This window comes from Salvelinus sp. IW2-2015, linkage group LG20 (assembly GCF_002910315.2).
Source record: "Salvelinus sp. IW2-2015 linkage group LG20, ASM291031v2, whole genome shotgun sequence".
In the NCBI taxonomy this organism is placed as follows: Eukaryota; Metazoa; Chordata; class Actinopteri; order Salmoniformes; family Salmonidae; genus Salvelinus; species Salvelinus sp. IW2-2015.
Window position 1 is genome coordinate 59,325,379 of NC_036860.1, and position 63,631 is coordinate 59,389,009.

Here is a 63,631-nt window from a genome sequence, read left to right on the forward strand (position 1 = left end):
TCATAGACTATTAATAAGAAGCGTTGGTTGAGGGACATAGCACAGCTCTAAACACATTGACTTTTGAAGTTGATCCCTGAGCTGGTGCACAAAGCATGGTGCACAAAGACCACCATCTCACATTCAGTTCCCAGCCACCATAAACGATCACATAAAGTAAGTTACACCATCCTAAGGAGCCTCTTTTTTGCCATAAATGGCTTATGTCCTTAAAGGCATCTTGTGATTACTGCAGTTTCTCAGACCAATGCATGAGTTAAGTTAATGCTTTAAGTAGCCCTATATTTCTGTTATTACGGTCCTCTCCCTCTGTTAGAAGTGCACCTGCGCAGAAATTTTTGTCTCTGTTGTACCGGGCCAGAATGTAATACCGCGCTGATATTGTGAAGTAAACTGCTAAACTGGAACCTAGTTGTGTCATTTGGAGACCACATTGGTTTCAGAAGATGGCTAATAAATACAAAATGTGCCACCTCGCTTTGACGAGAAGAGGTCGTATGCGAGTTGGAAAAATTTACTTGGAATCTGGATACGGGTTACCAATCTGGACAAGAAAAAGCAAGCACTTGCAGTGGTATTATTGCTCGAGGGAAGAGCAAGAGATACAGCACTGGAAATATCCGCGGAGGATTTGACCCAGGATGACGGAATGGGAACTTTGATCAGAGCACTGGATTCTGGGTTTCTTAAAGAGCAACACTGTGCCTACGAAGCGTATTTGAACTTTGACAGAGTTACGAGAGACATTTCAGTTGCAATGGAGGACTACGTAATTGATTTTGAACATGGGTACTAGAGGTCGACCGATTTATCGGCATGGCCGATTAATTAGGGCCGATTTCAAGTTTTCATAACAAAATCGGTAATCGGCCTTTTTGGATGCCGATTACGGCCGATTACATTGCAATCCACAAGGAAACTGCTTGGCAGGCTGACCACCTGTTACGCGAGTGCAGTGTCAAAAGGACCTTATGGCTGCAAGGAGCCAAGGTAAGTTGCTAGCTAGCATTAAACTTATCTTCACATAACTACACATGGTTGTTGATATTACTAGGTTAACTAGCTTGTCCTGCGTTGCATATAATCAATGCGGTGCCTGTTAATTGATCATCGAATTACAGCCTACTTCAACTTCAAACGGGTGATGATTTCGCATTCGCGAAAAAAGCACAATCGTTGCACAAATGCCTTTCTTACAATCAATACACAGAAGTATATATTTTTTTAACCTGTATATTTAGTTAAAATAAATGCATGTTAGCAGGCAATATTAACTAGTAAAATTGTGTCACTTCTCCTGCGTTCAGTGCAAGCAGAGTCAGGGTTTATGCAGCAGTTTGGGCTGCCTGGCTCATTGCAAACTGTTTGAAGACCATTTCTTCCTAACAAAGACCGCAATTCATTTGCCAGAATTTTACATACTTATGACATAACATTGAAGGTTGTGCAATGTAACAGCAATATTTAGACTTAGGGTTGCCACCTGTTCGATATAATACGTGACGGTTCCATATTTCACTGAAAGAATAAACGTTTCGTCATATTAATGACCAAAGGCTCGTATTTCTGTGTGTTTATTATAATCAAGTCTATGATTTGATATTTGATAGAGCAGTCTGGCTGAGCGGTGGTAGGCAGCAGCAGGCTCGTAAGCATTCATTCAAACAGTACTTTACTGCGTTTGCCAGCAGCTCTTAGCAATGCTTGAAGCACAGCGCTGTTTATGACTTCAAGCCTATCAAATCCCGAGATTAGGCTGGTAATACTAAAGTGCCAATAAGAACATCCAATAGTCAAAGGTATATGAAATACAAACTGTATAGAGAGAAATAGTCGACGCATCATAATTCCTATAATAACTACAACCTAAAACTTCTTAACTGGGAACATTGAGGACTCATGTTAAAAGGAACCACCAGCTTTCATATGTTCTCATGTTCTGAGCAAGGAACTTAAATGCTTTTTTTTTTACATGGCACATCTTGCATTTTTACTTTCTTCTCCAACACTGCTTTAGCATTATTTAAACCAAATTGAACATGTTAGATTATTTATTTGAAACGAAATAGATTTTATTTATGTATTATATTAAGTTAAAATAAAAGTGTTCATTGTTCCTTCTAGTATTGTTGTAATTGTCATTACTACAAATAAATTAAATGCAAAAACATTTCTTTTTTTTTTTTTTTAAGATTGGCTTATTTTGGTCCTTCAATAATAGGTATCGATACCGGCGTAGAAAAATCATAATCGGTCGACCTCTAATCAGCATGTGGGTTCGATTACAGGCTTAAAATGGCCAGAAACAAATAACTTTCTTCTGAAACCTGAAAGGCCGCTCAGCAAGGAAGAAGCCACTGCTCCAAAACCGCCATAAAAAAGCCAGACTACGGTTTGCAACTGCACATGTGGACAAAGATCGTACTTTTTGGAGAAATGTCCTCTGGTCTGATGAAACAAAAATAGAACTGTTTGGCCATAATGACCATCGTTATGTTTGGAGGAAAAAGGGGGAGGCTTGCAAGCCGAAGAACACCATCCCAACCGTGAAGCACGGGGGTGGCAGCATCATGTTGTGGGGGTGCTTTGCTGCAGGAGGGACTGGTGCACTTCACAAAATAGATGGCATCATGATGGAGGAAAATTATGTGGATGCAACATCTCAAGACATCAGTCAGGAAGTTAAAGCTTGATCGCAAATGGAGGCATACAAACCTGACTCAGTTACACCAGCTCTGTCAGGAGGAACGGGCCAAAATTCACCCAACTTATTGTGGGAAGCTTGTGGAAGGCTACCCGAAATGTTTGACCCAAGTTAAACAATTTAAAGGCAATTCTACCAAATACTAATTGAGTGTATATAAACTTCTTACCCACTGGGAATGTGATGAAAGAAATAAAAGCTGAAATAAATCGTTCTCTCTACTATTATTCTGACATTTCACATTCTTAAAATGAAGTGGTGATCCTAACTGACCTAAGACTGGGAATTTTTACTTGGATTAAATGTCAGGAATTGTGAAAAACTGAGTTTAAATGTATTTGGCTAAGGTGTATGTAAACTTCTGACTTCAACTGTATATAAATAATGTATTTAATTGAATTTTTTTGCAAACATTTCTAAAAAACTGTTTTCACTTTGTCATTATGGGGTATTGTGTGTAGAATTATCTCATCAATGTAATACATTATAGACTTATTCTAAAATGTAACAAAATGTGGAAAAGGTGAAGGGGTCTGAATACTTTCCAAATGCCCTGTATGGGAGACATTAGAGATATGGAAAAACATGCTTGTGCTTTGTTATACCTAGGGTATGGGTATCTCAAAAACTAAAGCCCTTTTTGAGGATTGGCCACTAGCCTAATAGGTAGTGGTATTGGTTAGGGTGAGGTTACTTGTCTGTGGACGTACCGACAGACTAGTTCTCCATCCATGGCGTCTTGTTCATCTGTAGAGGCGAAGGACACTCTTCCTCCAATGACCGCCCCGATTATATACACCAACCATGTTAACCTCCCTATAGATATAGAAATATAATTATATAAACCAACCACAACAACCTCCCTGGTAACAAAAACATGTGTTGTTAAAAGCTATATTTTGACATACTTCATTGATTGATTGATTGAGAGGGAAAGAGACGTACCCTCCTGGACCGTGATGTCGATGGCACTAGAGTTGGTAGACTGCAGTAGTTCCTGGTAGGTCTGTGCTGATTGGTCGAAGAGCTGGACCAATAGGGCACAGGTCTTCTCGTATTCACAGCGACCAATGGTGGAGAGCTGGTCTAACTGCTGCTGGACTAACCCTGCGTCATCTAGAGGGTCCTCTAACCCATCCCTTCACAGACGTGAAAATGATTTCAACGTTTCATAATTGATCTGTGAGAGTGTGTGTGTCTGTGTGTGTTACCTGAGTATGATGCAGACAGACTCGAGGCGTGAGGTGATGTAGGCCTTGGTGACTTCAGGTGTGTATGTCTCTAGCAGGTGAGGCTCGGTGGCTTTAACGTAAGGGACAGACGCTGCCAGGCGCTGCCACAGGCTCAACAGGTAGTGGACAGAGTTAGGGGCAAACTCCCAGTGCTGCAACACACACAATATAAAGGTTATCAGAGAATGGTCATTGTTATCTCAGTAAGGAGAACAAGGTTTTCGGCAGAACGTTAACATCTAACAAGATCATTGAGAGGTATAGAAGGGCAGATTTAAGAAGGACTATTTATGAAATGTCTGTTAACCAAGACACGCACCAATCTGACTGCAGGGTCTCACACAGACAGACACACATAGTACCTGTAGACTGGTGACAGTGAAGTTGGCTATAAGCCTGATGACTTCTGGGTAGTTTTCTACTTTGACCAGCTCTCCCAGCTGGTAGTTACTTTTCAGTCGCGCCAACAGACGACAAAACTCATGGTAGTTGTTAGGGTCTGAGAGGCTCTAGAACACAAAGACAGCATTGTTAGTTACTTGTAGCATAAAATGTGTTATCATATAAAATATGATTTCATCCAAAATAAGGGGGGACCAAATTTGGAGGAATAACAGAATTTAAGAGTCTTGTAACATGTAATAGTGTGTGTGTTACCTGTGGGTTCTCTAGTATCCTCTTGACTCCATCCACCAGGTGAGAGAGGAACTTGGCTCGCTCTGCGTTGTTGAACAAAGACCTCCTCACTGATGCTATCTGGACTAGACACGACAACACCTACACACACACAGAGCATTAAACACTACACCCATCATGTACTGAAGTGAACATACAAGCCACACACACTCACACACTCCGCTTTACTCACCAACGGGGAGAGGGAGGGAGGAATGGAATGATACAAATCAAAAAAGAGCTGGAGAGTGGAGGAATCCAAAAATGCTGTGAGAGAAAGAGAGAGACAGATTAGGTTAGTACACAGTAATAGGCAGTATTGGGATTAGTTACTTGAAAAAGTAATACATATTTCTAGTTACTTTACAATATTACTTTGTTTGGAAAGTAATGTGTTATACTACTTTGAGTTACTTTCATTTAAAAAAATCTCACCGGTTGTTTGAATGTCGGAGGGAGCAAAGCGAACCGGGTGCGCTCTACCAAAGACAGGCTACTTATTAACTCAGGTTTGATCACTCGATTCTCCTTTCATCTGTGGCGATGCTTTCCTGTGCTAGTCTACAAGTGCTGCACTATCATATGAGCTGCTTAATTAGCCATATGTACTGTAAGCCAAACATCTGTACAGATTTCTTATCTTTTCATTCAAAATCTTTCTCTTGAGCCACCAGTTCTGGTTATAGACCGCATGTACACTGACAGAGATGTATAGAGGGCACACTCGCCACTAGACGGGAAAACCTTCTATAGGCTTTGCTATCCCAGAAACGATAAATGGCAAAGATCAGAGGTGCTCCCTCAATACTTTACAACATACCTGAAGTTGACCAAGACGCAGGTTACTGTGTTATGTACAAAATTCCAGTGAACTGCTGATATATTGAGGTGGCATGTTGTATATCATAATGTAATCGTGAAACTTACTCCGTTTGCTTGAGAATTAAATGAGGAAACAAGTCGAGATCATTTCATGGAAACACGCAGCCGGTAGAGATATGACTCTGAAAACAACGCTTGCGTTGTTTCCCATTGCAATTGTAATAATATTACCCAATTTGAAAAAGTAACATGTTACTTTACTTCGCTACTCATAAAAGGAATCTGATTACGTAACGCATTACCCCCAACACCAGTAATAGGTGACGCAGTACTGCTATTTTACAGAATTGACAGAATGTGTTACCTGATCTCCAGGAAGTGGGGATCTGAACAGTGCAGAGGTCATCAGAGGACTCGTCTGTAGACGTTCCGATGAAGTCATAGTTCAGACAGTTGTGACTGAGCTTCAGTAGCTGCATCAGTAGACCATGCTGACTCTCATCATTCAGGTTGAGGTTCTTACCCGACGCCTAGACACACACACATTAAGTTCACAAGAACGACTGGAAATGGATGTCAATAGGTATGTCAACACATTAATACAATCCCTCTCACACACACACACCTGTTTGAGGAGATTGCAAGACAGGGTGAATATGTCAAAGAGGGACGAGTCTCTGAACGATGACGCAATCTTCCTGTGTTTGGTCAGAGGATGGCTGGTATCTGCCTGTACACACAACAACAAACATATATTTAACACACACAACAACACAACCACCACTTCAGATTAGAGGGGAGACGGGGAAGTAAGAGGAGAGGAGGGAGATGTAGAGGAGAGGAAAGAGGGAGGAGAGGTAGAGTACCTGGTTGATCTCATTGGTCAGTTGGGATAGGATGGTGACTCCTATGATGCAATGTTCTACACTGTCCTGCTGACAGATAGACAAAGAAAGGCAGATTTGATCAGTCCACTACCTACTTCAAGAAAACAAATTATATTGGCCACACACACACACACACACACACACACACACACGTTTGTACCTGTAGGAAGCGTGTGACGTCCGCAATGACGTTCCTGAAGACATAGTCGTCTTTCTGACAGTCGAACCAGCCAAGCTTGGTAATCCTGAAACACACACACACAAAAACACATAGCTTGATGATCCTGGAGGAGACAAAAACAAGGGAGAGAATCACTCACATGGAGGAGAGAGGGATGGAGAGAGGAGCGGAGAGAGGTTTACCTGGAGTACAGCTGGATCAGAGCCTGGGTAACAAACTCTGCCAACTTCGGCCGCGTCGCCAGATAGTTCAGTACATAGTTCCCTGCATGCGCACACACACACACACACACACACGAGCCTTATGGACTAACTTGTACAGCATGAATATAGACTGGTGGGATGTGTGTGAGTGAGTCTTACGGATATCGATGCGCTGCTCCAAGGGAAGAGGGTTGCTGGTGCGCGAAACCAGTTTAGACAGACAGGTAGCTGCAAGGAGTTGAGAGTAGGAAGACTGGAGAGAGGGGGAGAGAGAGAAAGAGAGGAAGATGGGAATACAAGCATGGACAGAGATAGAGACAACACATCAGCTGAGCTAAAATAGCAAGTCATACAGTAAACATTGTCAGTCATTTTTACATTTTAATCATTTAGTTGACGCTCTTATCCAGACCAACTTACGGGAGCAGTTAGGGTTAAGTGCCTTGCTCTAAGGCACATCAAACGATTTTTCACCTAGTCGGCTCAGGGATTCGAACCAGCGACCTTTTGGTTAATAGCCCAAAGCTTTCAACTGCTATGCTTCCTGCCACCCTTTTTATCAGGTAATATGGTAAATATCAACAGCTTGTTGATATAATGTCAGTGTGTGTGTGTGTACTACTCACGCTGCCTCTCTCCAGTAGTAGCTGACACTTGCTGAGACAGTCGGGGCTGTTAGTGAACTCCACCAGAGCTTTCTCTGCCTGCAACCTCACCCCCGTCTCTGTTGTCTCGTACAGCTGCTTACACAGGATCTCTAGCTGGGCTAGGCTCTACTCACACACACACAGGAGAGAGAGACCTAAGTGAGTAGAGCACCAAAAAACATCCCTCATCAACAGCCAAGATACAGGTGTAGACAGTTGTATTGGGCTGTGACCAATCAGTACGCCACAACGTTGTAGAGCGTTCAGACAGAAATAAGAAAGACTATATATAGCCTATTTCATAAAATAGACATGCCTCGCTCAATTTTTTTCAAAGACAAGAAAGTTTACCAAAATAAACATTCAATAGCACCCTATTGAACATGACCCTTGTTAGATAGAAACACAGGGGCTAAACACCAGCCAGACACAGACCGACATAGTGGCTATAGGGCAGTGGAGACTGTATGGAAACCACGTGTTTCATACCATTGCATTGACTCCATTCCAGCCATTATTATGAGCCGTCCTCCCCTCAGCAGCCTCTACAGCTTTAGGGAGTGCTTGGGACCGGAAACCACACAGATAGTTAACTTACCCCAATACACAACACTAACATAATAAGTTTTAACTAACTCACAAACTTAATCCATCCAGCTAACGGACACTAAATCCACCAGTAACAATGCGGCAGACTATTCACCTCAGCTAGCATTAGTAACACCATTGTTGTAAAGAACTACATAACCACTCATGCATGCACACCCCAGCTAGCCTGACCAACATCATATTGTTTAAAGGACAAGTCAGCAGAATCCCGGAGCCAGTCTGATGCTAGCTACTGATATAGTACAGGATGTACTAGTCTAGGGAGGGCGTTGGATGGCACATGGCTAGGGAGAAGAGGACTGCTAGACATAGATAAGAGCTCAATACTCCAACACTGCTGCTGCTGAGCCTGACTCATAGTGTGCCACACACACACCTACTAATATTACTACTACAACAGTCCTGATGCTGTGCAGTACATTTGACTAAGGATTTGGGTGGGCTAGCTAGATCATCATGTCATGCTGATGGTTCCTGAGAACATTGGCAAGAACGAATGTTCTGAGCAGGCCAGCACAGAATTTGTGTGTCTGGAGTCTGTTGTGTGTGTCCCGTGCTGTCCATGATGACTTTGCAATAAGAGACAGTTACGTCACACGGTCAGGCACCCTGACCAGGAAGCGCTGCCTCAGTGCGCGTACATCTGTAGTTATTATTAATAAACTAGATATCCATCTGTCTCTCTCACCACCAGCCTGCTGAGCTAGCGTAAAACATATATATATACTGACACCAAGCATCTCTAAAATAATGTATATAATGCACAGAATTAGCCACCTGGGTGGGGTGAAGACTTCATTTAATCAACACATACATAAAACTGTCTGACTTAGCAAAATAACAATTAGCCAGCTACCTACTCACATCAGCAGACGCCGACACTTTCAGTGCCAAGTTGCTATAAACACAAACAGTAGTTACAGAAAGCTTGAGGCAGATATAGTTACTGTTAATCTATCATCTGCTTGATATGACAGTTAGCTGCAAGTGCTAGCTAGCTAGCTAACAGTAGCTAGCTAATGTCAGTCAGTTGTACAAAAATGTGCACACGTGACAGCCAGCATCCCAGCTAAGCTATCTTACTTTAACACATTGGCTGGAAAGACGAAGTTAACGTTAGTTGTTTGGCAAAGTTAATTGTCAGCTGATTAGCTAGCTAATGGTAGCTATATTCTCAGATAGAATGATACCTAGTTATAAATGTGTTATCCATGCCAGATAACGTTATCTAGTAAACTTGCTAGGTGTGTCCGTTTCGGAGTGGCACATTCTTGTTTTGGTTGCAAAATATGCACGGTGGGGTTTAATAAGTATAATAACGACAACACCGTCCACGAGCCAGGTTCCAAGCTAGCTACATGTCAGCTCACAAAAAAAAAACGAAGAGGGTTGCGCGGGAGAATGTCATGTTGCTATACCTGTAAACTAGCAAGAGCTAACCTAGCGTGGTAAATTACAAATAGCGGTGCATTTGAACGGTCTGATCAAGCAAGCAAAGCATAATCAATAATTACATTTGACATTAGACCAGATTTCGTTCAGGACGCGAAGGATGAAGTATGAAAGTTGCTAACCAATGAATTAGTGCTAGCTAGTTAGCTACTGTCAACTAACTGGCTTGCATTTTCCCCATCCTCTCCTAGCTAGCAGATAGGCCGACCCATTGAACATATATGTTAAAGGTGTTCTTTACTTCGTAAAAAAGGAATGAGATAAAACATAATGACAATGTGGATAACTGCTACAATCAATACATTCGCCCAGTAGAAACAGTCCTAGCTAGTTAACAGTTAGCCATGTTTCATAAACACCAATGTTTTGTTTTCGGTCCGCATCTTTAAACGGCGAAAGCTACACGATGACAGGCCACAAGTCAACACTGCAGCTCGCATCCTAGCTACACATATCGCACATAACCTGTACCATGACCGCTTTATGGATGCATTCACTCTCTATATATTAAATAACGCATCGAAATATCTATTACAGCTCATTCAAAGGCTTATTGAGGATTGATATATTACAAAAACATAAAGCTGTGGTTACCTGCACATGATCCGCCATTTTGCTCCATTCATGCTCCTCTCTCACTCCCATTGAACTATCTCACTCCCCCTGACAAAGTGAATGAGCGCAGATTTTCACATTCAGAAAGCATTTACGCTCGCGCAATCGCTGGAAACCCCTTTAGAACCCCGTGCAACTTCACAGAATAAAAAGTGCGTAAAATAAAATACCTCATATAAAGCAAACCCGCTCTTTGTTTACATGGCTATTAAAGGGAAACTGCTTAATTTTGCTAGTTTCTGTTCTGGAATGGGTTTAATAACAGATGATCCATTATATTGACCAGATACTCAAGGGGTCGCTCTAACAATGGAAATAAATGTATTAACAAATGGAAGGCAGTCGGGACCATTCTAGTCATTGAGAGGGCAGATACTCATGTGAACAACCTGCACAACTCCGATATAAAGTGTTTTTTTAAATCAAAGTTGCCAGGATGTCACGTGTCCTACTTATATCAGTACTAGTACTACAACCTTAGTATTACGAAACTTTTATTCGATCAAATAAGCCACACGTAGCAAACAAGACATGTAATTGTTTGTTGACCAAATTCGACAGTCTCGTTGACCTCCATACAAAAACTCCTCGCTCGGCAAGATAAGATAACTTTAAAAAACGCCACCTGCTGGAGAAGACAGATTTTGGGCACAGTTAACCCTCTCGCTTTGCCTCTTCCTCTGGTTTAATCAAATACAGTAAAACATGTTTATGAATTGTTTATGTTTATGAATGGCACTCCATGCTAAATAGTAGCTAAATAGACTCAGGTGAAGTATTCCAGTCTTATTTGTCTGCTTTGGGGATTGGGGACATAAATATAGTAAATCTTTGTTTCTTTAATAATGCTTTGTTTCACAATCAAGTGGAGCACATTAGCCCACTGAGGGAGCCAACGGAAGTCTTCAGGTCTCAGGCACAGCATGGTTTCAAACTACCTACATTACACTTCACCCCATTTTGACCTCCTTCTTGCAGATATCTTTCCAAGTTACAGCGCCAATGTGACTGACAGAATTCAAACCTGGCTCCAGAAGAGCGCACAAACCCATTAAACCAACGCAATTCCTCAACTGTCAGGTAAAGTTACTCAATCCAGTATTTCCCCTAGGATTTTTTTCACCGGTGGTGGCAAGGATACTGGGTCATCTTGGCAGAAATATATACACTACTGTTCAAAAGTTTGGAGTAACTTAGAAATGTCCTTGTTTTTGAAAGAAAAACACATTTTTTGTCCAATAAAATAACATAAAATTGATCAGAAATACAGTGTAGACATTGTTAATGTTGTAAATGACTATCGTAGCTGGAAACGGCAGATTTTTTATGGAATATCTACATATTGTAATTATGTTAGCACAGCTGAAAACTGTTGTGCTGATTAAAGAAGCAAGTTGACTATCTGGAGCATCAGCATTTGTGGGTTCGTTGACAGGCTCAAAATGGCCAGAAACAAATAACTTTCTTCTGAAACTCATCACTCTCAGAAAAATAATTGTAGACCTCCACAAGTCTGGTTCATCATTGGGAGCAATTTCCAAACGCCTGAAGGTACCATGTTCAGCTGTACAAACAATAGTACGCAAGTATTAACACCATGGGACCACGCAGCCATCATACCGCTCAGGAAAGAGATGCGTTCTGTCTCCTAGAGATGAACGTACTTTGGTGCGAAAAGTGCAAATCAATCGCCGAACAACAGCAAAGGACCTTGTGAAGATGCTGGAGGAAACAGGTACAAAAGTATTATATCCACAGTAAAACGAGTCCTATATCGACATAACTTGAAAGGCCGCTCAGCAAGGAAGAAGCCACTGCTCCAAAACCGCCATAAAAAAGCAAGACTACGGTTTGCAACTGCACATGGGGACAAAGATCATACTTTTTGGAAAAATGTCCTCTGGTCTGATGAAAGAAAAATAGAACTGTTTGGTCATAATGACCATTGTTATGTTTGGAGGAAAAAGGGGGAAGCTTGCAAGCCGAAGAACACCATCCTAACCGTGAAGCACGGGGGTGGCAGCATCATGTTGTGGGGGTGCTTTGCTGCAGGAGGGACTGGTGCACTTCACAAAATAGATGGCATCATGAGGGATGAAAATTATGTGGATGCAACATCTCAAGACATCAGTCAGGAAGTTAAAGCATGGTCGCAAATGGACAATGACCCCAAGTATACTTCCAAAGTTGTGGCAAAATGGCTTAAGGACAACAAAGTCAAGGTATTGGAGTGGCCATCACAAAGCCCTGACCTCAATCCCATAGAAAATATGTGGGCAGAACTGAAAAAACTGACACCAGCTCTGTCAGGAGGAATGGGCCAAAATTCACCTAACTTATTGTGGGAAGCTTGTAAAAGGCTACCCAACACGTTTGACCCAAGTTAAACAATTTAAAGGCAATGCTACCAAATACTCTTGGAGGGTATGTAAACTTCTGACCCACTGGGAATGTGATGAAAGAAATGAAAGCTGAAATAAATCATTCTCTCTACTATTATTCTGACATTTCACATTTTTAAAATAAAGTGGTGATCCTAACTGACCTAAGACAGGGAATTTTTACTAGGATAAAATGTCAGGAATTGTGAAATACCGAGTTTAAATGTATTTGGCTAAGGTGTATGTAAACTTCCGACTTCAGCTGTACATACACACACTGCACCGGGAAATGGTACATATACAGTATACCACTGCACTGGGTGATATATACAGTGACTTCAGAAAATGTTCACACCCCTTGACTTTTGTGTTACAAATTGAGATTGAAATGTATTTAATTGTCATTTTTCATCAACGATCTACATACAACATTCATGTTAGAATTTTTCTTCAACTTTGACATCTATAACCAATAGTGCAAAAAAGGTATTAGGTGAACAATAGGTAAGTAAAGAAATAAAACAACAGTAAAAGACAGGCTATATACAGTAGCAAGGCTATAAAAGTAGCGAGGCTACATACAGACACCGGTTAGTCAGGCTGATTGTGGTAGTATGTACATGTAGATATGGTTAAAGTGACTATGCATATATGATGAACAGAGAGTAGCAGTAGCGTAAAAGAGGGGTTGGCGGGTGGTGGGTGGTGGGTGGCGGGACACAATGCAGATAGCCCGGTTAGCCAATGTGCGGGAGCACTGGTTGGTCGGCCCAATTGAGGTAGTATGTACATGAATGTATAGCTAAAGTGATGATGCATATATGATAAACAGAGAGTAGCATCAGTGTAAAAGAGGGGTTGGGGGGGGCACACAATGCAAATAGTCCGGGTAGCCATTAGATTACCTGTTCCGGAGTCTTATGGCTTGGGGGTGAAAGCTGTTGAGGAGCCTTTTTGTCCTAGACTTGGCACTCCAGTACCGCTTGCCAAGTGTGGCTGGAGTCTTTGACAATTTTTAGGGCCTTCCTCTGACACCGCCTGGTGTAGAGGTCCTGGATGGCAGGCACCTCTACACCAGGCGAACCCACTATCCTGGAGATGCAAGTGTCATGCTTTACCAACTGAGCTACAGACAACCACCTCTCATCAACTATCTTTCCAAACTAAACATATAGGAATTTATTAAATAGATGACAGGGAAATAATCTCTCTCTTTCTCTCCATCCCTCGCTCTCTTTTGTCGTTAAGGATTTGTTTACACTCCAAACATCAACAAAACAGATTGTGGAGTGGTGGGTCATTTTAGAGATTCATGGCCTGGGTGGGGTTGATGGACAAGACATACAATACAATATTGGGTAATCCCCCATAATTCTTCAGTGCTGCCTCTGCCCACTGAGGAGAAAGAAAGGTTTTGAATGCCCCTACAAGACCACTATCTCTGTCTCTCCCCTTGTCTAATATCAACGGTAGTCACTTAAAAATACATTCAAAAGAAACAAAACCGTTTCTGTTTCTTTGGTTATTTCCTGTCTGCTTCTGAGACGGTCGCTGTCCATTGACAGGGGGACCTGAACCGACACTGTAGTAGTCACGTGCTACGGCAATTCAGCACCACTGTGATGACAATGGCTGTACCGGAATTCCGCAGTTCAGCACCACAGGACAGTGGACAGTGAACATCTCAAGGTCAGCCACAAACAACTGAGTGAATGGGAGGTATGCCTTGGGCTTGACCAGGAAGTAAGAAACCTACAAGCTTGGAAGGGGAAGGCTCCCGATGAACTCTAGCCTGATTTGGGAATATTTACTTTTCCAACCACACTTTACAATTCTAAATAATAAGGAATAAATTGCCACTAATCTAAAATATAACTATCCATTGTTCTTTTAAAATCCCATCATACAGCCTGCTCTGACTGTATGTTTGGCCCCCATTGTAGGAGACCAGCCATGCTCTAACTGTATATTTGGTGTTAGATGGTTGCTTCTTACTGACCCTATCCTCTGCCTGTCTCCAAAATGTAGGCCTATGTCTACATCATCATAGAAAATACTATTTATGTTTAATAATTTCTATTCCATTTCACAGCAACACTGTGCGGTCCAGCTGAGTAAAACCAGGGGCGGAATTAGGCCATCTGGCAAATCTGGAAAATGCCAGATGGGCTGGACCATTTTTTAGTTGGGTGGGCTGGTAAAAATGGACAAAAAAAATGTAATAATTACATTTTGGGCTGGCCCAGTTTTCTGAGGTAACGCAAAGTCACGTTCAAAGTCAAACGAGGCATTAGCATAGAGACCTACTCCAGCTCATCAGTTAGACAGCCAAGATCACGGATCGTAAAAAATGAAAAGGGTGCCTATACTGTAAACGTAGAGAGAGCACATTCTACTATGTCATCTCACTCAAAAAGTCCTATTTTTGGGGCGGCTAATGGCTTGGTCAAACAGCAAAGTTTTCTTCATGATTCCTGTAAGGAAAGTGTCTGTCCTGCCCCTGTACCTGTTTTGCTGGGGCCTGCTGCTGTAATGAGCGAGCCACTCTCCTCTTCCCCCATGCGCTCTAGAGAAAAATGTGTTCTGATCGTATAACATTTCAAAATGCAATTGCAGGAAAAACACAGTTTTACAAGCTTTGTCCCCTTGTCCCTGTCAAAGTGAGGAGGGCCTCAGCTTTCAATAGGTATAATTTTATTTCTCAACTCTCAATATTTTATTGGATTTTTATTTCATATTCAGCTCAATAGCAACTATTTTACAACCAAGATAGCTTTGAGATATGGAGCGGCGTGGGCACGAAATGTGCACCGGCCATTGCGAGGGCATAGGCCTATATGTCTCATGGGTAGTAGCCTACAACTGCAACAAAAAAATGTAACATTGCATTTACTGTTGGATGAATACATGGCTACTAGCAGTGGGTATTATATTTATAGTTAGCGATCTAGTTGATGTGTTTTGAGTTTCCACTTCCTCAGGTGTTGAACCCCAAATTAATTAGCCTATTATATTAGTTAGTGCACATAAAGATGTACAGTACCAGTCAAAAGTTTGGACACATCTACTCATTTGTAACGGGGTGAGTGACTGGTTGCCGGGAAGTCAGGCGCAGGAGAGCAGAGATCGGTGATAACAGGAGACCTTTAATATACACCCTGGCCCAAAGGCACAGGCGAGGCAGCACAACCACGGTAACATGAACCGGATTAAACAAAACAAACAAACCTAGGTTTGAAACAAACCTAGCGCAAGCCAGCCTGTAGCGTAACACCCTACACAAAGAACAATTCCACACACAGACATGGGGGAAACAGAGGGTAATATACATTTAGTCTGATGAGGGAATGTGAACCAGGTGTGCGGGAAAACAAGACAAAACAAATGGAAAATGAAAGGTGGCGCGGCGATGGCTAGAAGACCGGTGACGTCGACCGCCGAACGCCGCCCAAACAAGGAGAAGGACCGACTTCGGCGGAAGTCGTGACATCATTCAAGGGTTTTTCTTTATTTTTTATTATTTTCTACATTGTAGAATAATAGTGAAGACATCAAAACTATGAAATAACACATATGGAATCATGTAGTAACCAAAAAAGTGTTAAACAAATCAAATATATTAAAATTTTAGATTCTTCAAAGTAGCCACCCTTTGCCTTGATGACAGCTTTGCGCACTCTTGGCATTCTCTCACCCAGCTTCATGCGGTAGTCCCCTGGAATGCATTTCAATTAACAGGTTTGCCTTGTTAAAAGTTAATTTGTGGAATTTCTTTCCTTCTTAATGCGTTCGAGCCAATCGGCTGTGTTGTGGCAAGGTTGTCACGGGCAAGGTTGTGGCAAGGTTGTCAGGGGAAAATGTTATTCTGGAGCCCTGTAATAGTAATTCACACTTAGGGTAGATGTTGATTCAGGGGAACACTTATGTGGCACTAATTTTAAACAGTGGAGGCTCCTCAGAGGAGGAAGGGAAGGAACATCCTACTCAGTGAATTTCAGAAAAAATTTAATTGTGAAACATGATCCTTTTTAGATAAAACTATACTAAATATATTCACGTCACCAAATTACTGATTACAACACACTGTTTTGCTATGAAGGTCAATAGCCTTCAGTAGCCTCAACAGCACTCTCTGGGGTAGCACCAAGGTGGAGCCGGAGGACAGCTAGTTTCCGTCCTCCTCTGAGAACATTGATTTCAATACAAAGCCTAGGAAACTCATGGTCCCCCCCCCATAGACTTACACAGTATTTATGATGACTTCTGGAGGACGTTATTCAACATATCAGAGCTCTTGCGGCATGAACTCACATGTTGTCCACCCAATCAAAGGATCAGAGAATTAATATTGTACTGAAAGCATAACCTACAGCTAACTAGCACTGGAGTGCATAAAATGTGGTGAGTAGTTGACTCAAAGAGAGAGAAAGACAATAATAGTTGAACAATTTTTAACCAATACATTTCTTTAAAAATTAAGGAGAAGCAGCAGAGCGAGAGAGAGAGCTAGCTATATATATCCATATATTTTTTTTTTTTACTTTCACTTACTTAATTGGCTAGCTAATGCAGCTAGTTAATTTAGCCTACTCAAACACCCAGCTCAAACAGAGAGGAATGCTGTTTATGTTAGATAGCTGGCTAAGGCTATCCAATACTGGAACTCTTCCAAGTCAAGGTAAACTTTTGGTTTTATAAATGTATTGCCACCGGGGCCTGCCTGTGTAACTGCTAAACTGCTTGCTGTATACTGTACTGCGTGATTGTATCGGGTTTACTAACGCGTTAGTTGTAGTAGCTATGTTGACTATGACATCAGCTAATATGGTGACAACGATGTAGGCTGTGTGTAGCAGTTAGTGGTTATGGTATGAAGGTTTGGCTTGGAAAGGTTTTTTTGCCTGGTCACAGACAGCTGTTGTATTTTGCACTGAAATCCATAAGTGAAGGGAAGAGGTGAGAAGAGGAGAGCGTGTAGATGAGAGAAGGAATTATACAATGAGCAAAGTGATAAGGCTTTTTGTATGTTGCTGCTATGAAAGTGAACTGTGTTTGCGGGTGACCAGGGGTGTTTTCATTCTGCCAATTCTGCTGAAAAACTTTTCTTAAACGGAAGCAAACGTAATGAAACAGGGATAAACCTACCTGAATTTGTCCAATAGAAACTCTTGTTTACAACAGTTTGGACTAATGATTACACCCTAGATCAGCTAGATGCCGGCAAGTGTGTGCAAGGTGGTATAGAATGTATCACTGTCTGTCACCTTGATTACTCCAATTTGTCTCTCGACCTAAACTTTCATTCATAGGCTATGTCGTAGCAGCCTCATGATGAGTAAAGGGAAAATTTGAGTATCATGTAGTAGCCGCAACCTCTCGATGTTACATTGATGTTACATGCATGACAGTCATCTAGTATGCTGTAATAGAAATATGGCCGTGCTCATAACCAAAATCATCCCCTGTGATCTTAATTAAACATCACCGACCGCCACTGATTTGCAATATAGCCTAGGTCGTTACCTTTGCTTTAATAACGTATAAGTCTTTAGTAAGCAGACAGGCAGACAGACAGAAAACAAGAAGAAACACAGAGTGACAGCAGAGAAGATGATAAGACAGATAGACAGCACAACAGGGAGGTAACAAAATGGCTAGAGCAGAGGCACAGTGGTAGAAAAAGTAGCCAATTGTCATACTTGAGTATGGGTAAATATACCTTAATAGAAAATGACTCAAGAAATGGTGAAAGTCACCCAGTAAAATACTAGTTGAGTAAAAGTCTAAAAGTATTTGGTTTTAAATATACGTAAGTATCAAAATTAAATGTAATTGCTAAAATATTCTTCAATATCAAAAGTAAAAGTATGAATCATTTTCAATTTCTTATATTAAGCAAACCAGACAGCACACTTTTCGTGTCCTTATCCACACTCCAACACTCAGACATAATTTACAAACGGAGCATTTGTATTTAGTGAGTCTGCCAGATTAAAGGCAATATGACCAGGGATGTTCTCTTAATAAGTGTGTGAATTTGACAATTGTCATGTCCTACTAAGCATTCAAAATGTAACAAGTACTTTTTGGTGTCAGGAAAAATGTATGGAGGAAAAAGTACATTATTTGATTTAAGAATGCAGTGAATTAAAGTAGTCAAAAATAGAAATAGTAAAGTACAGATACACACAAGAAAATGACTTAATTAGTACTTTCAAGTATTTTTACTTAAGTACTTTACACCACTCGTGAGCTGTATCTCCAGTGGTGTGTTTACATATTGTATTTGTTTTCAACATGAGCTGGTTAAAAAAGAGGAAGAGGACCATGTCTCGCCAGTCACTGGTACAGAAATGGTTGAGAAATCTGTACTGTACTGCCAATGTTATATGTCAGCACTACTGCCTGTGTCTAAGTCGGGTGTGTAGGGTCAGGGTGTAGGGTGTATTTGTGGTGATGGGTTGTGTGTGTATGGTTAGTGATGAGTTGGTGGCACATGCAGTGATGTGGGCTGGTGTGGATAAAATTCCAAGGCCGAATTCTTGTCCCAGTCTGCCCCTGAGTAAAACCTATAGTTTCACCTTTTTACCACAACTGAGCGCGAGGGAGGCGCAAACGCTGCAGCTAGACTGTACAATGACTGTCAGTCGTCCCGCCCCGAAAGACATACAGTAACCAGGCTATGCTACAGTGACAGACAGTAGCTCCAGTCCAGAGCGACCTGTCAAATCCGATTAGGGCTGTTTTCACCGTTTGTTCACTCAACCAATTTTGGTTTTACGCAGCTACAGCCTGAACGAAACGATTTTGCGATTTTCCATTTTGAATATACATTTTCTTGTCATTTGGGGCCGTTTGGAACACGTTCTGAAAGTCTGAGGCATTGCAACGTGGGTGTATAGATTTATTTCTGGTTGGTGAGTCCATCTGAGTGAGTAGAAGGCGCTAGTCTGCTGCTTTGCAGCGCGCTGCGTGGATAGGACTCCAAACTTTTCCCTGCACGTCCGTGGTAAACTTGGATTACCCCTCTCGCTGCTCCACATCTACTTCCTCTCTCTCATTTCCTGTCCAACTCTCTTTGAAAATATGAGAGAGATGTCACAGATATGACATCAACAACAACGATCACTTATTGAAATCGACAGCGAGAAGGGGTCTCACGGAAAATGCAGAAGAGCGTGCGATATAATGAGGGCCACGCTCTATATCTGTCGGTTGTCGCGCGCAAAGAGGGCACAAAACGCGGTATCCTGAGCAAGAAGTCTACGGAGAACAGTCGGTGGAACGACAAGTACTTCGCTCTCTACCAGAATGTGCTCTTTTACTTCGACAACGACCAGAGCACGCGGCCCTCTGGGATCTACTTGCTGGAGGGGTGCACGTGCGAGAGGGTTCCCGCGCACAAAGGCTCCACCGTCAGCAAGGAGACCGTGGACAAGCAGCAGGTGGGTTAGGTACCCTAGTTACCATGGTATCTTGTAGTGCAGTGCACCAGACATGGTTCTGTGTTTTGGTCTCTGCTCGCAGTGTTGACACAGGTTTGTCTCCCTGTTATTTTACATAAAACAGATTAAGGACGAGGATTAAGCAGAGAAGGTGCACTTTAGTTGAGAGGAGAGGTGGGATGGAGGGATGACAATTGATTTCCTCCATAGGCTACCTGGAATACATGTAGAATGTGTAGAATATTTCTAAATGTGGCTTTACACTAGAAGTGTTGTGATTTTAGAACATGGCAGCGCAGACTACTTTGCCATATCCTCATGACAGTTGCTGTACTATATTCCAATGTAGTGAACTGAAGCTAAATATGGAAATACTAGTCCAGTAGCCATATGAAGAGCTCCATTACTGGCCGACATCTTTGTTATTGTGATGAGCTGCATGGAGTCAGTAACTGATAACAAGACGTTTTCCTGTTTACTTTACATCCTCACAGTTGGAGAGTGGAGACAGCATGTTCACTTTCTCTGTATACAGTACAGTAGTCTACCTTTGGATATGCACATCAATGCAAATGTTTCTTATATAAATATTTTTCCATTCATCTGTATTTGTATATATCTCTGTGTTTCTCAAGCTCTTTGCATACTCAGTATCTGTCTGTGTATCTCCAATGTGTGCCGCTTGACGTCACCTTGGCACGGTATTCAACCCCTGCCTTTGAAATTACCCCGAAACCAACACCTGCATCCGTGTCCTGTACTAAATATAGGCTACTCACTTCATATTAACATCACTTTACAGCCTCTAAATCAGGGGTATCAACATCATTTAGCTTCAAAAATCATGTCCAGGTCCTTGTGCTTATTACATTTTTACTTTAGTTGAAGACACTAATTAGATCAGAAGTGTCAGAAGGGTAGCTCATTGGTGAAAATAGGACAACAACAAAACTCCCCAACACACCATCACAATCATCATCTAGTAAGACAGTGATTAGCTCATAGCCTGGAGGCACCAGGAAGAGGGATTTTTATTGTCACACCAGATCACATGTTATCTGAGAGGTTGGTGGTTGCTGGTGTTGGGAACACACATTGATTAGATAACATTTGGCCACATCAGATGGCCCCCGCACCCCATGTCTGACACCCTTATCTAACTCTCACAGCTAGCTCTGGTGGTACTCAGTTATAGTCAGATGTCTCCATTAAACATTGAACAAACCTTATTGCAACATGAGAAATTGCAACTGTAGTATATAACTCTCTTCCCCCCCTCAGATTCTGTTACTCCAGTGATTGCATGTTATTAACTGAACCTCCTGTGTGCACTGTATTCTGCTCAGCTCAGGTGTGTGTGTGATGTGTGTGTGATGTGCGTATGTGGTTTATAGCAGAGGTTCCCAATCTAGGGGTCGCGCCCCCTAAAGTTACCTGGGGGGCGCGGAACCTTCCTTGATTTGAGGGGTATTTGCGATTTTATTTACCGATCTATAACGACACTGAAATCTGTGATGCTTTTGTCTAGAAACAAGCTGGAGGAAGACGCAACTATGATGCACATGGGGGATATATGGTTTGTCTCTATGACATTCAGAATCTGAGCTACGGCTTAAATTCAAGGAGTTATACAATGTGTGACTCTGATATATTGATATATTCACTTTCTGTAAAAGACTATGTATAATTAAATAGAGGGTTAATATAAATTATAATAATAAAACATATTAGGTAGCGGAATAACATCTGGGGAAATCGGGTCTAGACTTTATTTTTCTTATCCATTATTATTATTATTTAATTTTTTATTATCATTAAATAGCCTACCTAAAGGATGTCATGAGTGTTCTAAAACTATGTGGAATTGCAGGAAATGAGCTTCAATATATAAAAACCTTCCTAGGGCCCTCAAATTATACACAATCAAGCTTTTGGTGGTGTATTTAAATGGCAAAAAAGGAGGCCCTGGGAGACAAAAGTTGGGAATGGGAACCCCTGGTTTACAGTGTGTGTGAGGTCAACGTTTTGACCACGTGGTAGGGAACATGCTTCTTAACAGGTTTGATACAGCTGAGCAACAAACAGGTATAGAACAGTCTTATAACAGTATTATAACAATAGATATTATTACAATGTTATTACTAAGGTGTTGTAAACCTAATTAATTTCTACCTGATGCTTCAGCTTAGCATATTCATGGTACATCCCAAACAATACAGTGTTTGATCCTGTTGGATAAAGGCCACTTAGTGGACAACAAACACACAGCTCCAAAGGCTGCAAAGTGAGAGGGTTTTAAAGACACACACACACACACACACACACACATGCACACACACACACAGACACTCAAACAGTAACACACACGCAAACGCAAACACACACGTGCACACATACACACATTAGAGACTTTATTTGAATCCTATGTATCACAATTACAGTCGAAAAGGATTCAAACAGGTCAAAGGTCACGGATATCTGGACACTCATGGATTTAGAAAGCACCGTCTTTTCCATAGGCCTACAGCTAGGCTGCCCATGACCGCACGGAGAAGTACCTTGCTAGCTGCTTTGCCTTTAAACGTTTAAACCAGACAAAAACATTGCAGATAGCACAAACACACACACACTGAGCAGTACAGTTTGGAATATATCGTTCCTAGCAGCAGCCTCATCTCCTTAAAGTTGCTGTTGTCATCATTTAAAAACTTTTATCAACTACTGTAGCAACTGTACGTGTCTGGGGGGTTTGGGCTGTGCATTGTGTTAATGTCTCTGGTCCTGGTTGTCTGTGTGTGTGTGTTTGAGTGTGTGTGTGGTGTTGGTCTTGTGAGGTAGTGGAGGATAGCGTGTGTCTCTGTAGCCTTGCTGTGGGCTCTGAGGCTGTAGACAGTGTGTGAGAGGGGAGATAGTTCCATGTGAAGGCTCAGTCGCTGGTGAAAAGGCAGGGTTGGGGGGGTCAGACTGTAAATTAGCAGCAGCAGTTTGGGAATCAGTGTTTCCTTTAATGCTTTTGGGAGGGGGGCGTGTAAAGGACCCTGAAGCAAAATTGAGAGCTGCACATGCAAATGAGGCCAAATAAAGCATGAATTGTTTTATATGGAGGACGAGCGAAGGAGGGTAGGGAGGGGCTACAAAAAAATAGGGAATACTGCCTGCCTGTAAGTGTTCTGTCTCTCTCTCTCTCTCTCTGTTTGTCTCTCTGTCTGTCTGTCTCTTTCTCTGTCTCTCTCTGTCTGTCTCACTGCCTGTCTCTGTCTCTCTCTCTCGCGCGCGTTTTCTCTTGCGTTCTCTGTCTCTCTGTCTGTCTCTCTCTGTCTGTCTTTGTCTCTCTGTCTGTCTCTCTATCTCTGTCTTTCTCTCTCTTTCTGATCTCTCTCTTTATGTAAGTTGTTATATAATATACCTCTCCGCAGAGGAAAGTTCTTTGTGCTAATAAGATGGCTACTTCAGCGCCAGCCAGTCGGCAGATTGATGGGTTACCATGGTTACCATGGTTGTTGGTTGAAGTGGCACAGTTTTAGAACACATCACACACACACACACTCTCACACTCTCACAGACACACACACCGACACATCGCTGTCAACACACCACGCACACCATACACACACAGAAGCACTTCAAGAAATGTTATGTAAGGTAGCCTACAAGTTTTCTCAGAAAGGGGGGGAGAGATAATTAGAGAAAAAGAGAAGGAGGGAGAGAATGAGAGATGATAAGACTAAGAGGAGGCTGGGGAAATAGTGAAAGAGGGATGGATTGAAGGATCGAGAGAGAGAGGCTGAAGATGAGTAGAGAGAAATGTAGATGATGAGGAGAGAGAGAGAGCGCTGGGATGTGATTGACAGTATTTATTATGATGAGAAGAGGAGGAGGGACTGAAGGGAGGGTTTTAGAGGTTTTGTGTGTGAAACTCTGCTGTGACGGTGTCTGACTGACTGTGACAGTTACAGAGAGACTGAGAGAAGATGAGAGACCATTTTGTTATGTCAAGTAAAGCAATGAAACTACATTTAGAACCAGCATATAATACCACAAAAATCAACCAGAGAGAGAGAGGGGGGCGGTTCTTATCACAGCATGTTTGTGTTTTTCTGCTGTAAGCAGCCATGGTAGCAGAAATCATTAATCTGTCCTCACATTAACACACACATTAAAATGTATGAACACACACACACATTCACATACACACAAGACCTGGGTTCAAATACTATTTAAAATATCTGTTACTTTCACATACTTTCAAAGTAAGTATTCAGAAATATGTTTTGACAAGTAGTTGAATATTTTAATGTATTTGGAAATACTCAAATACACACCCATGCATTTATCCCAGGTACTTGAAAATAGCATTACAAATAAGTATTTGAAAATACTCTCGAATACAATTTGGTAGACTATTTGTTTTTTACAAATAACCATTCAAATACTAAAATAAAAGTACTTGTTTTGGGCCAAATACTAAAAATAAAGTACTCTCTCTCATTGTTATCCCCCAGCTGACAGCAGGCCTTAGGCTGGGGAGGCCGGATTAGCAGCAGTAAGAAGCTGCACAAGCTCTGGGCGTTATGTAACCTGCACACACACATACATCCACACACACAACACAAACAAGCCCTCAAGCCTCTCTCTGGTCTCTTAACAGGCAAACACGCTAGTGTCTCTTACCCGCTTATATACATACACATTTTTGTATCATCTGATTTTATTTGATATAAACAACGGCTTGTGGTGGAATTTGAATCTAATTCTATGAAAACATATTGTCATTGAGTCCAGCATTTTATGTATCGCATACAGATTCACATCTTTATTTTCTAAATAAGCAGATCAGTGGTGACATTAGATTAATAATTTTATTAAATTACATTCTAATTTAAAATAGAAATTGAACAATCTAAATGTAACAATATTGTCAAATAGAATAGAATAGAGACATTCTTATCACAGTCTTTCTTACATAAACAGTCACTCTCCTTTCCTCCCAAGGAATGAGTTGGCAGAACACAGTAGTTACCGAGCAAACATGTCCACATTGACACATTGATTTGATTTAATTTGATTGACAATGTGGGCCCAGTCCGGGCTAAAATATTGTCCCCATGTAGGCTGCCCACATTAGGTCGATGAGCCTTTGCTATTTAATAGGAATGTATTAATTGGGCTGATGTGGGATTGCTGTGGGCTAGCCCGTGCCCACCTTGCCCACTGAATATCCATATGGAGCCAATGGGGTCATGTTTGCTGTGTAAATAAGAAAATTGTTTATTTTGCAGGGAACCTGGTTCTGTACTATGACCTTTATAGCACTCTCCTGTTCTCTCTAATGTGTTTTGGTCAGTGAACTGAGTCACAGATAGAAGGGGTCATTTGGGATGACATTTCCTGCTTTTCATGCTGAGTGGCAAGGACTCAAGAAATGTTCTCTACATTTTAAAAAACGTTTTAAACAATTGACTCATTCTTTATATTCTGAGAGTATTGTTTGTGTGGTGGGAACGCCTAACATGGAGGAAGTTGCGTGTTTATTGGATTCCTGGCAGAGAAAGAGCAACTTGTGTGTGTGTCTACGTGTGTGTCTAAGTGTGTGTGTGTGTGTGTGTGTGTGTGTCTATGTGTGTGTCTACGTGTGTGTGTGTGTGTCTAAGTGTGTGTGTGTGTGTGTGTGTGTGTGTGTGAATGTGTGCGAGCTTGTGTGGCATTCCAGGACATGCTGCTGTGCAAATCAAACACTTGTGAAAGCACTACAAACATCCCCTCTTTTACGCTACTGCTACTCTCTGTTCATCATATATGCATAGTCACTTTAACCATATCTACATGTACATACTACCTCAATCAGCCTGACTAACCGGTGCCTGTATATAGCCTCGCTACTGTTATAGCCTCGCTAGTGTATATAGCCTCGCTACTGTTATAGACTCGCTAGTGTATATAGCCTCGCTACTGTACTGTATTTTTCACTGTATTTTTACTGTTGTTTTTATTTCTTTACTTACCTATTGTTCACCTAATACCTTTTTTTGCACTGTTGGTTAGAGTAAGTAAGTAAGCATTTCACTGTAAGGTCTACACCTGTTGTATTCGGTGCATGTGACCAATAAACGTTGATTGATTTGATCTGATACCTGCAATTGATTTGTAGCACCTTCACATGTTGATTCTATTTCCTGTTACTTCCTTGTAATAGTATCTCTTTCCGTTTCCTCCAGCACTACTTCCTGTGGTGTTTGGCCATACGGTCAGAAGCCTCTGAGCTGCGGACAGAGGAGGAGTCAGACTGCAATAAGTGGGTGGAGTATATCCAACAGGCCAGGTAAGAGGGTGGAGTCTATCCAAACAACAAACCTCAACACCTCTTTACAAGAGGTAGCACTAGGGGCTAGGGGAAGGATAGGAGTTAGGGCTTGATTGGGTCTGGCTTGACCTTGTTTTGTATCATGACACACGATTGTAATGCAAACTCAGGACAGTGACTCTCTTAAGTAGCAGTGTGGCATTGATTCTGCTCTACAGACCACCAGTGACTGTTATAGTGATCCACCGCTAAACAACACCACACACAATCCTCTCTTACTTTACTGCCCATTGTAAGGTTGTGTGGTGTGTGTGTGTGTGCCGCGTGTGTGTGCGTGCTCTGCTCGGAGTGTTCACATTTAGGTCACACTTGGTGCTGTACTGCCACAGTTGATTACAACACACCCTGACCTCAATACTCCCCTCGCTCTCTCTGTATCTCTCTTTCTCTTGAATCCACTAATCATAACATCTTGTCTCGCTCTCTACATCTCCTTCCTTCTTCCGCTTCCTTCCTTCCTTCCTTCTCTTCCTTCGCTTTTCCTTCCTTCCTTCTTCTTCCTCCTTCCTTCCTTCCATCCTTCCTTCCGTCCTCCCCTCCTTCCCTCCCTCCCTCCCGAAGACTACCACTGAACTAGATGTGTATGTTCTGCTGTTACTAATGTACATTGCATGGATTATGAATAAACTAAATGCTATAATGTAACTTTGTAAATGATGGTTCTTGGTAATATGTATCGAGCGTAATGCTTTTGTGATGTTTGCTGTTGCAATGTTCACATGTAACTTAGTTTTAACCATTCAACACTTACCATTCCACCTGTAGTTACTCTGACAATCATCATTGAGCGTGAGGTCCTGATGCAGAAGTACATCCACCTGGTCCAGATCATGGAAGACAGAGAAGGTGGCAGCCAACCAGCTACGCACCCAGCTAGAGGACCAGGACACAAGATAAAGAGGGCTGAAAGCAGAAGGTTCCACTACACACACACACACACACAGGACACACACACACACACACACACACACACACACACACACCACACCACCCACACCACACACACACACACACACACACACACACACACACGCATACACATACACATACACACACTCACATGGATCTGACTGTTGACTGTGTTCTTCGAGATCGTACTGTTGAATAAGGACAAGAAAAGGATTCTGCCTTGCCAGACTAATCAAGAGGAGGAGGATCCAGACATTAAAAAGATCAAAAAGGTATCAGCAATTGTCTTTACGGTATTTGATTACTTTTCCCTCAAGGTTTTGATAGGTATTCTGACCTATATTTATGTGTGTATTCTGACCGGTGTGTCCTGTCTCCCTTCCAGGTCCAGAGTTTCATGCGAGGCTGGCTGTGTCGGAGGAAGTGGAAGATCATTGTTCAGGACTACATCTGTTCTCCACAAGCTGAGAACATGAGGAAGAGGAACCACATCGTATTTAACATGGTGGAGGCAGAGACAGAGTACGTATGCCAGCTCTCTGTCCTGGTCAACTTCTTCCTCAGACCACTACGTATGGCCGCCAGCTCCAAGAAACCTCCCATCAGCCATGATGACGTCAGCAGCATCTTCCTCAACAGGTAACACATATACATATGAAAGCACGCACACACACGCAGACTACGATGTCAGAAGCATCTTCTTCACCTGGTAGGCCTGAGATCTCAGCTACATCTCTTCTTCTTCTCTCTGTCCTCAGTGAGACCATCATGTTCCTCCATGAGATCTTCCACCAGGGGCTGAAGGCTCGGATAGCCAACTGGCCCACTCTGGTGCTGGGTGAGTAGAGTGCTTAAACAGTGGGTTATTTAATGCTGACCTCTTTGATTATCAATATGGAATCGTCTTGCGACCTGTTCTATCAATGTATTGCATTTCTAGGATCTGTGCATGAATCTAGCTATGAACAAAAATATGAATGCAGCAAGTAAAGGTCCCATGTTTCATGAGCTGAAATAAAAGATCCCATGTATTTTCGATACACACAAAAATGTGTGCACAAATCAAATCAAATTTGATTGGTCACATACACATGGTTAGCAGATGTTAATGCGAGTGTAGCGAAATGTTTGTGCTTCTAGTTCCTACCATGCAGTAATATCTAATAAGTAATCGAACAATTTCACAACAACTACCTTTTACACACAAGTGTAAAGGAATGAATAAGAATATGTACATATAAATATATGGATGAGCGATGGCCGAACGGCATAGGCAAGATGCAGTAGATGGTATAGAGTACAGTATATACATATGAGATGAGTAATGTAGGGAATGTAGGCATGTAGACATTATATAAAGTGGCATTGTTTAAAGTGACTAGTGATACATATATTACATCCAATTTTAATTATTAAAGTGGCTAGAGATTTGAGTCAGTATGTTGGCAGCAGCCACTCAATGTTAGTGATGGCTGTTTAACAGTCTGATGGCCTTGAGATAGAAGCTGTTTTTCAGTCTCTCGGTCCCAGCTTTGATGCACCTGTACTGACCTCGCCTTCTGGATGATAACGGGGTGAACAGACAGTGGCACGGGTGGTTGTTGTCCTTGATGATCTTTTTGGCTTTCCTGTGACATCGGGTGGTGTAGGTGTCCTGGAGGGCAGGTAGATTTCCCCCGGTGATGCGTTGTGCAGACCTCACTACCCTCTGGAGAGCCTTACGGTTGTGGGGGAGCAGTTGCTGTATCAGGCGGTGATACAGCCCGACAGGATGCTCTCGATTGTGCATCTGTAAAAATTTGTGAGTGTTTTAGGTGACAAGCCAACTTTCTTTAGCCTCCTGAGGTTGAAGAGGCTCTGTTGTGCCTTCTTCACCACGCTGTCTGTGTGGGTGGACCATTTCAGTTTGTCCGTGATGTGTACGCCGAGGAACTTTGAACTTTCTACCTTCTCCACTACTGTCCCGTCGATGTGGATAGAGGGGTGCTCCCTCTGCTGTTTCCTGAAGTCCACGATCATCTCCTTTGTTTTGTTGACATTGAGTGTGAGGTTATTTTCCTGACAACACACTCCGAGGGCCCTCACCTCCTCCCTGTAGGCCGTCTCATCGTTGTTGGTAATCAAGCCTACCACTGTAGTGTTGTCTGCAAACTTGATGATTGAGTTGGAGGCGTACAGGAGAGGGCTGAGAACGCACCCTTGTGGGGCCCCAGGGTTGAGGATCAGCGGGGTGGAGATGTTGTTTCCTACCCTTACCACCTGGGGGCGTCCCGTCAGAATGTCCAGGACCAAGTTGCACAGGGCGGGGTCGAGACCCAAGGTCTCGAGCTTAATGACGAGTTTGTAGGGTACTATGGTGTTAAATGCTGAGCTGTAATCGATGAACAGTATTCTTACATAGGTATTCCTCTTGTCCAGATAGGTTAGGGCAATGTGCAGTGTGATTGCGATTGTGTCGTCTATGGACCTATTGGGGCCGTAAGCAAATTGGAGTGGGTCTAGGGTGTCAGGTAGGGTGGAGGTGATATGYTCCTTGACTAGTCTCTCAAAGCACTTCATGATGACGGAAGTGAGTGCTACGGGGCGATAGTCGTTTAGCTCAGTTACCTTAGCTTTCTTGGGAAAAGGAACAATGGTGGCCCTCTTGAAGCATGTGGGAACAGCAGACTGGGATAGGGTTTCATTGAATATGTCCGTAAACACATCAGCCAGCTGTTCTGCCCATGCTCTGAGGACGCGGCTAGGGATGCCGTCTGGGCCTGCAGCCTTGCGAGGGATGACACGTTTAAAAGTTTTACTCACGTAGGCTGCGGTGAAGGAGAGGCCGCAGGTTTTGGTAGTGGGCCGTGTTGGTGGCACGTATTGTCCTCAAAGCGAGCAAAGAAGTTGTTTAGTTTTTCTTGGAGCAAGACATCGGGTCCGCGACGGGGCTGGTTTTCTTTTTGTAGTCCGTGATTGACTGTAGACCCTGCCACATACCTCTCGTGTCTGAGCCGTTGAATTGCGGCTCTACTTTGTCTCTATACTGACGCTTAGCTTGTTTGATTGCCTTGAGGAGGGAATAGCTACACTGTTTGTATTCGGTCATGTTTCCGGTCACCTTGCCCTGATTAAAAGCAGTGGTTCGCGCTTTCAGTTTTGCGCGAATGCTGCCATCAATCCACGGTTTCTGGCTGGGGAAGGTTTTAATAGTCGCCGTGGGTACAACATCACCGATGCACTTGCTAATAAACTCGCTCTCCAAATCAGCGTATACATCAATGTTGTTGTTCGACGCTATCCGGGAATACATCCCAGTCCACGTGATCAATTTTGGTCAGACCAGCGTTGAACAGACCTGAGCATGGGCGTTTCCTGTTTTAGTTTCTGTCTATAGGCTGGGAGCAACAAAATGGAGCCGTGGTCTGATTTGCCGAAAGGAGGGCGAGGGAGGGCTTTGTATGCATCGGCGAAGTTAGAGTAACAATGATCTAGAATTTTGCCAGCCCGGGTCGCGCATTCGATATGCTGATAAAATTTAGGGAGCCTTGTTTTCAGATTAGCCTTGTTAAAATCCCCAGCTACAATAAATTCCAGTTTACATGGAGTCCAGTTTACATAGAGTTTACATACATTTGTTTACACCACTGTTAGGGAGCATTTCTCCTTTGCCAAGATAATCCATCCACCTGACAAGTGTGGCATGTCAATAAGATGATTAAACACTATGATCATTACACAGATGCACCTTGTGCTGGGGACAATAAAAGGCCACTGTAAAATGTGCAGTTTTGTCACACAACACAATGCCACAGATGCCTGAAGTTATGAGTGAGTGTGCAATTGGAATGCTGACTGCCGCAATGTCCACCAGAGCTGTTGCCAGAGAATTGAAAAATGTCTCTACCATAAGCCACCTCCAATGTCATTTTAGAGAATTTGGCAGTACGTCCAACCGGCCTCACAACTTCAGACCACGTGTAACCACGCCAGCCCAGGACCTCCACATCCCAGTTCTTCACCTGCGGGATCGTCTAAGACCAGCTACCCGGACAGCTGATTAAACTGTGGGTTTGCACAACTGAAGAATTCCTGCACAAACTGTCAGAAACCGTCTCAGGAAAGCTCATCTGCGTGCTCGTCGTCCTCACCAGGGACTCATATCTTCTTTGTTTTTTTTTACAGCTTTTCTGCAACATAGACTTAGATACACTGCAACATAGATACATTTTACATATACATTTTACATACATTGTACTTTTATATATAACAATCACATAACAATAATACATTACCAAACATGAGCTCTTTAATCCCACCCCTCAGCCACTCTACTCTCAGCCCATCCAACCTATCACCATAGACCACCCTCATTTGGTTTCCATGTGCCATATATTTTTTAATTGTGCTGTGATGTTTTACATACATTTTGAACCTTTCTAATTGTATAGTATCCATAGAATGTGAGCTAAAGATGAACATCTTTCCTACGACTATTATTATATTATTTATTGACTGACTATGGCTTTCCAAATCGCTCAACACTGCTATTTGTAAGGTTAATTTTAAGTGAAAGTTGTGATATTTTAACCATTCCTGAACCTGTGACCAGAAACAAGTTACATAGGGGCAATACCATAATACATTTCTAGTGATTCTGTCTCTTTGCAAAATCTACAGAGCTGAGATTGTTGTATGCCCCATATACAGTCGAAGTCAGAAGTTTACATACAAATTAGCCAAATACATTTAAACTCAGTTTTTCACAATTCCTGACATTTAATCCCAGTAAAAATTCCCTGTCATGTCAGTTAGGATCACCACTTTATTTTAAGAATGTGAAATGTCAGAATAATAGTAGAGAGAATGATTTATTTCAGCTTTCATTTCTTACATCACATTCCCAGTGTGTCAGACGTTTACATACACTCAATTAGTATTTGGTAGCAATGTCTTTAAATTGTTTCAGTTGGGTCAAACGTTTCGGGTAGCCTTCCACAAGCTTCCCACAATAGTTGGGTGAATTTTGGCCCATTCCTCCTGACAGGGCTGGTGTAACTGAGTCAGGTTTATAGGCCTCCTTGCTCGCACACGGTTTTTCAGTTCTGCCCACACATTTTATATTGGATTGAGGTCAGGGGTTTGTGATGGCCACTCCAATACATTGACTCTGTTGTCCTTAAGCCATTTTGCCACAACTTTGGAAGTATGCTTGGGGTCATTGTCCATTTGGAGCCCCATTGCGACCAAGCTTTAACTTCCTGACTGATGTCTTGAGATGTTGCTTCAATATCTCCACATAATTTTCATCCTTCATGATGTCATCTATTTTGTGAAGTGCACCAGTCCCTGCTGCAGCAAAGCACCCCCACAACATGATGCTGCCACCCCGTGCTTCACGGTTGGGATGGTGTTCTTCGGCTTGCAAGCCTCCCCTTTTTCCTCCAAACATAATGATGGTCATTATGGCCAAACAGTTTTATTTTTGTTTCATCAGACCAGAGGACATTTCTCCAAAAAGTACGATCTTTGTCCCCATGTGTAGTTGCAAACCGTAGTCTGGCTTTTTTATGGTGGTTTTGGAGCAGTGGCTTCTTCCTTGCTGAGCGGCCTTTCAGGTTATGTCGATATAGGACTCATTTTACCTGTGGATATAGATACTTTTGTACCTGTTTCCTCCAGCATCTTCACAAGGTCCTTTGCTGTTGTTCTGGGATTGATTTGTACTTTTCACACCAAAGTACGTTCATCTCTAGGAGACAGAACGCGTCTCCTTCCTGAGTGGTATGACGGCTGTGTGGTCCTATGGTGTTTATACTTGCGTATACTATGTTTGTACAGATGAACGTGGTACCTTCAGCATTTGGAAATTGCTCCCAATGATGAACCAGACTTGTGGAGGTCTACAAATTTTTTCTGAGGTCTTGGCTGATTTCTTTTGGATTTTCCCATGATGTCAAGCAAAGAGGCACTGAGTTTGAAGTAGGCATTGAAATACATGCACAGGTACACCTCCAATTGACTCAAATGATGTCAATTAGCCTATCAGATGCTTCTAAAGCCATGACATCATTTCCTGGAATTTTCCAAGCTGTTTTAAACGGGCACAGTCAACTTAGTGTATGTTAACTTCTGACCCACTGGAATTGTGATTCAGTGAATTATAAGTGAAATAATCTGTAAACAATTGTTGGAAAAATGAGTTGTGTCATGCACAAAGTAGATGTCCTAACCGACTTGCCAAAACTATAGTTTGTTAACAAGAAATTTGTGGAGTGGTTGAAAAACGAGTTTTAATGACTCCAACCTAAGTGTATGTAAACTTCCGACTTCAACTGAATATAGCATTCTGTTGGTGGCAATAATTTTGTATGATAATTTACATTGAAAAACTCAAGTGTTGAATCAAATGTTGTTTTTTGTACCAGTTCATAAACCATGTGCCATGGAATCGGTACATCAAAAATCTCTTCCCATTTATTTTGCAAGCTGTATGGCGCAGCTGTCAACATTTTTGTTCTCAAATGAAACTGGTATATTCATCTATTTATCTCAATTATTTTCAGCCAATTTGTATATTTAATATATGGCAGGCAAAACAGTCCCTCCCTTTTCCACTTGCCTCCTCCATGTGGTAATGCTGCAATCAGTTGGTTGTAAGTTTGGATTGAGCAGACATTCACATATTTTCGATAGCTGCATATGTGACATAACTCCACAGTTTCTATTAATAATATCATTAATAAATATAATAACATTTTAATACATTTTTTCCTTAAAGAATGCTTTTTTATTAATCAGTAAATTTGAGTTTAACCATAACATTTGTTGTAATATTTGTTCTATCTTCTCTGGAGGATAAAACTGAAATTGTAACCAGCTTTGTATGGCTTGTTGAAGAAAGAGCGATACTTTAAACAAAATTTAATTTTCAATTAGTCAGAAATGAGAAGTTGTAATCTGTATAAAGGCAAAAAGGCACATTTTGAACAAAGCATGGGCCTTTCTTAATAATCTACTGGAGAACCATTTGGGGTTTAAGTTTAACCAATGTATGACTGAATCTTTTAGTGAGAGGTTGAAAGCTTTAATATTTAATCATTTTAGCCCACCAAATTCATATTCATTATATAAATAGGCACGTTTAATTTTGTCTGGCTTAGCATTCCAAATAAAAGGAAATATTGTTTTATTTATTTAAAAAACGAGTCGTCTGGAGTAGGCCAAGCCATTAGTAAGTAAGTAAACTGTGATAGGACCAAAGAGTTAATCAATGTGGGTTTTCCATAAATAGACAAGTATTGACCTCTCCATGGTTGCAGAATCTTATCTATATTTGCAAACTTTCTATTGAAATTGATTGTGGTAAGTTCATTTATATTTTTTTGAGATATGAATACCAAGTATGTCTACTTCACCATCCTCCCATTTTATTGGTAAACTACAAGGTAGCCTCCATATATCCACTAGTTCTAATGTATCCATGATATTCGTGATGTCCGATAAGTGCTTGAGGGTGAATGTTTGTAGTGGGAATTCCTTTACGATCCATTGAGGTACTTAAAACCATATTATAATCTCCCACAATAATAATAGATTCATTTGTTGCTTGTGAGCTCAATAGATTATAATATATATATTTTCGGATCATCATTATTTGGCCCATATAGATTAATTAGCCAGATCTGTTTTTGGTCCAATAGCATATTTAAAATAATGAATCTCCTCACCAGGGTCTTGACCTGGCTGCAGTTCGGTGTCGTAACCGACTTCAGTGGGCAAATGCTCACCTTCGATGGCCACTGGCACGCTGGAGAAGTGTTCTCTTCACAGATTAATCTCAGTTTTAACTGTACCGAACAGATGGCAGACAGCGTGTATGACGTCGTGTGGGCGAGCGGTTTGCTTATGTCAATATTGTGAACAGAGTGCCCCATGGTGGCGGTGGGGTTATGGTATGGGCAGGCAGGCATAAGCTACAAACACAATTGCATTTTACTGATGGCAATTTGAATGCACAGAGATACCATGACGAGATCCTGAAGCCCATTGTCGTGCCATTCATTCACCGCCATTACCTCATGTTTCAGCATCATAATGCACGGCCCCATGTTGCAGGGATCTGTACACAATTCCTGGAAGCTGGCCTGCATACTCACCAGATATGTCACCGATTGAACATGTTTGGGATGCTCTGGATCGACGTGTGCATCAGCATGTTCCAGTTCCCACCAATATGCAGCAACTTTGCATAGCCATTGAAGAGTGGGACAACATTCCACAGGCCACAATCAACAGCCTGATCAACTCTATGCGAAGGAGATGTGTCACGCTGCATGAGGAAAATGGTGGTTACACCAGATACTGACTGTTTTTATGATCCACGCCCCTACCTTTAAAAAAAGTTATTTGTGACAAACAGATGCATATCTGTATTCCCAGTCATGTTAAATCTATAGATTAGGGCATAATACATTTCCTTATATGAACTGTAACTCAGTTGCATTTATATATTTTTATATTTTTGTTCAGTGTAATTTATTACGTGTGTATAATGTGTATTAATGTCTCTCTTGCTCTCTCTCTAGCGGACCTGTTTGACATTCTGCTGCCCATGCTGAATATCTACCAGGAGTTTGTGAGGAACCACCAGTACAGCCTGCAGGTCCTGGCCAACTGTAAACAGAACAGAGACTTTGACAAGCTGCTGAAGCAGTATGAGACTAATACTGCCTGTGAGGAACGCATGCTGGAGACCTTCCTCACATACCCCATGTTTCAGGTAAAACGCACGCAGGCACGCACGCACGCACGTGCACACACACACACACACACATCCAGACCTCATTAACCTCCGACCTTTAACCCCTCAACTTCCACATCTACCATATGGCCCAGACCTCCTCTCACCTCACCTGTAGAGCTATATGTCGCCTGACTGACAGACAGTCAGACATCTTTCCGTTGTGTTTTAGATTCCTCGTTACATCATCACTCTCCATGAGTTGCTGGCACACACACCTCATGAGCACGTGGAGCGCAAGAGCCTGGAGTTCGCCAAGTCCAAACTAGAGGAGCTGTCGAAGTGAGTGTGGATAATGTATCTGTATCTAACAGTGGTTGTGTAGATAATGTACAGTTGAAGTCGGAAGTTTACATACACTTAGGTTGGAGTCATTAAAACTAGTTTTTCAACCACTCCACAAATGTCTTGTTAACAAACTATAGTTTTGGCAAGTCGGTTAGGACATCTACTTTGTGCATGACACCAGTCATTTTTCCAACAATTGTTTACAGACAGATTATTTCACTTATAATTCACTGTATCACAATTCCAGTACGTCAGATGTTAACATACACTAAGTTGACTGTGCCTTTAAACAGCTTGGAAAATTCCAGAAAATTATGTCACGGCTTTAGAAGCTTCTGTTAGGCTAATTGACATAATTTGAGTCAATTGGAGGTGTACCTGTGAATGTATTTCAAGGCCCACCTTCAAACTCAGTGCCTCTTTGCTTGACATCATAGGAAAATCCAAAGAAATCAGCCAAGACCTCAGAAAAAATATTGTAGACCTCCACAAGTCTGGTTCATCGTTGGGAGCAATTTCCAAACACCTGAAGTTTTTGCATCTGAGCTCCTTGAGTGTGCGGCTCTCCTTTTTTTTTAAATGCCTGAAGGTACCACGTTCATCTGTACAAACAATAGTACGCAAGTATAAACACCATGGGATCACGCAGCCGTCATACCGCTCAGGAAAGAGACGCGTTCTGTCTCCTAGAGATGAGCGTACTTTGGTGCGAAAAGTGCAAATCAATCCCAGAACAACAGCAAAGGAACTTGTGAAGATGCTGGAGGAAACAGGTACAAAAGTATCTACAGTATATCCACAGTTAAACGAGTCCTATATCGACATAACCTGAAAAGCCGCTCAGCAAGGAAGAAGCCACTGCTCCAAAACTGCCATAAAAAAAGCCAGACTACGGTTTGCAAATGTCGTCTGGTCTGGTGAAACAAAAATAGAACTGTTTGGCCATAATGACCATCGTTATGTTTGGAGGTGTCACGCTCTGACCTTAGTTCCTTGTTTATGTCTCTATTTTGGTTTGGTCAGGGRGTGAGTTGGGGTGGGCATTCTATGTTTTGTTCTATGTTTTGTATTTCTAGGTGTTTGGCCTGGTATGGTTCCCAATCAGAGGCAGCTGTCAATCGTGGTCTCTGATTGAGAACCATACTTAGGTAGCCTGTTCCCACCTGTGTTTGTGGGTAGTTGTTTTCTGTTTTGTGTATTGCACCTTGCAGAACTGTTCGTTTGTCGTTTTGTTGTTTTTGTTCTAGTGTTCGTATTTATTAAAAGTATTATGAATACTTACCACGCTGCACCTTGGTCCTCTTCTCCTTCTCCCGACGACGTTCGCTACAGGAGGAAAAAGGGGGAGGCTTGCAAGCCGAAGAACACCATCCCAATCGTGAAGCACAGGGTTGGCAACATCATGTTGTGGGGGTGCTTTGCTGCAGGAGGGACTGGTGCACTTCGCAAAATAGATGGCATCATGAGGGATGAAAATGATGTGGATATATTGAAGCAACATCTCAAGACATCAGTCAGGAAGTTAAAACTCGGTTGCAAATGGATTTTCCAAATGGACAATGACCCCAAGCATACTTCCAAAGTTGTGGCAAAATAGCTTAAGGACAACAAAGTCAAGGTATTGGAGTGGCCATCCCAAAGCCCTGACCTCAATCCTATAGAAAATTTGTGGGAAGAACTGAAAAAGAGTGTGCGAGCAAGGAGGCCTATAAACCTGACTCAGTTACACCAGCTCTGTCAGGAGGAATGGGCCAAAATTCACCCAATTTATTGTGGGAAGCTTGTGGAAGGCTACCCGAAACATTTGACCCAACTGAAACAATTTAAAGGCAATGCTACCAAATACTAATTGAGTGTATGTAAACGTTTGTCCCACTGGGAATGTGATGAAATAAATGGAGGCTGAAATAAATCATTCTCTCTACTATTATTCTGACATTTCACTTTCTTAAAATAAAGTGGTGATCCTAACTGACCTAAGACAGGGAATTTTTACTGGGATTAAATGTCAGGAATTGTGAAAAATGGAGTTTAAATGTATTTGGCTAAGGTGTATGTAAACTTCTGACTTCAACTGTAGCTGTAGATAACAGTGTGTATGTTGTATATGTAGCTAACAGTGGTTGTGGTGATAATGTAGTTAACAGTGTTTGTGTTGACAATGTAGCTAACGGTGGATGTGTAGATTATGTAACTAACCGTGGTTGTGTGGGTTATGTAGCTAACAGTGGCTGTGTGGATAATGTAGCTGTAGCTAATGGTAGTCATGTTGATGTAGTCATGTTGATAATGTAGCTAACAGTGGTTGTGTCGATAGTGTAGCTAAGGGTGGTTGTGTAGATAATGTAGCTGTCGCTAACAGTGGTTGTGTAGATCATGTAGTTAACAGTAGCTGTGTGGATACTGTAGCTTTAGCTAACAGTAGTTGTGTTGATAATGTAGCTAACAGTAGTTTTGTTGATAATGTAGCTAAGGGTAGTTGTGTTGATAATGTAGCTGTAGTTAACAGTGGCTGTGTAGATAATGTAGCTATCTGGGGTTGTGTTGATAATGTAGCTAACTGTGGTTGTGTTGATAATGTAGCTATCTGGGGTTGTGTTGATAATGTAGCTAACTGTGGTTGTGTTGATAATGTAGCTGTAGTTAATAACAGTGGCTGTGTAGATACTGTCGCTAAGAATGGTTGTTGATAATTTAGCTAAGGGTTGTTGTGTAGGTAATGTAGCTGTAGCTAATAGTTCTTGCGTAAAAAATGTAGCTGTAGTTAACAGTGGTTGTGTTGATAATGTAGCTAACAGTGGTTGTGTGGATAATGTAGCTAACAGTGGCTGTGTGGATGTAGCTAAAAGTGGTTGTGTTGATAATGTTTCCAAGGGTGGTTGTGTAGATAATGTAGCTGTCGCTAACAGTGGTTGCGTAGATAATGTAGCTTAAGCTAACAGTGGTTGTGTAGATAATGTATTTTCAGCAAACAATGGTTGTTTTGATAATGTAGCTAACGGCAGCTGTGTAGATAATGTAGCTAACAGTGGTTGTGTAGATAATGCAGCTAACCATCACTGTGTTGATAATGTAGCTAACGGTGGTTGTGTTCATAATGTAGGTAACAGTAGTTGTGTTGATAATGTAGCTAACTGTGGTTTTGTTTTCAGGATGATGCATGATGAGGTGAGCGATACAGAGAACATTCGTAAGAATCTGGCCATTGAGAGAATGATCGTAGAAGGTTGTGACATATTACTGGATACCAGCCAGACCTTTGTCAGACAGGGTGAGTACATATACGCGTGTAAACACCCACACACACACACCAGGCAGAATACACAGCATTATAAGATGGTTGCCGGTAACTGTCATCAGTAGTACAGTATGTGTAACCTATGTTTTTTGTTTCCCCGCCTCCTACCAAATATACACACACACCATCCCCCCTCTCCATCTACCCATCAGGCTCACTGACCAGCTCCCATCCAGCAATGAACGGGGCATGCTCAGTAAGGTCCGTCTGGGCTCTCTGTCACTCAAGAAGGAAGGAGAGCGACAGTGTTTCCTGTTTACAAAAACTTCCTTGTCTGCACACGCACTTCCGGGGGCAAGCTGCACCTGATCAAGGGTGAGAATCAAACACACACACAGACACACATGCATGTACTTTCGCAATAGTAGGAAAACGTTTGTATGTCAAGCAGATTTAACTCAACTGACCTTCCCTCTATACATGATGTATGACCTCTAACCTCTGCCCTTTGATCCTAACAGCAGGGTGGGGTGTTGACCCTGATAGAATGTACACTTGTAGAGGAGCTGGACGCCAATGATGAGGACTGTAAGTGTCTTGTCTTAATCAATCAAACAAATCAATCACCCAATCAACAAGAAGTCTTTAATCTTGTCTCTCTGTTTCTTTTTCTTCTCTCTCTCTCTCTCTCTCTCTCTCTTCTTCTCTTCTCTCTCTCTCTCTCTCTCTCTCTCTCCTCTCTCTCTCTCTCTCTCTCTCTCTCTCTCACTTGTTCTCTCACTCTCTCTCTCTTGCTCTCCCCCCTCTTCCCTCTGTAGACAATGCAGGAAGTCAGGGCTTCAACCACCTGGAGTTTAAGATCATGGTGGAACTCCCTGATGGCCCCGCCTTCTCTGTCATCCTATTGGCTCCCTCCCGCCAGGAGAAAGCTGGCTGGATCAGTGACATCAGTCAGGTAAACACACCTGGGGATGAGGTGCCCAGTCCCAAATCAAGTCCTACCCCTACTGCTTCTGCAAGCCTCTAACCACTGATTTTGAAAGAGGTTCAGCACCATGGACAGGGACATGAGTGTCTCACCACTCTTTTCTCCCTCTGTCTTTCATTCTGTAACTATTTATTTCTCTCTGTCTATAGTGTATAGATAATATCCGCTGTAATGGCCTGATGACCAGTGTGTTTGAGGAAAACTCTAAAGTCACTGTGCCGCACATGATCAAGTAAGAGCTCAAAAAAAGTTAAAATATTTTTTTTCCCTTTTCTACACCAGTGAGGGTTTATAATCCCCAGGTTATCCAATTCCCTTCGCCCTCTCTGGGAGATCACCCAATGGCTGATGATCTTATTCATACGTGTCCCACCAGGTCGGACGCACGTCTGCACAAAGATGATGTGGACATCTGCTTCAGCAAGACGCTCAACTCCTGCAAGGTCCCCCAGATCCGCTACGCCAGCGTGGAGCGGCTGCTGGAAAGACTGACTGACCTGCGCTTCCTGTCCATCGACTTCCTCAACACCTTCCTCCACACATACAGGATCTTTACTACCGCTGCTGTGGTCATGGACAAACTGGCCGACATATACAAGAAACCCTTTACCTCTATACCGGTCAGGTAGAAATATATACAGTATGAACCCACACACACATACACAATATGTCTTCTCATTCATCTGTCACTCCATCACTCCTTTATCCAATCTCTCTCTTCCCCCCTCAATCCTCATATATTAGACATGCATGCTGACATTCACCATCTCTGTCTCTTTCACTCTCATTTCTCTCCCTTCACCCCTGTCCTCCTCCACTCCCCTCCCCTCCTCCTCTCCTGTCCTCCACTCCTCCCCTACTCCTCCCCCCTATCCTCCTCTTCTCCCCTACTCCCCCCTCCACCCCCATCCTCCACTCCTCCCCTCCTCCTCCCCCCTCCTCCACTCTGCTCCTCTCCTCCACTCCAAACCTCCACCTACTCTCCCATCCTTTCCTGTGCTATCCTCCTCCTCCCCTCTCCCCACAGGGTTCAGTATCACTCCTCTGATCGTCTGTCCATCACGTCTCTCTGTCCTGACTACAGTTGAAGATCACACGTCTTGCTCTGGACCAACAAGAGTAAACACTCTTTTTTCTTTCAGTCCTTTATTTACTCATCAGTAGTTCTACAGTATCTTCATTGTACTTACAGTGATTCATTGTACATCCTTCATTTACTCATACAGTAGTTCATACTGTACATCCTTCATTTTTTACTCATACAGTAGTTCATACAGTAGATCCTTCATTTCACTCATTACAGTAGTTCATACAGTAGATCCTTCATTTCAACTCCTACAGTAGTTCATACTGTAAACATCGCCTTCATTTTATGTCATACAGTAGTTCATACTGTACATCCTTCATTTCACTCATACAGTAGTTCATACTGTAACATCCTTCATTTTACTCATACAGTAGTTCAATACAGTAACAGCCTTCATTTCACTCATACAGTAGTTCATTACAGTAGATCTTCATTTTACCATACAGTAGTTCATACAGTACATCCCTCATTTCACTCATACAGTAGTTCATACAGTAGATCCTTCATTTACTCATACGAGTAGTCATACAGTACATCTTCATTTCCTCATACAGTAGTCATACAGTAGATCTTCATTTCACTCATACAGTAGTTCAAACAGTAGTTTATACAGTAGATTCTCATTTCACTCATACAGTAGTTCATACAGTAGATCCTTTCATTTCACTCATACAGTAGGTTCATACAGTAGATCCTTCATTTCACTCATACCAGTACATCCTTCATTTTACTCATACAGTAGTTCATACAGTAGATCCTTCATTTCACTCCTACAGTAGTTCATACAGTAGATCCTCATTTCACTCCTACAGGTAGTTCATACAGTACATCCTTCATTTCACTCATACAGTAGTTCATACAGTACATCCTACATTTTATTCATACAGTAGGTTCTTACTGTACATCCTTCATTTTACTCATACAGTAGTTCATACAGTAGATCCTTCATTTCACTCATACAGTAGTTCATACAGTACATTCCTTCATTTCACTCATTACAGTGTTCATACAGTACATCCTTCATTTCATCATACAGTAGTTCATACAGTAGATCCTTCATTTCACTCCTACAGTAGTTCATACAGTACATCCGTTCATTTCACTCATACAGTAGTTCATACAGTAGTTCATACAGTACATCCTTCATTTTACTCATACAGTAGTTCATACAGTAGATCTTCATTTCACTCCTACAGTAGTTCATACAGTACATCCTTCATTTCACTCCTACAGTAGTTCATACAGTACATCCTTCATTTCATCATACAGTAGTTCATACAGTAGTTCAACAGTAGATCCTTCATTTCACTCACTACAGTAGTCATACAGTAGTTGTTCATACGTACATCCTTCATTTTACTCAACAGTTAGTTCATACCAGTACATCCTTCATTTTACTCATACAGTCTAGTTCATACAGTAGATCCTTACATTTCACTGCATACAGTAGTTTCCTACAGTACATCCTTCATTTTCACTCATACATATTCATACAGTAGTTCATACAGTACCATCCTTCATTTCACTCCTACCAGTAGTGTTCATACAGTACTCCTTCATTTCACTCATACCAGTAGTTCATACGTAGTTTAGACATCCTTCATTTCACTCACAGTAGTCATACAGTACATCCTTCATTTCACTCATACAGTAGTTCATACAGTAGCTCCTTCATTTTCACTCATACAGTAGTTATACAGTAGCTCCTTCATTTCACTCATACAGTAGTTCATACAGTACATCCTTCATTTCACTCATACAGTAGTTCATACAGTAGCTCCTTCATTTCACTCGTACAGTACATCCTTTAAAACAAAAATATTGTAACATGAATTGTAACATTCTGTTATAAATAGCACATGTTCAATTTAATGAAAAACAAGTTTTCACATCTCAAGAGGTTAAATAAAAAAATTACTATAGTAAATGTCTTTACAAGGTTGACGATTTTGTGAGAGGCAGAGGTTGAACCCAGGTGCAGAGAATGGACCAGATGAGGAATCAACAATTTGAGATAAATGTACATATAAGGATAACAGTAATACCTGGAAAAACAACCAACACTGGACAACTCACTCTGGGGACGAACACACAGGGAACAGAAATCAAGCTACTGCAAAGCGAAACAGAAAACACACCTGAGTGTCATTTAATGTCTCCTGGACGGTCTCTGCCACGCTCTTGTGACTGGTGGAATCATGACAGATTTCATCTTAAATCAGCCATAAATCCCCTTGTGACGGGGGAAAGAAAGCTTGCTTTGTGCAACAAGGAGGAGCAATTGAATGCAAGCTTCACACATTTTTTTGATTGTTTAAACATTTCTAGCCTATCTATGGGTAACAGGGTTGATTTATAATGCTCGACCCGCTCAGTTTTCCACCCCAAAACACTAGAAAATGGCCAAAAAGAGAATCAGTTCACCTGCTTTGACAATATGATCTGACTATTAGATGTGCAATGTTTCTTTAAAAACAATTAACACTTGACAGGTATTTTTTTTTACCTTACATTTAACCACTAATCACATTAAATACATAATACATCTTCAGAAATGAGTTAGTACTTCAGAAATGACTTAATACTTCAGAAATGACTTTCTTAAAGCAACAAAATAATGAGGGCTTTACAATGATGGTGAAAACTTGGAGAAATGTTGGGGTTAAGTGGGTTCAAATCTTCCTAAAAGTCAGAGGGTGCACAGAGGAAGATGTCAAGATGCTGAGTTTTGGCACTTTAGCAAGTTAATATTCATATAAAAACATCAGACTTCTTGAATTTTCCATGTGGTATATGGGTCACTTAATTTAATATAACAAGCTTTTAAAATTCAATATTTGTGCACAATTTCAACCTAAAATATCAAAAGGCACTCATTTCGTGGAATGACCCAGTTGCAGAGGTTTGTCACATGACGTCTTTCTCAGTAGAAATAAATGTGTCCATTTTTTCTTTCTCCAAATCTTCTTCTACCTTTGGTCTCTCCTCTCCTCTTCTTATCCCACGCCTCTCTTCTCTCCTCTCCTCCTCTCAGGTCTCTGGAGTTGTTCTTTGCTACCAACCAGGGGACGTGGGGCGGCGAGCACTTCAACAACAAATCTCCCCGTCTCTGTCGCAAGTTCTCCTCTCCTCCTCTCACCACCCCCTCCCCTGTCCACTCCCGCAAACTCTCCCTCTCCTCCCCCTTCCACTCCCGCAAACTTTCCCTCTCCTCCCCCTTCTCCTCCAAGGCAGGAGTCCTAGACCTCTCCACCCCTTCCTCCTTTGCTGCTAACTCCCCCACCTACCTTACCACCCTCCTCCTTCTCCTCCCCGTCTCCCACCTCCACCCTGGCTCCATCAGGGTTCTCGTCCCCCCCTCCCACCTCCACCCTGGCTCCGTCAGGGTTCTCATCCCCCCCTCCCACCTCCAACCGGGCTCCATCAGGGTTCTCGTCCCCCCCTCCCACCTGCACGCGGGCTCCCAGCCTGCCAACAATCCAGGGGCTCTCCAACTCCCCTCACACCACCACTCTGGACCATCCCCCGGTTCTCCGGAACCTGCCCCCCCAACGTTGGAAGACGAAGGAGGAGACATGCCGCGCATCGACGCCTGCTGTGGGAAACTCAGAAAGCAGCATCCGCAGGGTAGGCTGGCACACACACACATGCAAGAACACACACACACGAACATACACACACCAAGAAAATACACACACGCAGGAACACACGCAGGAACAACACGAACACCACACACAAATAAACGCACACTTACTGAGTGCCTGTGTATTTTTTAATTAACAGCTTGTTCTGGAGACCGTTTCTCTGGAGAAGTTCCTTCCAGAGTCTAACCCTCAAGTCAGCGAGGCCGAGTCCCCCTGACAGAGTCCCCCTGTCGCTCCCCCTCTACACACCGACACATGCGATACAGACAGTCTGGAGGTTCCACGGGAGAACAATCATGGTACGATGTCACCAGCCTCAGCCTATGCTATTGCAACAGCAGCCGCCGGACACGGCAGTTCCCAGGGGTAAAAGACAACATCAACACCTGGTAATATACCTGCGTCGTAAATTTCCTTCTTTGACTCTCGCTTTCTCCTTATCTCTCTCCCTCTCTCTCTCTCTCTCCCTCTCCCTCTCTCTCTCTCTCTCTCTCTATATCTCTCTCTCTCTCTCTCAGGTTTCAATAATAGCGAGAGGACCTGTGACAAGGAGTTTATCATCCGTAGGGCTGCTACCAACAGAGTCCTTAATGTACTGCGTCACTGGGTCTCCAAGCACTCACAGGTCTGAACCACACTCAGACACACACACCACACACACCACACACACACACACACACACACACACACACACACACACACACTGTAGTAGACATGACTATAGTATACATGACTGGATAGTAGACATGACTGTAGTAGACATGACTATAGTATACATGGCTGTAGTAACATGACTATAGTATTACAACTTCTGTAAGTAGACATGACTGTAGTAGACATGACTGTAGTAGACATGACTGTAGTATACATGACTGTAGTAGACATGACTATAGTATACATGACTGTAGTAGACATGACTGGACTGTAATAGACATGACTGTAGTAGACATGACTGTAGTAGACATGACTGTAGTAGACATGACTGTTAGTAGACATGGACTGTCGTAGACATGACTGTAGTAGACATGACTGTAGTAGGGACATGGACTGTAGTAGACATTGACTGTAGTAGAATGGACTATAGTATACATGACTGTAGTAGACATGACTGTAGTAGACATGACTATAGTATACATGACATACATGACTTCTCAGGTCCTCTGGAAGGCTATTCCAGAGGCTGGGGGCATAGTAACTAAAGGCTGCCTCTCCATGTTTCTTGGTCCTTGGGATAGTTTTGGGATAGTGGGATAGTGAAAAGGACAGTGCCAGAGGATGTGAGGAACCAACTAGGTACATAACTTAAAAGCATGTCTGACATGTATTGGGGTGTACAATCGTAGATTGATTTAAAAACCAATAGAAGAATCTTAAAATGAATTCTAAAACTCACAGGCAGCAAGTGCAGAGACCTTAAAACAGGTGTAATGTGTGTAATCTTTTTCAGTACCCGTGCTGCAGTATTCTCTATGTTTCACCGTTTACCAATGGCTTTCTTGGGTTGACCAGACAGGAGAGCATTACTTTAGTCAAATCTGCTTGTAATAAAAGCATGGATGAGTCTCTCTGTATCAGCCTGAGAGAAATGGCCGCACCTTGGCAATGTTCCTCAGGTGGTAAAAAGCTATTTTGGTCACATTCCTAATGTGGGATTCAAAATTGAGTTCAGAATCTAAAACAACACCTAGGTTTTTTACCTGGTGTTTTATTTTATTGTCTGTGAAATAAATTTTGCGGACAGATTCTCTCTCTGTGCTTTGGCTCCAACAATAAGTACCTCGGTCATGTCTTGATTCAGCTGGAGGAAGTTGTGAGACGTCCAAGTATTTAAATCACTGATACAGTCTAATCATTTATCCGTGGAGCTAAAATCCTCTGGTGACACAGAAATGTAAAGTTGTCTATCGTTTGCATAGCAGTGAAAATCAATGCTGTGCTTTCTGATAACACTGCCAAGGGGTAAAATATATAAACTGAACTGTACTGGACCCAAATCAAACCTTGTGGAACGCCACTTGTGATAAATATTTTCTCTGAGTTATGTTCACCAAGGGTGACAAATAACTCTTGACTGGTTAAATAGGTCCTAAACCAATTTAAAACTGGACCGAAGAGGCCAACCCACCTCTTCAGTCTGTCCAGAAGGACATCATGGTCAATGATAATGGACCTACATTCATACAGTTTCTTGACTGTGTCCAGCTCACTAATAATCACCGAAATGAAAGCTAGAAATTCAGGGAGCATCAAACATTCCGAAAACAATAGATAGAGGACAATTTTTTGCAAACTTTGACGCAGAGGAAATATAACACATTTTCAGTTCAGCCCTCCGGACCTTGTTGAAGACCGAATGCGGCCCCGGGTCAAAACGAGTTTGACACCCCTGGTTTGAAGCATCCTCTGTAGATGTATTTCACTGGAAATTACTGAGGAAATTATCTAAAAAGTGTGTGTGTGTGTGCATCTGTGTGTCTGTCAGGACTTTGAGATGAACAGTGAGCTAAAGATGGGTGTAATGACTCTGCTGGAGGAGGTGCTACGAGACCCCGACCTGCTGCCTCAGGAGAGGAAAGCCACTGGCAACATAGTAAGGTACACACACACATATACACAGACACAAACACACACACACACACACACACATATGCACACACCAGTGGAGGCTCCTCAGAGGAGGAAGGGGAGGACCATCATCTTCACTGAATTTCATTAAAAAAAATTTTTTTTAATATTTCAAAAGTTATAATTTTTAGATAAAACTATACAAAATATCACATATTACCAAATAATTTATTAAAACACGATGTTTTGCAGTGAAGGTCTACAGTAGCCTCAACATAACTCTGTAGGGTAGCACCATAGTGTAGCCGGAGGACAGCTAGCTTCTGTCCTCCTCTTGGTACATTGACTTCAATACAAAACCTCGGAGGCTATTGGTTCTCACCCCCTTCCATAGACTTACACAGTAATTATGACAACTTTTGGAGGATGTCCTCCGACCTATCAGAGCTCTTGTAGCATGAACTGACATGTTGTTCACCCAATCAAAGGATCAGAGAATGAATCTAGTACTGAAAGCATAAGCTGCAGCTAGTGCGCACTGCAGTGCATACAATGTGGTGAGTGGTTGACTCAAAGAGAGAGAAAGACAATAGTTTAACAATTTTCAACATTTTTTCAGTTTCACTTACTTAGCTAGCAAATGCAGCTGGCTAGTTTAGCCTACTCAAACACCCGGCTCAAACAGAGGGATGCTATGTTAGCTAGCAGGCTATGACTATCCAACACAATACTGGAACTCTTCCAAGTCAAGGTAAGCTTTTGGTTTTATTCATTTATTGCCACCGGGGCCTGCCGGTGTAACTGCTAAACTGCTTACTGACTATACACTGTAATGTTACTGCATGATTGTAGTGGGTTCACTAACGCATTAGTTCTATTAGCTATGTTGACTAGGATGTTACTTTAGCTAATATGGGATTATTTTACTCCCTTTTCTCCCCAATTTCGTGGTATCCAATTGTTAGTAATTACTATCTTGTCTCATCGCTACAACTCCATGTACGGGCTCGGGAGAGACAAAGGTCGAAAGCCATGCGTCCTCCGAAACAAAACCCAACCAAGCCGCACTGCTTCTTAACACAGCGCGCCTCCAACCCGGAAGCCAGCCGCACCAATGTGTCGGAGGAAACACCGTGCACCTGGCTACCTTGGTTAGCACGCACTGCGCCCGGCCTGCCACAGGAGTCGCTGGTGCGCGATGAGACAAGGATATCCCTACCGGCCAAACCCTCCCTAACCCGGACGACGCTAGGCCAATTGTGCGTCGCCCCACGGACCTCCCGGTCGCGGCCGGCTGCGACAGAGCCTGGGTGCAAACCCAGAGTCTCTGGTGGCACAGCTAGCGCTGCGATGCAGTGCCCTAGACCACTGCGCCACCCGGGAGGCACTGGGATAAACGATGTAAGCTGTGTGTAGTGGTTATGACATGGTTTGGCTTGGAAAGGTTTTTTCGCCTGGTCACAGACAGCTGATGTGTCGTGCATTGAAGTCCACAAACGAAAGTAAAAGGTGAGAGGAGGAGAGCGCATAGAGGCAGGAAGGTGGCTGCTATGAAAGTGAACTGTGTTTACACGTTCAGGGGTGTATTCATTCCGACCGATTCTGTTGAAAAAAAAATCTTAAACGGAAGCAAACGAAACAAGGATGAAAATACCTGAATTTGTTCAATAGAAACTCTCATTTGCAACTGTTGGACTAATGATTACACCCTAGATAAGATGCTAATGATTACACCCTAGATAGATGCAGGCAAGAGTGTGCAAGGCGGTATTGAATGTGTCTGGTCACCTCAAATTCTTCTCTCGACCTGTATGCACCTATGTTGTAAACTTTCATTCATAGGCTAGGTTGTAGCAACCTCACGATGGGTATAGGGAAACATTTGAGTATCATGTAGTAGCCTAAACCTATCAATGTTACATTGAACTGGTTGAATTGAATATGAATGACAGTCCAATATAAGAATGACAGTCCAATACAATCCAATATGCTGTATTGGAAATAAGGCCATGCTCATGAAAAAAAATATCATCCTCCCTCATCTTAAACAGCACTGACCGCAACTGGCACACACATACACTACCGGTCAAAAGTTTTAGAACACCTACTCAATCAAGGGTTTTTCTTTAGTTTTACTATTTTCTATATTGTAGAATAATAGTGAAGACATCAAAACTATGAAATAACACATAAGGAATCATACCAAAAAAGTGTTAAACAAATCAAAATATATTTTATATTTGAGATTCTTGAAATAACCACCCTTTGCCTTGATGACAGCTTTGTACACTCTTGGCATTCTCTCAACCAGCTTCATGAGGTAGTCACCTGGAATGCATTTTAATTAACAGGTGTGCCTTGTAGATAGCCCTATTTGGTAAAAGACCAAGTCCATATTATGGCAAGAACTGCTGAAATAAGCAAAGAGAAACAACAGTCCATCATTACTTTAAGACATGAATGTCAGTCAATATTGAACATTTTAAGAACTTTGAAAGTTTCATCAAGTGCAGTCGCAAAAACCATCAAGCGCTATGATAAAACTGGCTGTCATGAGGACCGCCACAGGAAAGGAAGACCCAGAGTTACCTCTGCTGCAGAGGATAAGTTCATTAGAGTTACCAGCCTCAGAAATTGCAGACCAAATAAATACTTCACATAGTTCAAGTAACAGACACATCTCAACATCAACTGTTCAGAGGAGACAGTGTGAATCAGACCTTCATGGTCTAATTGCTGCAAAGAAACCACTACTAAAGGACACCAATAAGAAGAAGAGAGACTTGCTTGGGCCAAGAAACACGAGCAATGGACATTAGACCGGTGGAAATTTGAGATTTTTGGTACCAACCGCCGTGTCTTTGTGAGACGCGGTGGGGTGAACAGATGATCTCTGCATGTGTATTTCCCACCGTAAAGCATGGAGGAGGAGGAGTTATGGTGTGGGGGTGCTTTGCTGGTGACACTGTCTTCGATTTATTTAGAATTCACTGCACACTTAACCAGCATGGTTACCACAGCATTCTGCACCGATACGCCATCCCATCTGGTTTGGGTTTAGTGGGACTATCATTTGTTTTTCAACAGGACAATGACCCAACACACCTCCAGGCTGTGTAAGGGCTATTTTACCAAGAAGGTGATGGAGTGATGGACTGCTGCATCAGATGACCTGGCCTCTACAATCCCCCGACCTCAAGCAAATTGAGATGGTTTGGGATAAGTTGGACCGCAGGGTGAAGGAAAAGCAGCCAACAAGTGCTCAGCATATGTGGGAACTCCTTCAAGACTGTTGGAAAAGCATTTTAGGTGAAGCTGGTTGAGAGAATGCCAAGAGTGTGCAAAGCTGTCATCAAGGCAAAGGGTGGCTACTTTGAAGAATCTCAAACATAAAATATTGATTTGTTTAACACTTTTTTGGTTACTACATGATTCCATATGTGTTATTTCATAGTTTTGATGTCTTCACTATTATTCTACAATGTAGAAAATAGTAAAAATAAAGAGAAACCCTTGAATGAGTAGGTGTTCTAAAACTTAAGACCGGTAGTGTATACACAGACACACACACACACATGCTAAAGAATTTGTTCCAAAGCAGGGGTACTAGGACCCCTGGGGGTACTTGGCCTATCCACATGGAGTACTTTAGAAGACTCATGAGACCATAGGCAGACTGGTCAAATCCACATGAATGGGTACTTCCAGGGTACTCCAGGCAGAGCAAAATGTAGTTGGTGGTTCAGTAACCGAAAAAGGATGGGAAACACTGTGCTAAAGTACATACACACGCTAACACACACACAAATACACACATTTGTTTTACTATCCTTGTAGGGACCAAACAATTGATTCCCTTTTAAAATCCTATTTTTCCTTACACCTAACCCTAACTCCTAACCATAACTCTTAACCCTAATTGTAACCCTAAACCTAAAATAGCCTTTTTCTTTGTGGAGACCGGCAAAATGGTCCCCATAAGGATAGCAAAACCATACCCCCCCTCCACTATTATATTTATTAATGAGACTCTGCTTGTCCCTCAGTGCCCTTTCTCAAGATGATCAAGATGATGCTCAACTTAAGATAGAAGACATCCTACAGATGGTAAGTATGGTTCAATCACACACATAAATACTATCTAGAATAGATGCTAAGCCATTTAATTTACAGGGATGTAGTGGTAAAACTATGTTGAGTCAGTAAATAAATGGTGATGTAATTTGGAATGCTGACTTTGGAGCAGAGAAGTCCGCTGCTCCACTTCATCCTGGTAAGACGTTGTCTAGAGACGTTGTCTTGATATAGTCTGTGTGAAAAGGTTGTCTCCGTAAGGAATCAGAACATATCAGTTGTATTGGTGTGTATTGTGGTGCCTGTCCCCTGAAGACCCAACTAATACATTATTTCAAATACTTTAGAATGCATTTAGAAGTATTTGAAGTGTGCTTTATTTACACTGAACAAAATATAAATGCAACATGTAAAGTGAAATAAAAGATTGCAGAAATTTTCCACACGTACGAAAAGCTTATTTCGCTCAAATTACGTGCACAAATTTACTTACGTCCCTGTTAGTGAGCATTTCTCCTTTGCCAAGATAATCCATTCACCTGACAGGTGTTGCATATCAAGAAGCTGATGAAATAGCATGATCATTACACAGGTGCAGCTTGTGCTGGGAACAGTAAAAGGCCACTCTAAAATGTGCAGTTATGTTTCACTATATTGGATCACTCCAATATATTGGTATCACTCCGCGGCGGAGGGATACATCCGAGGTGAGGATTTACAGATTTACTCCCGTGTACACCTGTGTCACGGCTGGGGTCCTGTAACGCACGTCGTCGGGAGAAGGAGAAGAGGACCAAGGTGCAGCGTGGTAAGTGTTCATATTATTTAATAAAATACGCAACACTTGACAAACCAACAAACACGACAAACGAACAGTCCTGAAAGGTGAAACAAACACTAAACAGGAAACAACCACCCACAAACACAGGTGGGAACAGGCTACCTAAGTATGATTCTCAATCAGAGACAACGATAGACAGCTGCCTCTGATTGAGAACCATACCAGGCCAAACACACAGAAATACAAAACAAGGACAACATAGAACACCAGACATAGAATGCCCACCCAAACTCACGCCCTGACCAACCAAAATAGAGACATAAAAAGGATCTCTACGGTCAGGGCGTGACAGGTCCACCCCTATATATAGGCCTCATGGCCGCGACACACATTCTATTTCATTTTCTCGGGGGACGTCCGTATGGTTTGAGGTACAGACTTACTGAAGTTCGCTTGGTAAGTCACTGGTAAGTGTAATATCTTGCGTGGAAGTATACTTACTGGCTGTTTGCAGCCTGGAACAGCTGGCCACATGGCCAGCCCCTCTTGAGTGATCTGTATCTTCCGCCCGTGGTTTGTCGTACTTGTGTTTCGTTAGCGTTACACTACGACTCCGTGTGCATCCATTAGTATGGTGGCTCTTGCTGCCACAAACTGTAATTTATCTTACACAACTTGCCCACTAGCTTGTTCTATGTGTGTGTTGTGAATTGCTTTAACATGCTGCTCGGGTTCTCTGCTAATTACCCTGCAGGGTTTTTTCTTCTTCTTTCCCCTACAGAGTGTAAGAGTATGGTGGTGGGCTTTCCACTACGTTGAGACATTACTTTGGAGTTCCTTAACGGAGTTACTCCATCATATGGTGCTGTTTTTACTGCTTGGATATTAAACCGGCTAGGTAATATTGCAGTTGGCGTAAAACAAATAAATCAAATCCATTAACTGGTTGCTGTTTTTTTGTCTGCCTGTTTTTCCCACACGGGTAGTCCCTGTTTTTTGCAGAGGTACTGGATAATTTATCCCCACTGGATAATTTATCCCCACGACATAGCTCTCCCAGGGCGTCTGACCCCTGCTCCGTGGCCTTGTTGACTTGGCTGAGCTAATGGCTTCCCTTTGTGACAGGTGTGATGGTGGCATCCTCCTGGGGATCTGCATACCTTGTGAATGCACTGCCTGGGTTTGAGACACGTGGAGAGGGCGGTGGAGTCCCTACTGGATGCCTGATGTGGTGATCTCAGAACGCCTGCGCCTGGCACGATTGGAGGCCATGCGCAAGTGGGTTGGCCAGGCTCAGGCTGGGGACGAGCTCCCTCCCTCAGGAGTGGTGCGCCAGCGAGCTGTTAGTCCCTCTACTGGGCCCAATACCCCTCCCAGGAAGCGTGACCGGAGCCACCGCAGGCAGAGCCCATCTGCTGCCAGTCCTGGACGGGGGCAGGAGTCGGACCGCTGGGACCACCTTGAACGGAGGGCGCATGCCCTGCGTCAGGAGGTTTATAGCTTTGATGGCAACGACAGCTGTTCTCTGTTGGCCAGTGATAAGCTGTTCCTGGGGGACGATGCTGGCACTGTTCACCACCGCGAGCGGGGCTACCAGGCTGACAGGCCATCAGAAGCCGGCAGCAGGGATTCATCGCCCCAGTGGCTCGAGAGGCTATGAGTAACCTACTCACTCGGGTAGCCACTGCACTGGACATCCACGTCCCGAGGATTGTTGATTCTCAATTACCTGGACGATTGGCTGATTTGTGCCCCGACCAGGAACCTGTCAGACAGAGACATGTTCCTGACCCACATCGGCAGGCTGGGCTTTACTGTAAACGACAAGAAGAGTTGTCTGACGCTCACCCAGAGGGTGGCCTTCATTGGCATGGACCTGGACTCAGTCCTCACAAGAGCACGCCTGCCCACCAGAAGGGTTCAGGCGATCTTATCTTGCCTTGACCACTTTCGGCAGGGGCGGGTGTTATCCCCACCTGTTGGGCTTGCTGACGGCGGCCTCCCACCGGCAAGCACCCGAAGCACCACCATAACCGCCAGCTGCGGGTGACCGCACAGTGCCTCAGGGCATTGTTGAGGTGGCGCTGTCGCTCCTTTCTCTCAGGTGGGGTGGAGATGCTGAGGATGTGCCGCCGGGAGCTGGTCAGCACAGATGCCTCCCAGATTGGCTGGGGGGGGGGGTGTGACCAAGGGCAGGTCGGCCAGCAGCTGTTGGCTACCCCCTTGGAGCGGCAGGCTCATCAATACACTAGAGCTTCGAGCTGTAATGCTGGCCCTGCGGTCTTTCCTTCCACATGTGAAGGGAAGATATGTCCTGGTGAGAACGGACAACACCACAGTGGTGGCTTACATCAAACATCAGGGTGGACTGAGGTCCCACCTCCTCCATCTTATGATCTCTAGCATTTCTACGTGCAGTGCATGTACCTGGGTTCTTGAATGTGGCAGCGGATATGCTCTCGAGGGAGGGCCCGCCACCTTGGGACTGGAGCCTACATCCTCAGGTGGTGCAGCACCTGTGGGACAAGTTCGGGAGTGCGCAGGTGGACTTGTTTTCCTCCCTGGACAATGCACACTGCCCCCTGTGGTACTCCATGTCGGAGCCACCAGGGCTTCTGGGCTTGAATGCTCTGGCTCATGGTTGGCCAGGGCTGGAGCTTTACGCATTTCCCCCTTTTCCCCTGATCCAGGCTGTGCTGGACATATTGCTGTCTCAGGCCGGGGGAACTCTGTGGCATCCGAGACCATACCGCCTCAGTTTTTGGGCTTGGCTGCTGAACGGCACCAATGGTCCATGTTAGGAAAACAGGAGGGCGTAATGAACACCATGCGGAGTGCAAGGGCACCGGCTACAACCGCAGCATACCAGTTGCACTGGCGGTTGTTCTGCTCTTGGTGCACTGGTATTGAGGTTGTGCCCGAGTCATGCGGAGTGCAGTATGTCCTCCACTACCTGCAGTCTCGCTTGGATGAGGGCTTGGCAGCCTCTACACTGAAAGGGTATTTCACCGCTATATCTGCCCGCATGTGGGGTGGATGGACAGGCCAGTGGGGAGCCATCCCTTGGTCTCCAGGTTTATGAAGGGTGTTCGTCACCTGCGTCCAGCAAGGACCCGCTCAATGGCGAGATGGGATCTGGATGTGATCTTGGCAGCTTTGGCAAAGCCCCCTTTCGAACCGTTGGAGTCTGCCTCTCTGAAACACCTCTCTATGAAGGTGGCTTTCTTGGTAGTGATTACTTCCATGAAGAGGGTGGGTGAGCTCCAAGGTCTTTCGGTAAGTTCTGAGTGCTACCGGATGGACCCCGGTGGGAGGAGTATATGTCTCCGCCCCAACCCTTCATTCCTCCCGAAGGTTCTGTCAGACAGGCATGTGAACATCCCTTTTATCCTGTCTGCTTACGACCCCCCGGCAGTGGTGGGGGAGTCTGGGCTTCCCGCCGGCTTGCTGTACCCTGTGCGGGCACTGGCTGCCTAGGTGGAGCGGACATGGTCCGTGAGAACAACAGACCAGCTCTTTGTATGGTATGGTGAGGGAGTCCTGGGGGCTGAGCTATCAAAGCAGAGGCTCTCTCACTGAATCGTGAACATGATTACGACAGCATACCGCCTGGCTGGCAGGCCAGTGCTGGGATCTATGGTGGCACATTCAACACGAGGTGTGGCTGCGTCCTGAGCTCTACTGAGAAGAGTGCCCCTCGCTGATATCTGTGCTGCGGCCAGCTGGGCTTCCTCTTGAACCTTTGCTAGGTACTATCGGGTAAATGTGGCACCTCCCTCTGCGGTTGGGTTAGCGGTCCTGGGCGTCGCCTCCCCTTCCGGGGACTGTGCCAGGATCTCCTTCCACATTGATGGCCCCTGCATCTTGGCTGGCCAGGTTCCTCTAGCACCGACTAAATCTGGTACGGGTATACCAATATATTGGAGTGATCCAATATAGTGAAACATAACGAAGGTTACATATGTAACTCCGGTTATGTGAGCTATATGCATCACTCCAATCCTCTACAGTGCTAGAGGCGCATCAAAAATGATGTCGAGAACGTGTGTCACGGCCATGGGGTCTATATACTGTATATAGGGGCGTACCCCAGCCGTGGCACAGGTGTACACGGGAGTAAATCTGTAAATCCTCACCTCAGATGTATCCCTCCGCCGTGGAGTGACACCAATATATTGGTGTAAACCAGATAATTTAATGTTAATTTCTCTACCATTGTCATTTTTGAGAATTTGGCAGTACATCCAACCGGCCTCACAACCGCAGACCATGTGTATGGCATTGTGTGGGCGAGTGTTTTGCTGATGTCAATGTTGTGAACAGAGTGCCCCATGGTGGGGTTATGGTATGGGCAGGCAAAACTACGGACAACGAACACAATTGCATTTTATCGATGGCAATTTTAATGCACAAAAATACCGTGATGAGCTCCTGAGGCCCATTGTGAGGCCCATTTGTTTAAGGTATCTGTGACCAACAGATGCATTTCTATTCCCAGTCATGTGAAATCCATAGATTAGAGCCTAATGAATTTATTTCAATTGACACATTTCCTCATATGAACTTTAACTCAGTAAAATCTTTGAAATTGTTGCATGTTGCCTTTTATATTTTTGTTCAGTATAGATTGGAGATTGCACTTTTGAGAACTCCATTGCTTCTATTTTACAGGGAAAATAAATCAAGCTCAGCTCATGATTTGTAAAGTATTTGACATGCACCATGTGTAGCAACATGTGAACCAGGTTTTATACCCTGTAGAACCACATTAGTCCACTGTGTCCTTGTGTATATGAGTTTATATTAGCTGTCAATAAGCCCAAAGTATACAGTTCATAGTGGAGAGAGTGTAGACATGGAATACTGTTCGTGGCACTTTGAAAATATATCAACCAATTGAATATTGGTTTAACAGACGGAGTGCCCCAAAGCAGAGTGTTTTGATTCTCTGTCTGCGATTGAGCTGGCTGAACAGATCACCCTGCTAGACCACATTGTGTTCAGGAGCATCCCTTACGAGTGAGTGTATATTCTAAATCAGAGAATAGCATTGTTGTGCTGTTCTTGTTTTTGCATAATTGTGGTGTGTTCTGTGTCCACCAGAGAGTTTCTGGGCCAGGGCTGGATGAAGCTGGACAAGTTGGAGAGAACTCCATACATCATGAAGACCAGTCAGCACTTTAATGATGTAAGATTTAAAACAGATCTATACTCTATAGCTCTATACCAGACAGCACTTCAGATCTAAACTCATATTTTAACATATCTCTTTATCCCATCTTTTCTTTAACTCTGCCTCTTTCCCACCCCCAATTTCTCTCACCCCCTCTGTTTTGTCCTGCTCTAGATGAGTAACCTGGTAGCGTCTCAGATCATTGCCCATACAGACGTGGGCTCCAGGGCTAACTCCATAGAGAAGTGGTTGGCTGTGGCTGGTATCTGTCGCTGCCTCAACAACTATAATGGAGTTCTGGAGATCACCTCGGCTCTCAACCGCAGCGCCATCTATAGGCTGAAGAAGACATGGGCCAAAGTCTGCAAACAGACCAAGTCACTGATGGGCAGGCTACAGAAGACAGTGTCATCAGAAGGCCGATTCAAGAACCTGAGAGAAACCCTAAAAAAGTAAGAAGGAGAAAAAAAAGGGTGAAAGTGTGTCTCTGGGGATTTACTCCTAGATTATCACTAAGGACTTTGTGACAAGTTAGGAAAAGCATGAATATTATGTGAATATTGATTGATGGATTGATGTATATGCAGCTGCAACCCTCCGTGTGTGCCCTACCTGGGGATGTACCTGACTGACTTGGCCTTCATCGAAGAGGCAACACCCAACTTCACTGAGGAGGGACTCGTCAACTTCTCCAAGATGAGGATGGTAAACACACACACGCACACAAACTCACACATGCATGCACACACACACACAGTCAATCACTCAGCCTGTATCTCTCTCATTTTGTCTCATGTCTCTTCTCTCTGTTCCAGATGTCTCACATCATCAGAGAGATCCGTCAGTTCCAGGGTGCACCCTACAGGATAGAGCACCAAGCCAAGGTAACACACACTACACAGTCAATCAATGGAGTTGTTTTTTGTCACATGCGCCGAATACATCAGGTGTAGACTTTACCATGAAATGCTTACTTACTTACTCTCTCCCAGGTTACTCAGTTCCTGCTGGATAGGACTCTGGTGATGGATGAAGACACTTTGTATGAGCTGTCCCTGAAGATTGAACCCCGCCTCCTTCCTGGCTAAACACACAGAAACACCACAGAGTTGGTTTCACTCGAGCTGGCACTCAGTGGCACTTAGTATTTAGTATTCTTATTATCATCAGCTTGGTAACCATGGAACCGATGGACGGGAGAGCCCTGAGAATCACCTGGTTTAGGGTTCTTGTTACTTTAGCAGCATTGCCAATGAACAACTCATGTGAAGACGTGCCTTGCTTGTAAATATGTACATATCAAGATGCTGCAATAAACTGTATTAGTGTAGTAATAACTGTTATAATGATTTCCTGATGATCTTGCATACATTTATGCCATTTTAACAGACGCTTTTTTCCAAAGCAACTTACAGTCATGCGTGCATACATTTTAAGTATGGGGTGTCCCAGGAATCAAACCCACTGTCCTGGCGTTGCTAGCATCATGCTCTACCAACTGAGCTACAGAGGATTCACATTTCTCTGAAGAAGACTGAACCCAGTTAGATTTAGGTTTGGCTGTACCTGTGACTTCGAGAGGGAGAAGTTTAGCTGGCCAGATTAATGGCAGCTGTGGGAAGAGACTAGTGAGGAGGGACAGTGGCTGTCTCTATATTGTGCTCTACTGGTGAAGTGGTGGAAGGTCAGCCTCATATCCAATAGTGATTGTGAGCATTCCCCAAAGATTTTTAAAAGCAAATGTTATTGGTCATATACACGTTTTTAGCAGATGTTATTGCAGGTGTAGCGAAATGCTTGTGCTTCTAGTTCCAACAGTGCAGCAATATCTAACAAGTAATATTTCATAACAAATACCTAATACACACAGTAAAGGAATGGAATTAAGAATATATAAATATATGGACGAGCAATGTCAGAGCAGCATAGACTAAGATACAGTAGATAGTATAGAATTAAGCAATAATGCCTGAGGAGGTGTGGTATATGGCCAATATACCACGGCTAATGGCTGTTCTTATGCACGACGCATCGCAGAGTGCCTGGATACAGCCCTTAGCCGTGGTATTTTGGCCATATACCACAAACCCCTGAGGTGGTTTATTGCTATGATAAACTGGTTACCAACGTAGTTAGAGCAGTAAAAATAAATATTTTGTCATACCCGTGGTATACGGTCTGATATACCACAGCTGTCAGCCAAACAGCATTCAGGGCTCGAACCACCCAGTTTATAATACAGTATTGTCACGCCTCCACCCGCTCCCCCTCCCTGATGCTCGAGAGTGCATCATTACGCACACCTGTCACCATCATTACGTGTGTCAGTGCAATATTGGACTCACCTGGACTCCTTCCGTTTGCTGATTGCCACTTTTATATCTGTCTGTTCCTCAGTTTGTTCCCTGTGTCAGCATTATTGTCGCTATGTTTTCCCTGTCCAGACGCTGTCCTTGTTTGTTTCTTGTCAGTTGTTTATTAAATGTTCACTCCCTGTACTTGCTTATCGTCTCCCAGCATCTGTCCTTCCAGAATGCTAACACCCCAATTTGAAGCATCAGGGAGTATTATAAAAAAAAAAATCTGGTGACGTCGGGTCCGGGTGCCGTTGCCGGAGGAACCGGGGATGCCTCAGCTGGTTTGTCGGGCTCCCACGCCTTAGCTGGCTCGAGAGGTTTCCTTGCCTCAGTTGGCTTGGCAGGCTCTCACACCATGTCATGCCTCGGCCGGCTCGGCAGGCTCTCACACCATGTCATGCCTCGGCCGGCTCGGCAGGCTCTCACACCATGTCATGCCTCGGCCGGCTCGGCCAGGCTCCCGCGCCTCGGCCGGCTCGTCGGGCTCCGCCCTCGGCCGGCTCGTCGGGCTCCCGCGCCTCGGCCGGCTCGTCGGGTCCGCGCCTCTGCCGGCTCGTCGGGCTCCCGCGCCTCGGCCGGCTCGTCGGCTCTCCGCCTCGGCCGGCTCGTCGGGCTCCCGCGCCTCGCGGCTCGTCGGGCTCCCGCGCCTCGGCCGGCTCGTCGGCTCCCGCGCCTCGGCCGGGCTTCGTCGGGCTTCACGCGCCATCGGCCGGCTCGTCGGCTCCACCGCCTCGGCCGGTCGTCGGGCTCACGCGCCTCGGCCGGCTCACGCGCCTCGGCCGGCTCGTCGGGCTTCCACGCCTCACCCGGCTCGTCCGACTCCCATGTCTTGGCCGGCCTATCAGGCTCGCCCAGGTGGGATGCCGGGGGGTGAGGGGGGTACTGTCACGCCTGCTCCCCCTCCCTAGCGCTCGAGGGCGCCAGGCTGCCCATTATTACGCACACCTGTCACCATCATTACGCGCTTCAGCGCAATATTGGCCTCTCCTGGACTCCTTCACTTTGTTGATTGCCTCCTCTATATGTCTGTTCCTCAGTTTGTTCCCGGTGTCAGCATTAATATTGTTAGGTTTTCCCTGTCCTGACGCTGTCCGTGTTTTTTTCATGTCCATTATTTATTAAATGTTCACTCCCTGTACTTGCTTCTCGTCTCCCAGCATCGGTCCTTACAAGTATATACATATGAGATGATTAATGCAAGGTATGAAAACATTAAAGTGACTAGAGTTCCATTTATTAAAGTGGCCATTGATTTCAAGTCGGTGTATGTAGGCAGCAGCCTCTCTGTGCTAGTGATGGCTATTTAACAGTCTGATGGCCTTTAGATTGAAGCTGTTTTTCAGTCTCTCAGTCTCAGCTTTGATGCACCTGTACTGACCTTGCCTTCTAGATGATAGCGGGTGAACAGCCACTTTTCTCAACCGTGTAATGTGTAATATACAGTAACTTATTCTCCTCAGAGCCAAACAATATATAGAATATACATGTATATGGCTCCACTACTCCCAGTCTTTACCCAAATTGCAGCTTCAGCAATGTTTATTTCAAACATCTCAGATTCTGTTCTTGGGTAAAGGGATTTGAGCCAAACAATTTCTGCTAATTTCTGCTCACTGCTAGTGTGAAATACAGTCTTTAAAGTTACTAACAGCTTTTGTCTGAATATTTATGTGTTGTAGTTTATTTTTGGATGTGTTTATGTATTAGTATTTGTTTGATTGTTATCTGATTACTTGTTCCAACAGTATTATTAAAAAACCTGCACTATTGATTTGTAAAGTATGTCAATAGATTTGTTTTACTTATTTAAATTTTTTATTTACTTTTGGCCATATTTTCCAAAAGGGAGTTACAGGTACAAAAAAACAATTAAAGAAATGTATACAAAGATAACCCCAACCTATTCCTCATTCCCCATCCACCTCCCTGCATCCTCCCTCCCCACCCGGAAACCATGCCTCCCACCACGCCTATTTTTCAAATCTTGGAATGTTCTCAAACCAGTACTGTCCATAATATCGGTAAAGGTACAGATTCCACATTTGGACAAGTAGGGGGATGCAAAAGGCCGCCCTACAGATCGCAAGACATTATTGTGAAATATTGGAGTATGGGCATGCCATTTTGATTCCCAGTTACATTGTTATTACATTTTGCGCCAAGTAGAAATGATGTGAGCAATAAAAGGACAGAAGCGTAGTTTACATTATTTAAGGGACTTACAGGGCATTCAGAAAGTATTCAGAACCCTTCACTTTTTCCACATTTTGTTACGTTACAGCTTTATTCTACAATGGATTCAATTGTTTTTTTCCCACATCAATCTACACACAATACCCCATAATGCCAAAGTAAAAACGGGTTTTTAGACATTTTGCAAAACAGAAATGATCATTTGCTTAAGTATTCAGACCCTTTTATTCAGTACTTTGTTGAAACACCTTTGCCAGTGATTACAGCCTTGAGTCTTCTTGGATATGACGCTACAAGCTTGGCACACCTGTATTTGGGGAGTTTCTCCCATTCTTCTCTGCAGATCCTCTCAAGCTCTATCAGGTTAGATGGGGAGAGTCGCGTCGCTGTTATTGTCAGGTTTCTCTAGAAATGTTAGATTGGGTTCAAGTCTGGGCTCTGGCTGGGCCACTCAAGGACATTCAGAAACTTGTCCCAAAGCCACTCCTGCGGTCTCTTGGCTGTATGCTTAGAGGCTTTGTCCTGTTGGAAGATGAATTTTCGCCCCAGTCTGAGGTCCTGAGCACTCTGGAGCAGGTTTTCATCAAGGATCTCTCTGTACTTTGCACCGTTCAGCTTTCCCTCGATCCTGACTAGTCTCCCAGTCCCTGCCTCTGAAAAACATTGCAACAGCATGATGATGCCTCCACCATGCTTAACCGTAGGGATGGTATTGACCAGGTGATGAGCGGTGCCTGGTTTCCTCCAGACGTGAAACTTGGCATTCAGGCCGCAGAGATGGTTGTCTTTCTGGAAGGTAGGTTCTCCCACCTCTACAGAGGAACTCTGGAACTCTGGAGCTCTGTCAGTGACCATCGGGTTCTTGGTCATCCCCCTGAGGAAGGCCTTTTTTTAATTTTTTTATTTCACCTTTATTTAACCAGGTAGGCTAGTTGAGAACAAGTTCTCATTTGCAACTGCGACCTGGCCAAGATAAAGCATAGCAGTGTGAAGTACGAAATGTATATTCAGTTCCTAGATGGAAAGTGAAATTAAAACTATTACTAAATGTATACGAAAAATACGAAGACTATTTACACGGGACAGGACAAGAACAAAGAGACACGTCCGACTGCTACGCCATCTTGGATTAGCCGATTGCTCAGATTGGCTGGGTGGCCAGCTCTAGGAAGAGTCTTTATGATTCCAAACTTCTTCCATTTAAGAATGATGGAGGCCACTGTGTTCTTGGGACCTTCAATGCTGCAGACATTTTTTGGTACCCTTCCCAGACCTTGTGGCCGACACAATCCTGTCTCAGAGCTCTACGGACAATTCCTTCGACCTTCATGGCCTTGT

General features: G+C 43.3%; 1 protein-coding gene, 1 long non-coding RNA gene and 1 pseudogene across 7 annotated transcripts in view; 2 read left to right on the forward strand and 1 right to left on the reverse strand.

Annotated features, from left to right (window-relative positions):
- The window catches only part of LOC111980286 (exportin-7), a 26,395-nt gene extending 16,082 nt beyond the window's left edge, over positions 1 to 10,313 (reverse strand). Inside the window, exons 1-14 of one of the 6 annotated variants that reach the window (XM_024010999.2) lie at positions 10,007 to 10,313; positions 7,331 to 7,477; positions 6,864 to 6,957; positions 6,684 to 6,765; positions 6,481 to 6,565; positions 6,300 to 6,368; positions 6,059 to 6,163; positions 5,798 to 5,963; positions 4,805 to 4,878; positions 4,594 to 4,713; positions 4,299 to 4,445; positions 3,916 to 4,088; positions 3,650 to 3,843; positions 3,415 to 3,520 (exon numbers count right to left, since the gene is read on the reverse strand). In XM_024010999.2, coding sequence (XP_023866767.1) covers positions 3,415 to 3,520; positions 3,650 to 3,843; positions 3,916 to 4,088; positions 4,299 to 4,445; positions 4,594 to 4,713; positions 4,805 to 4,878; positions 5,798 to 5,963; positions 6,059 to 6,163; positions 6,300 to 6,368; positions 6,481 to 6,565; positions 6,684 to 6,765; positions 6,864 to 6,957; positions 7,331 to 7,477; positions 10,007 to 10,057 — 1,613 coding nt within the window. In that variant the 5' untranslated portion in view covers positions 10,058 to 10,313. Of the gene's footprint in view, positions 1 to 3,414; positions 3,521 to 3,649; positions 3,844 to 3,915; positions 4,089 to 4,298; positions 4,446 to 4,593; positions 4,714 to 4,804; positions 4,879 to 5,797; positions 5,964 to 6,058; positions 6,164 to 6,299; positions 6,369 to 6,480; positions 6,566 to 6,683; positions 6,766 to 6,863; positions 6,958 to 7,330; positions 7,478 to 7,840; positions 8,120 to 10,006 lie in introns of those variants that run through there. The other 5 variants (XM_024011000.3, XM_024011001.2, XM_024011004.2 and 2 more) reach the window with 5 other exon arrangements.
- An 8,749-nt stretch (positions 10,314 to 19,062) lies between these two features.
- LOC111980028 (ras-specific guanine nucleotide-releasing factor 2-like) lies at positions 19,063 to 60,612 on the forward strand (annotated as a pseudogene).
- LOC139029476 (uncharacterized) lies at positions 42,199 to 42,787 on the forward strand. The gene is made up of 3 exons (XR_011481793.1): positions 42,199 to 42,281; positions 42,319 to 42,396; positions 42,546 to 42,787. It is a non-coding gene; the product is annotated as an uncharacterized lncRNA (long non-coding RNA).
- Positions 60,613 to 63,631: the final 3,019 nt, after the last annotated feature.